Source organism: Amblyomma maculatum, chromosome 10, assembly GCF_055883805.1.
Source record: "Amblyomma maculatum isolate TAMU_Amacu chromosome 10, ASM5588380v1, whole genome shotgun sequence".
Taxonomy (NCBI): Eukaryota; Metazoa; Arthropoda; class Arachnida; order Ixodida; family Ixodidae; genus Amblyomma; species Amblyomma maculatum.
In genome coordinates this window covers 25,196,113-25,260,732 of record NC_139353.1, presented here as the reverse complement: position 1 = coordinate 25,260,732, position 64,620 = coordinate 25,196,113, and the positions used below count along the sequence as shown (strand labels likewise).

The window sequence follows — 64,620 nt, the reverse complement described above, 5'->3', positions numbered from 1 at the left end:
AAAAGTGTAAACTGGTTTATAGAAAAGAAAAGATGCAGCATCTGTCACACTTCTTTGTGGACACCTAAACCATGCTGTAAGGAAACAGCAGAAGGTGTGAGTGAAAGAAGGAGAGAACAGGAAATGATGTAGTGGAGGGCTATAGACTAGTTTTTACCACCTGAGGATTCTTAATGGGGACTGACATCACATAGGACACGGAAAACTGCATTTAAACATATAGGATTTTGCGAGCGAAGCACGGGAGTTTCTGCATCCTAGCTCATCATAAAACAGTGCTGCAACAAGACTCCGGGCAAAAGCTATGCCACCACCTAAGCAAGCTTGTGCACATGTTTGAAATTTTTGAATTTTTTGCGAATAGTACAGTATTAGATTAGATCCAATTGCTCGGCATTTCAAATTTCAAAGCATTAATTTTTTTAAGTGAATTTCTCGTGTGCACTTTTTGAGGGTTAGTGACATTAGCAGCTGCAAACACCTGCGACGAGAGTTCTCATTCCAGAGCCCACCTGGACAAAAAGCGCAGAGGACACATCTAACCCAAGGATCCATGGCATTTATAGCTCGGGTACACATAGACAATATTGTTTGTTCCTGCACGTGAATGCTGCATTTTTCTGTCGTGACCTGTAACGCTGGCACTCACTATTTCCAGGAAAATCTGGGCTTCCATCACTCTAAGCGCAAAAGCTAATAAAAAAGTATGACATATCTCTCGTAGTTGTCACAGGTTAACTTCAACACTCCACAAGAACCCACTGGCACCACTAGTGGGTGCAGACTGCACTACATTCTGTGTAGAGAGGGAGAGCGGTGGGGGAAGGACTTCAGCATGAGAACAAAAAAGTTGCTGCATGAGAGGTGAAAGAGGTTCATGTGTCTGGCAGCTGCACTGAATGGTGCTGATCCTAGTGATGATCCTGCATGAAAATAAGCTGTCAATATTTCATTGGACAGAAACCTTCATATCACAAACTGCAACTATTCGTCGTAATGCCCAAAAAGCAATGCACATGACATAATATCAGCGCTCCACCATTTAGAAAAAAATCTAAGAAAAAATGCTATCACTCAAAAAGGAGTTCATGTGTCCGGCCACTGCACTGAATGGCGCTGATCCTAATGATGATCCTGCATGAAAACACAAACTGTCAATATTTCATTGGAAAGAAACCTTCATATCACAAACTGCAACTATTCGTTGTAATGCCCAAAAAGCAATGCACATGACATAATATCAGCGCTCCACCATTTAGAAAAAAATCTAAGAAAAAATGCTATCACTCAAGGTTCCACCTCAGTATATATGTAAATACACCAAAGCCCCATGTTACCTCAAGGGCGAAGGAAACAGAGCAGAAAATGGAAAAGGTCACATTGAAAGAGCGAGAGGAAGAGAAAAAACAAAAATTGATTGACGCTATTCCCAAATGGGAATAGAGCTGATGTCACACCCGAGTCGGCTGGAATTAGAGAAGTGTGCAACAACTGTTCTTTTTGCAATTATCTTCTAACTGCAAAGCCAGCTTATTCATTGCATTTAACTAATATTTTGACACACTTGGCACACTCAGACATTTGTTTAGGGCTATGGGATGGTAAGACATTGCTATATTGTAAGATGAAAGTTTCTATAATCGCTTAAAATTTTTCTTGAAGTCCACTGTGATAGTGAAATTCAAGCAGAAATGCATGTATGCCCTGCAAATAGTAGCTGGTGGCCAAATGTCATAACTGAACAGGCACTGAATAGCTTCAGAATATTACTGAGGAACGTGATCAACAAAATAACTAAATCAGAGCATATTCTGGCATCAAGGTATAAAAAATAATTTTTGAACTAATAAATATAAAACAATACAATGCATGCTCACAATGCATTGGAGACCTACTCACATCAGCATATGAGTGAAAATTGTTGCATGCATACTAATTTTTCACAAGTGAAACTCCATACCCTGTGCGGAATGAGAGGATTTATGCTTAGCTTGTGGAACATGCATTCATCACACATTGCCGGAACAAACTGTTCTGTGATTGCAGAGAAATACTTTATGTAAGTGAGGAAAGACCTATTTTAGCAACTTTGATAAGCACTTCAAATGTCAAAAAAAGGCTATAACAAAATAGAATGCAAAACTACTTTTCTGACCACAATGTAGAACATTATGAATTGTTAGAAACGAGACTAAAATACTGTGGCAACAGCTAGTAAGACTGATGTATATGATACGGATAAGTGATTATGACAAAAGTATGAGACGCCACAGTGGTGGCGCAAAGTAGTTAGGTTTAGGATTGGCACTTACAAAACCTGCATTGTGGCATTAGATTATTAATTAAGCATTACAAGTATACTCTAAAAGTGCTGTTGCATCAATTTTTGCAAGCTAACAACATAGAAGACCTATGAAGCATGACTGTGCAAGTTCTCTAGTGCCACCAAGCATCAAGACAAAGGGCTAACAACTAACAGTGCAGTCTGGTACCAGCCCAACTTGACCATATATGGGCCCCAGGGGCGCCCGTATTGTGGGCTACTTGGGTAAGCATAAAATAGTTAATTAGCAGCCAAATATTCACCAACTCTATACAAAGTGTCGGACGATATAAAATGAAAACAGCTGACCACACACCAAGCCTGAATTTATTAAAAGGTGATTAGCCTGCACTAGAATAGGAACAGGCACTATCTGTATAAGTAGGTAGCGCATGCTATGAAATGCGTGCAATTTGCTATCCTTTTTAGAGCAGCATGGGGAACAAAAAAGGTGCTTTTTTTTTTTCTCTCTCAAGACGAAACGGTGCCTATCGAGTCCGGCTTTATGCGTTGTGTTAAAAAGGACATTGCCTTGAAAACATGAACCAGAAAAATGAACCAACTTGACCTAACAGAAAGAAATGTGTGTAATGTTATATGATGCATTGTTATTACTAGAGAGGTGGAGAAGGGAAAATATTTCATGCAAGTTCCCTTCTATTGTTATCATATGCATGCCCTGGCTTTCTCTGGAATCACCCCGCCGGGGTGGTGCAGTGGTAAGACGCCCGACCACTGTGCCGGAGTACCCGAACCCGACCTCGGCGGCTGCGTTTCGATGGAGGCGAAACGAAGAGGCGTCCGTGTGCTGTGCGATGTCAACGCACGTTAAAGACCCCGAGGTGGTCGAAATTACTCTGTAGGCCTCCACTACGGCTCCTCTTTCTCTCTTTCCACTTTCACTCCCACCTTCCTCCTTTCTCTTACGGCGCGGTTAGGTTAGGTGTCCAAAGAAAAACAAGTGAGACAGTTACCGCGCCTTTCCCTTCCTATAAATCAATCAATGTTCTCTGGAATCGGTTAGTTCAGGTTTATACATACACACACCTTCCACCTAAATACTATTTAAAAGCAAATTGTGAGCACAAGCACTCCAGAGTTGTTTCTCCTTTTCCGCCCGTACTTGAGATTCATATGTTCATAATTCAAATACAGCATGCGTGGCTAACAGAATATATATGAGCATTATAAGTAAATTAAAACGCAAACGTTAGTTACGAGTAAACTTTCCTGGCGTACTGTTTTGTGTAATTCACACGTTTACGAGAGTCAACGTCACCGGTTTCCTCTCTCCATAGCATGTGCCGCACTGTGCCGCTGTCAGTCATTTCACCATGGACTTTGCTTCCAAGAAACACTCTGTTTACACTGTTTGTCTTGCTCAGTTAACCCGCTCTTTAAACTGCGTTGAAATCTGGCGCGGATATGATTATAAGTGTCTAAACCTTTTTCTTTTTTTCAACAGTGCGCTTGAACAATGTGCTCGTCTGATTTGAGCAGAGAAATCCGCGTCGTCTGCAGCATCGGTCGGTAACATCGGCATCGAGTAGCGCATGGAGGAGTAGCATTGGGATTGGACACGACGGGATTGGAAATGCATAGAGAAAGAATGCTAATGGCAGTGGCCAACGTTTTTAGATTGGCAGTGGCGGCAAGGAAGGTAGTAGATGGCGGCAGTGGCAGCAGTGGCGCGGCGAGCGCCGTCGGGAACGTCGGGTGCGTGTGTATGACGTGTGTGTGCGCGCGGAACGACTACCCGTACTTGAATTGCTTGAATTTTGATTTGTGTAAATGTTTTCTGCGCTCATTATTAGAGCGGTCGAGAAAACATGGTACGCCTGCCATGAACTCGATGTCCTGAGGTGGGAGTGAAGGCTGCGCGGCTGGCGTCGTTCTCACGCTTGTTCCCGTTGGGAACCGCGACGTCGTGTGGCGAACCTGCTTATGGTGTAAAGTGAAACCGCAACCTGATGCATCCAGCCTTTGTGTTCTGCCTATTCCACTTACAACATGTAGCATGTACAGCAGGGGTGACAGTAGACAACCCTGCTGCATGCAGAAGCCCTTTGCTTCGCTCCTCGTTTCAGGGCTTAGTTCGAAGTTGATTTCCTCGCTTTATGGTGCTCTAGAATAGAGCATGTGGTGCATTTAGAGTCAACATGAGGAGAATCGGAAATTTTCTCCTACTGAAACTTTCGATTCTTGCTTTCTCCCTCTCCCCTCTTGCTTGAATGTAGTTGTTGTGGTAATGTCGCTTATTGTACTAATTTATCTGTGCTGCAACATCAGTGTGATGGACAGTATACGACCGCAAGACCAACATCGGCTCACGGCTGCACCCTCCTTTGTGGTGTGTTCTCAAATGAAATTCAAGTAGTGTAACCAAGTCGGCCAAAATGCGACTGTGCTTTCTATCAACATGCAATGCACTGCACTGAGGCGTGCATTGGCATGTAGCCAAAATATCCGAATTTTATCTGGTAAATATGGTCTATGTGCATTTGTAAGTGTTGCTGAGTGTGTCCACTGTTGCTTGGTCTGTGTGGCAGCTAGGTGTGCAGACCCAAAAGGTCTTGTACTGCTGAGTAAACAGCAATTTCATTTTCGAAAGCCTAGAAGCTAATATAGATATTTCTAATCGTAATCTTCAGCTCTTCAAACAAATGAGCTGCATAACTCTAATATTTAAAGCATTAGCTACAAAATTATAGTTAATTAGCGTGCGACTATCACGTTGACATGATGACATTAAGGCTTCGAAGAAAACTTGGCTTGGGTATTGTGAGCAAAAAAAAAAAAAAAAGTCTCGAGCATTCCCCTAGCAGGTAGGTGACATGGCCAGCACAGATTGGGCAGTTTGTTGTGTGATGCAAGACCACATGACATGTTCAAGTTGGCGGGAGATGGGAATTCAACCCGGGACCTTTGGATCCCATTTCAGACACGCTAACACCAAGCCATGCATACACGTACAGGTTGGTTTAAGAAGGTTTTATACCTATGTCGGATGGTCTTTAACATAATTTGGTAGCTTACGACTACATGCTAAAGAGTATGTGCGAGTAATAGAGGTACCGATTAACGTGAGATGCGGGTCTAAAGGATCAACTTTTGCAAGGATGGCTTATCTTCTTTTGATTAGAATATATAATAAATTTCATCACCTTAGCACTAATGGAAAAACAGTTGTGGCTGTCATAATGAGTAATTAAATGTGTCAGTATAGGAAGACTATCATTTGAAAAATCATGAAGACGTACTAACCCCTTGTGCTTAGATAACTGCGAAGTAGTTCATTTTACAGGATAAAGCCAATTGCGGGTCTTTTATGATAATTTTGTAAAAGTCTGAGCACTTTAAAAAACTTCATTTTTCCTGTTGTCATTATATGTCACATGTTTGATACTTTTGTTTTCCGAGATTAATTAGGAATCCAAAAAGTATGTTATCTCATTCCTAACAAAATTTTAGACCAGAAGCCACCCTAATTAAAAAGCAGCCTTTAGCAAAAGAGTTTGGTAATGGTAGTTTTCCTAATAATTGTGCTCTTACAAAACATGTAAACTGAGAAAACCAAAACATGCTGTTCAAATTTAGGGCCTAAATTTGTAAATCAAAGTGGCTTGGTGCATACCTCTGGCCATCCTTTTCAGTGCGACACTGCTCTGTGGCGATTGCTTCAACTTGTGCCTTTTTTTTTTCCAGCTGTCGAGTGTCCTTGTCTGCACTCGTGAAATGCTTTCCTTGGTTACTTGCTAGACATACATCTTCATCTAGGCTCCCTATTCTATCTCCTGCTTGTCGAGCACTAATGGTTAGCCAGGCTCCCAGAGGTGCAAGAACAGTCTTTGGAGGTTACTTGCAGTGTCTAACTCAATCCAAGCTTCTATTTTGGTCTACCAGTCAATATTCCACAGGCCAAAATTTACCTTTCCTTTGTGTTTTTTCTTTCTAGCTTTCTGCTGTACTCTTGATAGCAGGTCCTTTTTGGCTAGAAATAGCGAAAAACAAGCATTAATTTTTGAATAAATTTTGACACATGCGTCCATACAAAGTGAGATTTGCTGCAGTCTTGTGAAAGTATTTGGCACAATTGTGACAGTTGCTTATAGTTTTAGTGCATTTGGTACTTCCTTCGAGGTAAACTATCTCCATCTTTTGTGTGCTCTATCCTTCACCTTCTGACAAAGGAAACCATAGCATCAGCTATGAGGGTCATGTTGGCATTGGCACCTTGGGAAATGCATCGCCTTTGCTCTTGTGATTTAGGGCACTTTAGGTATGGGTGCTTAAGAAACTATCACAACTGTCATTGCGAGTTTGGACAGGGAAGTTTGGAAAAACTTGAGAATGCTTTTTTGACTTGATGAACTGGCCTCAATTGCTGGCAGTGAGAAGCGAACAGCACCAGCAATGAGCTGCTCTACATGTGCTAATATATTAAGAACATAGGTGTGCACAGGGTTCTGTTCTAGGGTTCTGTTTAGTTTCACAGCAGTTCCCGGCTTTTACAGCCAAAACACAGAATGAAGATGAGAAGTAGTTATAAACATATATTTGCTTTTTATGGAATAGCAATACATACAAAATATTCTGCACTTAAGAAACAAAACAAGCTTTGCCATGGATGGAGAATTCAAAATTACTCGATGACGCGCTACTCGCAATGGTTCGTTAATTGAGTCTCCAGCTTTCCAGAGGAAAAGGTGGCTTGGAATGCAACAGCACGAGTCCTCGGCCATCAGTGTAGTAAAAAAATCTGCACGGCCATAACTCTACACTTTTAAAAACGACAGCACAGGTTCGACAGAGTGAAGATATGGGGGCGAACTTAGCGCCCCTTTAGAAAATTAGGAAGGGGCACCCTTCCTGCCCCCCATCTGTGTACGCCTAAGGTTAAGAAGCCTTCACTTGACAAAAAAATTGACTGAAAAAGTGCGCGCATGCTTATTTTCTCAGTTCTATACCAGCCTTTTGTGCTAAAGAGATATGAAAAGAGAAATAGGCTGCAGTGTAAAATGGCCATTTTGTCAGGAAACCTTTCCTCACGGTAAACAAATGCATTATTGCATTGTAGTTTTTATCAGTATAGTACCTTGAAAAGCATTTGCTGCCTCCTTCCAATCCACATACATAACTAAGCTTTCACAGTGGTGCGGGCTGCCAAATTATGATCCTTGGATATTGAAAGCACTATAGCCATTGGTTTTGGTAATGGGGCTTCATTCTATTTGGCCTGTTTGCCTTTTTATTACATTTAATATAGCCTATCTTTCTCTTCTTTACTTCATAGGTATCTGAACCAACATCACCTAAACAAGACGTGCAAGCTGCAAGAGAAAGATTGATGAAAAAAAATCTGCTGCCAGTGTTTATGGAAAATGGATGAACTTTTGATACCTTGTGAAATAATGCATCTTAAGTGTGGCTTGGTAACTTTGGTGGATAACTGAAAGCAAATACAGCCAATTCCCATGCTCAGTAAAAATTTATTCTGTTTGTTATTTAAAATTTATTCTGTTATTATTTGGCTTTTCTGTACTATGAAAGCTACTTTTTTTTTTTTATTTAGTAGAAGTACCTTCATTGTCGTTAAAATGCAATCAATAAGGGCCAACCGCAGTTCGCTACATTAAACAAAGTGGCAGGTATTGGGCCTTGTCTTATTACTCCAACCACTCGCTCAGATCACTGCCATGTGTATGATGAGTGTTGCAAAAGATTTTTGAGGCTCTGTCTTAGCATAACAGTGTACTGAAGTCTTTCCTATCATTTACAGAAGGCTCTGGTAAAAGATATGCTGCTGCATAAGTAACATTTTGTGTGTGTGTGAATTTTAGTAGCATCATGTTTGTGAATTTTTTTTGGCACCACCTGTTTATAGCATCAAGTATTTTTGCATGTGCTTCGTTTTAAGGTTCTGCTTCTCTATTATTGTTTACGTGTTGTATTCTTTGTAATGATGTGTGAGACATTGCTTCACACGGATCACCACATGCTCTTTGTCTACTACTACTAAATAATTTTGTGATGTCAGCTTTAAGTCTAGGTCACATGAGGGATAAGGAAACTGTGATGTAATTGCTCCTTCATCATCTTAATTCACTGCAATATAACCCAGCCTTCCTAAAGAACAGTAATCGCGAGGATGGCAGAAACGATTACTGCTTTTTCATCCCGTCATGTGACATGGTGTCCTTTTATTTTGTTTGCGATGTTTATTGCCTTGGGGCGTAAAAAGAGCCCTATGAAGGATGAAGACTATGATCAAATAAATGAAAAAAGGTTGGCTGATGTAATTAAGTTAAGGTGTGAATGATAACGCGGTCCTTGCGTCCAAGTGGCATATGACAACGGATTATGGGGGGAGGGACCATCTGCCACCAGGTGACGGATTCATGTCGGCTTCAGCACTGGACATTCCCACAGCAGGTGGTGAATATCGGCTTCTGTATTTCTGGACTTGCAGATCGGGCTCCTATGGTGGGGATAAAAATCTCAAAATTGAGTCCACTTTTGAGTCGCTGCAAGTGTTAGGGCCACTCCAACTCGAATCCTTTGAAGCGCGACCTCCTCTGCACAGCTTAGATCACGGGGGGAGGCTTACCGTACATGGAGGTATGAAAGCACATGTACTATCATGAGCAATATGAGCAAGAACACACGAGTGCGAGGCAGATAGCCTCGAAACCCACTTGGGGCGATACGGTGCGGCCGCTGTGGGAAACAAAAGGGAAAGGGCACAGTTAACGGAACCACGGCTCCCTTTCCACTTTGTTTCCCACAGCGGCCGCACCGTATCGCCCCAAGTGGGTTTCGAGGCTATCTGCCACGCGCTCATGTGTTCTTGCTCATGTTGCTCATGATAGTACAACGTAGGGAGGTGCTCCTTTCTTGTTAAAAGTAGGGTAGCATTATCCAATTTTATCCGGTTTGGCAATGCACTTTAACATCACAGCAACCGCTGCATCATTGAAACCAAAGCAGGGGAAGAAAAAAGAATTAGTTAAATTAGTTATAAATTATTTAGCGGTTATAGGCGTAAACTATATGGTGATCCATTTGCTGTAATGGCTTACATATTATCTACAAGATGAAAAAAGCAACCAAAATTTGGTGTCTGTTCTTCTTTAATTGAAATTCCTTTGACACATTACCTTGTGAAATTTCTAGATATCATTTTTCTTTATACTTTTGCAGGAAACAGTCTTGAAAACCTTCAGCAGTAGCCTTCATTACATTCTTGCAAACTCTCGTTTGGATGAACTTAGAACTCTATATGCAGCATAGCTGTTACCCCTTCCACAAGCAGGCATGCCACACAGCTTTCTCTGTCCTAATCAGTCAAGTCACCGACATCTGGCCATTTTGGGCAATGCAATAGAGCATGTTGTAAAACATGGCCCCACAATTTTTAAGCCCGAAGTCAATGAGTGGGTGCACTTCATGCCTATGCGCCTCTTAGTCTGTGGAAGGCAGTGCACTGCTTGTGACTGCATGTGACACTCGTATTCAACCATGTCAAACCTCTGCACCAACATGGGCGTGGTAGTGACAGGCCTTTTCCGCAATGGCAAGAGAGCTTTACCGCAAGGACGCACTTGGCGGATTCCCCGCAAGTTTTCTTGAAGGTGTTCGGAAGTCATTGTGTGGGGCTATGCTCTTCCTACATAGCAGCGATCTGCATATTTTCTTTCCTTAGTGCCCCACGGATGCCTACCGAGTGCTGTTACGCAGGGTAGCCATGGTTCACAATCACTGCTAAAGCACATTTGAAACCAACTTAAAGGGAGTTTTTTTATTATGTCCTCTGAGGAACAATCCTATGGGTCACACAGCATTCATCTTATCCAAGAATTTGTCTCAACTGAGTTCACTTTAACGGGAGTCTCTGTTTCACTGTGTGTAGATCTTAACTCAGTTTTACTTTTGCTTGCTATTTGGTAAACTTGTCTGTTACGTAGAAACAGTGTGAAACAAGACTGTGGCAAAGAAAGAGCACACAGATGAGCACTCCTCTGTGTTCTTTCTGTTTCTACGCATTGGATTACTAACTCACCCAAGCTTCTATTTTAGCCCGTTTTAAACTGGTTCCCTTTGAAATTTGGACTGTTGCCTCGGAAAGCTGGTAGGCTTTGCGGTAGGAAACCCTGGTTAAAGCCAAGTTGTTTTTTATTGGGTTTGACACAGCAAATATATGCGCAGCTCTTGTTTAAAATGTGATCTGCAGTCTTTTGGATTGGTTTTGTTTATGGGGTTTAACGTCTGAAAGCAGCTGAGGCTATGAAAGACGCCACAATGGAGGGCTCCAAAAATTTCGACCACCTGGAGTTCTTTAATGTGCACTGACACCGCACAGCACACGGGTGCCTTTCTTTTCGCCTCCACCAAATAGGGGCCGCCACGGCTGGGATTCGATCCTGTGTCCTTGAAAACGGCAGTCGAGAGCTCTAACCACTGCACCACCTTGGCAGGGCTGCAGTCTTGCTTGTGGCTCTAGTATCATATGTGACCTTGATATATGGTGCTGTGGTTGGTCATGAAAATACTTTGATTTTTCAGATGCAGGTTGGGCCACTACTCATCACACGGACTGTGTGCCTTCTGAACAAAATTTGTACTCTGGGATCCACCCTGCAAGCCGCTATGTGACAATTCCTGGGGCAAGCATGGAAAGTCATTTCAGTCGAATAGGCAGGCGGCTGCACCAGTGCAGCTACTGCAGTAAGAGTTTTAAACAGAAGTCCGAAATGGAGATCCATGTCCGCATGCACACAGGAGAACGTCCATACCAATGCGACTATTGCAGCAGCAGGTTCTCTCGTAAGATGGTCCTAGTTCGACACCTCCGTACCCACACTGGTGAAAAGCCATACCAGTGTGAGCTGTGCCCCATGACGTTTGCACGAAATGAACACCTCGTGAAGCATGTGCGAATCCACAGAGGTGAGAAACCATTCCAGTGTCGCTTCTGTCCGAAGGCATTCACTCAGGATGGCAGTCTAAAAGGTCATGAAAGAAGGAAGCATCCCTAATAGCACAGATTGTGCAATATTACCATATAGCAGTATTGCCATTGTTATCATTCTAACATTAGGCAGCACGCGTGCAACATACAACAAAAACCAAAACATTTTAACATTTAAAAGTTGTTGCTGGAATATTTGCAAGCAACATTATCAGCGAAACCTGTTTTAACATTGACAAGGGCTGTAACATCTGAAAAACGTTGCTTCAATGTATTGTTCTGTATGTTGCATTAATCTTAAAGAGGATAACCACGCTGAGACTGTTTCAGAAGCTAACGTGATCGTATTCAAGAGAAAAGTGTGCTGCTAGCGACACTTTGCATTCCTGACTTCCGTGAAATATTGCATTTTACCTGCGTTAGCTATGGCAAGCATTTCTAGGTCACCTGTGTTTGTCAGGATGTTTTGTTTCAGTAGGTATTACAAGCACATTATCCAAGAGTAAACATTTGGATGCTAAGTGCATTGCACAGAGCTACCCTCCAAACGCTTTCCTCTTGAAAAGAATCTGGGCATTCATTGATTGAGCATGCTAACCGCTTTCGCTCTTCCTTTGCTCTTTGCTGCGTGCCTATGGGACACATGCAGCAGACCATTTTTTTACTGCATCACTTATAGAAGGAAGGGACACCACAAATTCCACGCACATGGCCGTATTGCACACTCCTAAGCACAGAGGAAACACATTGCACATGTGTATGTGTGCATGCCCCCATAAGTGGTGGACGCTGTGTGCCGCACAATAGTTCGAACCGACAACCATCTAGGGACTGGCATGTGGAATGCCATAGCCTCTCAATTCGGCACCTGAGAAACAGAAAAAAAAGTTACCATCATTGCAGACTCCCCTTCCCGCCTTTCCCCCTTATTGCTCTATTCTCCTTTTTATTCACTTGGCTAAATCTGATTGATGGATAGTAGTCGCCACATTCCTTTGCATTGTCTCTCCTGATGCCTACTGTATTAATAATGTGCTCGCTAAGCTCTCATGCATGCATCATTAGTATTCAATGCCAAATAAAACGGAGTGTTGAATGACAAGGCTAAAATTTACTAAAAAGAAGAGTTTATGTTTGTATTAATTGTTGCATTTTGCACTCGAGTCAGTATATATAAAGGGCAGTGTATAAACAAAGCATGACGTGATTGTTATTGCTGCAAAATACTGGCTCAATCTGCAATGAAAAATTGTTTTACTGGTACAAGCTCTTGACTTTTGCCTGTTTTCCATATACACTTTTTTAATATGCATATGAAGGATGGAAAGTTGAATGAGGAAGTTAATTGAAGCTGAACATGTTTGCAATAGCTCAAGAACGATACAGAGGAAAGGGAAAATAAAACTGCACTGGCTTTGAACTGAGGAACTTACCAGCTAGAAGGCACACATGTACAGAGACAGTAGATAATAACTGAAAAGAAAACTAAAGAACAGTCTCATGTGCGCAGTAAGTCCAACAGAAGCCCACATCCCGCTTTAAGTCAGGCAAAGCCTAACCTAATCTCAGCAGCAACCTAATCTCGCTTTTTGGCAGTAATCGACGGCTGCCCAAAGCACATAAGGCTGAAAGGAATATAAGTAGTCAACCATATGATCACCATACAATGCCATTGCAGCTCTCAAGGTAACTGTTATGAATGCATAGGCAAACATTCCTGAAGCTAATCTCATTACCGCCTGCGGTTGGTTTGACAGCATCCTGAGGCCGTTATCGCAGCTGACAACTGTTTTATCATATTGTTAGTCAAAGTGTATGTGATTGCAAATACATGAAATTAAAAAGTAATTGATTATTTTTATGTTTGGCTTCTTTTTGCTTGTGAATATGACTTCATTCTCAAATAGCTGCCACGCCCAGTATATTAAGCTGCCTGGCAAACTTCTACGCTCCAAAAATTTTTTTAAGAAAGAAAGGGTGTGTGAGCTTGCCAGGTGTGTCCTAACGTCCCTTATAGTAAAGCTCTTAATCAAAATGACAGAGTAAGAAGGCTGTTACAAAGAGCAGTTTTTGCATTGGTAATGGCCAGAAAGACTTCATGACTGTGTGTACATCAGTGATACAAATTCGTGAACACCACTGGTTAAGCTTTCTTTATTCTGTTTCCTCATTCATGAAAGTTGCATCTCTTGATTTTCATCTTATTCTAAGAGTGCAATGGTGTGCATACTTACTGACATGGAAGTTGATAACTACGCACTTGTCAATCCCATGATTTGTTCTGCTTGCACATCTACGTTATTGTGTCTTTTTCTTTTAGTGTGTAAATGATGTCTGAAGCATATTGTGTATGATATAAAGCATATTATTGTGGACTTTATGTTGCTGTCTTGTTTTCGATGAAACGTTACACTTCTTTTTATCTTCACAGAGTGGGCTGTTTTAGACCCCTGTGTAATTTTTTGTACTCTGCGAGTCCATTTTAGAGAGATAGTTTTATGGGCCCTTTTTGTTGCTGTTTCGTGTTGTAACCAAAAGCTAGTGCATTCATCTATTGAGAGTGACTGTTTTGCAGGCGTCCTTGGGCTATTTGAACACACTATTTCATTGTCTCAAGCCGTCTCCAAAAGAAGATTGCTCCACAAAAACTGAAAGCTTCTTTTCCACTTGTGAACTGGACAATGTTGCATCATAGCCCTCATTTATGGGTCATCAATTCTTGCAATATCTGGATTTTTCTGTACCATGTAATATGTTAGCCATTTCTACGCAGAAGGTGCGACACACATATCTTATGAATTTTGGAACATATAGTTGTTTTTGATTAGACTGATAAAATTATTTGATTGTAATTTTCTTTGCATGACTCCTCCTTGTTCAGATTTTGTCCAGTTCAGAGTATACGTTCCTTGTTCCCCTACAGCTTAATTATGGCTCTAAATAATTGTAATCCTGCAAGTGTTGGGGGGGACCTGGTAATGCGTGGGCGATAGAACGAGTGCCTTTGTTTCCAACATCCACAGTGTGTCCTGGGATCCAGATCACTGTGAGCCCAAAGCCTTTGTTTTCTGTACTTTCGTGTATTGTTGTTGCGTTTTTACCAATCCTCCTTCTAGCATATTTCTGACATACAGTCCGAAAGTGCGTAATTTCATATGAGACTTTCCAGGAAACCATCCCCGGAACGGCTTCCACCTCCTCCACCTACGTTATTATCTGACACTGAAATGATATGTCGCATTAACTGATTTTTCTTTTGCATCGCATGCTACGGTTATATTATGCCGTTGACTGTTCCTGCCTGTCTCTACGTAAATTCCAGCCCAGGTTCTCTTAAGGCCTTCACCCTAGGCTTTCTTATGAAATTCCGAGAGCATGTTTGTCGAAATGGGCTGCACTTCGATCTTGCTTCTATGTTGTTATTCCATGTCCTCCCCATCCTCTGTAGACCAAACACAGGTGAGCCCTATAGCCTGGTCAGTACCTCCCTTGCTGCCCTGCTTCCTGATAACTATATCCCCTGCGAAATCAAATGGCTTTGAGTAATTTTCTGTAGCGTGGAGATGAACCGTGCTGTGAATGCCTGTGTAGCTTCCTGCATTAACAGGGTTGTAAAGTGCTCATTTATATGCTTTGTGCATTGGGATATCCAGCTGGTTCTCACTTTTCTCCCATTTCAAATATGGTGCACATAGCACCATATTTCGATTCTGCTCACAATAAAATTCTGCATTAATTTGATGGTGTCCTCTTCTCGAAGTCCATGCTTGTAGTTTAATTGATATCCTAGCTACTACTAATCACTTCCCCTTTATTGTACAGCTGTCTAATAACAGACGTAATATTTTTGTAAGTTGTACCTCTTGAATTTGTGCTCCTTCCACAAATACTGTAACACGTACGGGTCAGAGCCTTCATTACTATTCTTTCCAGAAATTAGTTATTCTTATTTGTTGATGGTGCATAGAAGTCAGCTGCACCCATTAAGTAATCTTTCACGGTATTCGCTGCACAGTATCGTCTCCCCTGTATGTTCCCAGTTGATCCTCCAGAGCTCCAAATAGCAATTGACGTCATCACACAGCGTGTGCTTGAGACCCTGCATGCTTCCCAGCCGATTCAATAGTGCTAATAGGGCAGTGTTGAAGAGCAAAGGGGATAGCACTGCCCCTGCAGTGTGCCCGCCTCTACTTCCCAGTCTTGTGTACTTGGACTTTATACTTCTACACTTAGCCGAAATGTTTTGTTCGAGAGCTCGTACATAATAATACGTCCTTATGCCACAGTCCATACGCCACATCGCATATGCTATAGGTCTAATAGTGCTACTGATCGATCTGCAAGCGCAATAATAATTGAGGGTGGAGTGAAATTATGCGTCGCCTTCAGCAGGCCTGGAACAGCTAGGCTAGGTGACCGTCTAGGTTGGCTTCAACGCATGTCAACACCGAACGCTGGCTTCCCTGCATGATAGTAGAATCATATATGTGTCGTGATAAAAAAGTTAACAATAAAGGACATGCGTCAAACTGAAGTTCCCTTTCATGCCAGCAGGCACCAATAAGGGCCACGCAGCCGACCCAGCTCCATGTGCGAAAAGTGATCGATCGTTGGTGGCTGTTCGATGTTTTGAATGTCCGCTGAACTGGAGCTCGATGTAGAAACGCAAACAGCTAGTGCTACAGTACTTTTGCATAGGATTTTAAAGAAAATATTCTGAGAGTTCGATATAAGCAATAAGACAACACACCACGTACCTTACCTAAAAATACATGGCGATATATATTCAGCTTGATCATGGCTTTGAATCATATATTGTCTTGTGCGCTTCGGGCTTGTGCGTCGCGCAGATTTTTCAACATTTATTTTTCCCGCCAGATTCTACATAATATGTGACGTTGTGCACGGTTTTTGTTTTAACTATATATGACGTCATTAAAGTTGTTCACAGACACACACACACACACACACTCACGACTACGGCTCACATAAGGTAACACTACAAACTTGCGCTACACAACATATATATTGGCTTCAAAATAAAAAAATAAAGGTGGAACGAAGTGGAATTTTGCCGCGCGTGATCTACAGCTCCTACAGCTTGTGTTGCATGGAGGAAGGAAAAACTAGGAGGGAGCATGACGTCACGCAGCCAACCTTCGCAAGACGAAGCCGCTCCCTTCCCCGTTTTTTCGCTCTCCGAGTCAGTCCCTATATGTTTTGATGTCGCTATACATTTTAGTGCGCGCGTCTGCCCTAGCGCGGGCGCGCGGCGCAGCGTGGCGGTTATCTGCTGCGCTACCACACTACTACTAAGTATTTTGATATATTCTCAGGGGGGGGGGGGGGGGAGGTGGGGGGGGGGGGATACCGGATTCGGACCTTGTCGATTCCCATGGTGCTGCGCGCGCGGCGGGCCCCGCACGGCGCCGATTCGCGCATGCGCGAGGCGCTGCCTGTGTCGAAAAACAAAACATTACGTAGCTTTAGAATAATAATTTTGATCATACTACTTTCATGTAGCACTGTAGAAGCTAGAACCTCTTCAGCCAAACACGAGACTAAGCGTGTTCTTCCACCCCGCGTCGTCTGCACGTCGTCTGCTCGTGGCGTATGCAGAAATGGCATTGACCTTGGAAATGGTTGCCAAAGAGAACGATATCTGCGAACATACATAATCACATATATGTAAAGAAAACACCCTGTATGTTCAGAATATCGTTTTTCATATCCGTAATTTGAGTTCAGCGCTTGCAAACGATTTCGCGGTGGCAACTTCTAACATCCGAAAGTACGCGCCCAGTCTCACATAACCAGTACCTCCTGTCTAAAGGAGGCACTGACACAACTCATCTGAACATCAGCCTAAATAAGAATTAAATTCGATTGCCACGGTTATCCGGTACCATGGTGGTCGTTATGCTGAAAAAAATATTTTCAGCCTGAAAATATTTTTTTTTCAGTGTAACGTCCACCATATATGGTACTGGATAACCGTGGCAATCGAATTTAATTCTTCTTTAGGCTGATGTTCAGATGAGTTATGTCAGCGCCTCCTTTGCTTTGGGACGTTAAACCTCACAAACCAAACCTTCAGACAGGAGGCACTGGTTATGTGAGACTGGGCACGTAATTTCGGATGTTATAAGTTCCGTTCCCATCTGACAACCGTGAAAATTAAGTTAACGATCACGGATGTTGCTGTAAGCGTTGTAAGTGAGCGTCCGATATGGGCCTCGTCCGATACACCGGTTATTGCCATAAGTTGATTCCGAAGCTAGACTGCCGGCTTCGATCGAAGCACGGCGCCAAAGAAAGTTTAGCGTATTCAATACGAGGTAACGTTAAAACTAGATTTGAAATAGCATTACGTGCATGTTCATATTAGAGAATTTATTCCGTGTGCCATTATGGCCATTATGGCCATTTTATCTTGGCAATTCCGCAGCGTCAGAACATTGCCTCCGCACTTATCGCAGCTTCGGTAGTGCTACAAGAAGTTTGCATGGTTTGCAGTTTGCATACCTATGCATATGATGACATAAATGTGCGGATGTGATAGCGTAATGTCAAGAAAACTGCCATTCAAAAGCAGTCTATAATGTTTTCTTGTTTTTCTCCCTCAGTGCATAACCGATGCAACTAACGTAACCACGATGTCTTATCCATTGTTTTATTGCATCAACTGCATCGCGATGCGCATCAACCAGAGGTAACTTCCATGGCCGACTTTTGGTTCGCACGTAGAGTCGTAAGTTGCGATTACTTGCATATTTACTTCTTTATTCTCACTTTTGCAACCTTACATTAGATGCTTTTGTTGTCATGTATCTAAATGAAGGTTCGCAGTAGGAAATTAGCACTGCGAGGCTTTTGACTGCGGCCACCTTAGTGCATGTCAAATCGCAACCCGTGAAAGTGCACACATTCTTTGCTTATCAAAATGTTGACTTGGGCGATTTGGTAAAAGTAGTGCTCTAAAGAATGTTAGTAAATGTTCTTCGTTCACATCTTTGTTCGGTTTTCACAGAATCAAGTGTTTTGACCTCCCTTCCTTTAAATTATACGCTAGGTATTGTGAATCGGCGCTCGTCCTGTAGTCGCCTTCCTTGTCCGTCGTTTTTAGTGCGCTGTATTTTCAGTATAAACCTTCTTAGCGCGCGCTTCCTGATCCCGCCGTCGCTGCATAGTGGTTTGACAGTGCAAACGTGGTGCTGTCTTTTGAACAAGTCACATGACCGCGGCACTGCGGCGGCATATCATCTGGTAATCGTCTTAAGATTGGTGATGTTGAAAATTATTCACTCAGTGACACGTCACGTGCTAGTATCGGTGATATTAACGCAGAAGTGCTAATAAACGTCCAAAATTTCGTGTTATATTGTCTTATTATTGAAATTAATTGAACATGTGATCTTGTTCATTGTTTGTATCTGAAATGCTGCTAACACCCATCAGAGAGCTTGTTGCAGTTTGAAAAAGTTCTGGAAAGAAAAAAATTGTAAGGGGAGGGGGGCAGGGGTTAAGCATGGCTTTAACCTAGTGATAGGGCGAAAGCTGCGAGTGTTGCAGCGATAGCCTCTTTAACACCCGTTTTTCAAACTGCGATTTTTCATAATTTTTATTTAAATGAATTTTTGAAGAGAGGAAGGAGCCCCATAATTTTCATTGGAAGCCACGGAATTGTGGACACCTACACCTAACCAGGTCAAGATCATGTTTTCATATTTTTTCTTGTATATTGTACAGTCGTGAGCAAAAGTGGTATACAACACTCCGTCGGTGGCGAATCTCAAGAAAACTACATTGCAACGCCATTTAGCAACAGCTATCTGGGATTGAAATGATGTTGGCGATTCCCATTGTGTCAACATGCATGTGTCGCTGTCCCTATATTTGTCGCTGTCGCTGGATGGCATTTCGATGCAGTTTTCCTGAGCTCAATCACTGGCTGACTGTTGTATACCGCTTTTGCTCACGACTGTACATTGGTTTATAAGAAAGGAAAGGATCTGCCAGACTTGAGAGAAGGAAAATGGAAAAGGAAGCAGAGAGAAAGAGGTTCCATAGTGGAAGGCTACGGAGTTATTTGGCCACTTCTGAGCCTTTAACGCTTGCGGACATCGCACAACCCAGAGCTGCCTCTTTGTTTAAGTTAGGTTTTGGGGAATGGAAGTCGCAATATACAGTTGGGTGAATACCACAAAATCGTGGACACCCACACTTGATTAGGTCAAGGTCACTTGAAGGGTAAATTTAATGTCACACAAAAACGTGCTATACCTAGCGCATACCTGCCAAGTTTTACGATTATATCGTAAAGTACCAGATTTTCAGTGCTTTCTTACGAGCATCGTAGTGCCCACTCTCATTTTACGATTTTTCTCGATTTGTGTGTTGACTAAAAAAAAAAGGTAGCAGGGTTAGACCGACTAAACGTGCGAAAACGCGAACCCAGCTGGTTTTGTGCATGCGCCGTCTCATGGTGGGCTGTGTACTCCGCGGTGCATCATATTTGTTTATCACATCCCTTGTCGGCGCCTCTACTCCAATCAGATCATGCCTGTTCAATAAAGTACGGTTACATTGCGATCGTTGACTTTTCGGCTAGCCGAGGTTGTCAAGGTGTTAGTTAAACTGGCTTACTGTGTTGGCAGCGTAGTTGCTGCGGGTGCAATTGTGAGATGTCTACAAGAAGTACTTCCAAGTGTTCATGCCCAAATAATCAACATATGTTTTGTGCATACAAAAATATAGCAAAGGTGAAAGGTACGTTTCTGCACCTACTGCCGCTTGATGTAAATACTGCGCATGCCGGTCGTTGGAAAATTCTGTTCCATCTCAGTACAAAGAAGATTAAGGATTTAGCGAGTATCGTTGACAGCAACGAGAAGATTAGTGGGTATTTTAATTCTGAAGTGGACCAAGCCACTATTCAAACCAAGTGTCTCTTCACGGTTTCTCTGATCGAGTAGAAGTAACCATTCAGGAGTGCATAGATGAGCAGGGCACTCTGTTGCCAGTCTTCAGGACATTGATCATACTTTCAAGTATGACAAGCTCTAAAACGTTATGTTAGGCATTCTCACTCTCCCACGCAGTAATGCAGAGTGTGGAAGAGTGTTTAGCAAAGTCAAGAAGACGTGCACCAGGTTTTGCTTCTCCATGTCAAAAAGGGGCCTAGAACAACTGTTAATTGTCAAATAAAAGGTGTCTTGGAGTTTGTCTCAATCAGGTGTTCGACAAGGACTTTCTGCGGAAGGCAAAAGCAGTAAGCTCTTTAGTACTGTCTCAGCCTTTCACTTCAAATACGGCTTTTTGAAGTTTTGTTTACGTGACTTTTCGGAACTCTAGTTTAGACTGCTCTCCTTTTCGTCATTCAAAACAGATTTCGAGTAATAAAAAGATTTTAGTATTTTTTACCCAATCTTGGCATTTTTTGGCATCCTCTATAGTAGATTGAGAACTGTGCGCTTTTCAGGTCTGCTGGCGTAGTGAAGCTTTCACTTTCATTATGTATTTTTTTATAAGAAAGGCGCTCTATCTCTCAAGGTCACTTGAAGGCGAAAACCTCCATAACACTGATGGCTCGAAAAGCTTGAAGCTTGAAAAGTGAAGCTTTCGCTTCATAAGGGAAAGTTGCAAAAGCAAGCCCATGTAAATAGGCATACATTAAAACCGGAAATACCAAAATTGCAAACCAAGCATTATGAGCTGTAATACAGAAGTTGCACAAAATATAAAAGTATATATAATATTGGCATCTTGGGTATGGGGCAGAAGAGGACATTAAAAGCAGTTTTCAGCTAAAGATAGGAACTTGTCAATATTGTTCTGTTGATTTATATAATTTAATTTGTTCTATTCCTTTACTGTGCAGAGAAAGAGAGTATTTGCATGCGTTTTCTTTTTGGCCTGAAAGGCCAATAAGTAAGGCCACAGCAGCTTCTTGTACTATAGGAGGACGACAGAGTGACATACTCAAGCTTTTTAAATTTGATTGCCCTTTTAATTATTTTAAATACAAATCTTAAATGGCAAATGTAGTTCCAAACAAAACGACTACAAACAAACGACAAATGTAGGAACTTTCAGAAATAAGCCTTAGTTCTGTTTTCAAAATGAGCTCGGAAGCATATGCTATTCTATATTTAATAAGAATAAACCTGGCGGCCTTAGCTTGTGTCCTTTCCACTTTGCAAAGGTTTTGTACCCTTGTATGGGTCCCAGATGGTGTTAGCGTTATCAGGAATGGGCTGTGTGCTGTGGACAAAATTTCCCATATGTTCATCAGTTGCTTCTATCCCCATCTGGAGTCCAGATCAGAGTCTCAAAGGAACTTTTGAATAATACTGGAATCCATCAAAGAAAGACCTTGAAGATATGAAAAGACAGGACTAGTACCATCTCTACCATGTTCTTTGTGTGGTGCATGCAGGGATGTGCAACATCTAATATGCTGCCAAGGTTACAGTGCACAAAATTTTGCCCTGTTCACTTCCTATTACCGCACAGTTCAATGCAAGATTTTTTTCCTCCACAGAGAACCAAATTGTACATATTTTTTTGTCTCGAGCAACCTGTTGGTTGCGTTGTCTCCGAGGCCTACGGTGGTCGCACTTCAGATACTCATATAGTCAAACCTTCATTTAACTGACGTAGATATTACATTATATTGTCCATTTTGAACTCTTATATTTTTTAGCAAACGCATATAATTTCTGCTTTATATATTGAATGTAGTTTGTCATGAAATGGATGCATTGAAGAGACAAGCTGTAGTTTTCCTTCTTTTTGCAGTGGCAGCTTCGAAGGGGACTTCCCTTTGTGTAAAGAATGTCTCCATCTTCTATCTGTATGGGGAGCTCTGGCCTTCACCTGTTGCCAAGATGGGACCATTGTCCAGTTGGCGCCGGTTGTCAGCTTTCATGTGTACCGGGCAGTAGACATACTTGGAAATGTGCCACCTATGTTTGGTTAAAGAATGAACACTGTTATGTACGGTCTATACAGCCATTGGTGTAACTTGTATCCCGGAGTTGGGGAAGACTATAGAAGTCTTATCCTGACTTTTTTGGTACAGTTGGCTTGAAATATCTGCTTGATGAGCTAGTCACTGGTAAGAAACACAGTACAAAAATGCTGAAGCTATATTACGTGTAGCAGTTTCAGTCACGCTGCCGAGATAAACCTTTTTGCCGTATTATTATACAGGCACTGCTTGTATCATATTATATCTGGACTACATTCCACACCTGGTGCATATACTAGAGGGTTCATTCTTGGCTGAAAAAAAAAAAAAAGTCTATACTGGATTGACTTCATTTGATGGATTGTCCACATTGACCAGATTTGCAGAGCAGGAAAAGAGTGTACTCATTTACTATATTAGATGTGGCATAAAAGGAAATTGTTCTCACTTATTTGTTCTCAAGATGTTCTATATATATATATATATATATATATATATATATAATAATTCATGTTGAAGCGGTGTGACAGGGTTCCGCAGTGTGAACCATGCTTTAGGCAAAGGACTCTTCTAGGAAACTGTGATCTGATCGATGCATGTTGTAAAAGATTTCATGTGTGCCATTGGGTCAGAACGTAGGGAAGACTGTGTGCTAAAGGAGATTTGTTATTTAGAGAAAGCTCTGGTGAAAAATATATGCGCCTTAAATAGCCTTTGTATTTGTGGTATTTATTTTTTACACCATCCTGTTATATGTGCTGAGAACTTGCAGTGTTCATGTGTATCTTGCTTTGTTTGTTTATTAGGGTTTTGCCGTCTTCCTAATTGGTGTTTCTTTGGTATTGAAAATTTTCTAGCTGTTCCATGAAACTTGCTGTAGAAAACCAGCAGCAGTAGCATTGCTTGCAGTGCAGTTAGACATTATAGAGAGTGAAACATGCAGTTGTTAATTTATTTGAAGCTTTATTTAACCTTGTCTGCCCATTTCTTGAGTTAATCTTCTTATTTGTAAACTGATATATTGACCTTCCTTGCAAGCCGTCTTTGAAAGACTAAATTTCTTGTCAAAGCCGAGTTGTCTTTAATTAAACGTGACATTTTTAAATGCTTGCACAGCTTTTTTTCGAAGATAGTTTCCTGCATTCTCTTGCTTGTGGATGCCTGTGACTGATTGAATTTTCTTTTTTCGCAGTGCAGGCGTGCCCATCACATACTATGAGGGCAGTGCATCTTGTTAGACAGAATTCGCATGCTAGCATATGTGGGCTGTCAACCGCTGTGGGACAATTCTTCCTGCCCACGTGGGAGACCAACAGGACTGACACACTGTGAAGCAGCTGCACCAATATAGCCACTTCGTTAAATCTTTCCGTACCCGTGCTACTACTGCAGCAACAGATTTGTAGGCAGCAGTAGCCTGAATAAACACATTCGCACCCATACAGGCAGGGAGCCATTCCACTATCAGCTGTGCCTTATGGCCTTACGGAAAGCAGTGAGCCAGTACAGCATACATTAGCCTACGAGCGCGATAAAACATTTCATTGTCTGTTCTGCACAAAGATATTTAGTCATAAACAAACTTTAAATGTTTATTAAGAGAGAAAGAAAAGAAAGCGTGAGTTCCTGCAAGCTCTGCTACACTCTGCCATTATTAGCTGTAGCAACCATTGCCATCCAACCAAAATTTACTGAAACTTGCTGGTTTAGCTAACAGCGACATGAAACTATGTATTTAAATGCCCTGCTAATGTACTGCGCAGAGCTACATTTTGGGTGTGTTTTGGATGTGTATTTCAGCCTCCTGAAATAACACGCCTGCTAAGCTTTCACGCATGCATGACTGGGGTTAAAGCCATGAAGTAGGCTGGCGTCTCTTTTGAACGGAACGAGGGTTTCAGGTGCAAGGCAGTGTAGGACAGTCGAGTGGCTTAAAAGTGGCCAGAGTTTGTATACTTGTTGCAGTCTGGATGTAGTAGAGAAGAGACAGCAGACAGATGAACCGGGGAAGTCATGTCCACTCCGCTTAATCTAAATTCACTTCATGTCCCCTAGATACTACAGTTCTGTTTGCAATGGAACTGTTCAGGCTGTTATTTCACCTATGCCAGCCTAAGCATTACTATAATTAATTCATATCAGCTGGAAGTGTTTTGCACAGTGCTTTTAGAATGCGTGGTAATAAGGTCACCGTGACTCTCTCTATTTCTTATTGTCTTATATTTTACCATTTACCTCTTACCTGCACTCACCTATGGGGCTGAAACGTGGAGGCTAACGAAAGGGTTCTGCTTAAGTTGAGGACAGTGCAGAAAGCTATGGAACGGAAAATGATAGGTGTAACATTAAGAGATAGGAAGCATGCTGCGTAGGTCAGAGAAATTACGAGTTAATGGCATTGTAGCGGAAATCAAGGAGGAGAAATGGGCATTGGCAGGGCATGTAGTGTGAAGAAAGGATAATTGATCGTCGCTAAGGGTAACAAATTGCATTAGAGGGGAATCAAAGCGTACCAAGGGGCGGCAGAAAATTAGGTGGGCGGATCAGGTTAAGAAGATCGCAGGGGTCAAGTGGATGCAACTAGCACAGGACCGGGGTAATAGAAGGAATATCGCAGAGGCCTTCACCCTGCAGTGGGTATAGTCCGGTTGATGATGATGACTATGATTGTACCATTTTGTTTGATCTGACACCTGTTAGCTCAGAAATTTTGATTATTCAGGCTTTTGCATAGGCCTAGCCCGATGTCATGAGTCAGTCATTAATGCGGACGCTGCTAGGCTTGCATCAGTTAAAATTGGATGAGCTCTTGATGAGTCGAAGCTAGCTTGGATGAATGTAGAAGAAAATCTGCCCTCGTGCAGCAGGGCACGATGACCCCTCGATGACCTCTTGTGAGCCTGATGGCAGGTACGACAGCAGTTTGAGGGAATGCGCAGTTAGGCTGAGAATTAGTCCGGCCATATAATTCAGTTTCTGAACTTCGTAACCAACCAACGGTGACTGTGGCTTTTGGCCGTGTGAACTGGACACTGTTTAGACTTCTAATTGCTATACTGCTGGCCTGTTGGAATACGCCTTGTAGCTCTGCAGCAGTGCATGCTTACCTTGCTTCTCTCCGCATGATTTGTTTCGCCCTCATCCGAGACCTGCTTTTATGGAACATTTCGCCTTCCTTCGATTCCAGTAGTGCATACGTATTAAAGCATCAGCGGAACTATATGAAGTTATAGTTGCTTTCGTCTTGATAACATGCGAGCACTTGCCAGTTTTTCGAAAATTGAATTGACTATCATGCTAGAGGTGATTGGTGGTTGTCTTTTCATCAATCATTGATACCACCTTTGCATAATTTGGACATTTTTTTTCCAGTTCCTTGAGGTCCGAATGTAAACAACTTTCCTGTACTGGTAAAGATTGAAACCAGTGGAAGGACGCAGACAGAGAGAGGTACACAAGACAACGCTGGACTGACAACTGATTTTATTTCTAAGAAATTCACATTCATATATACCCAGCGAAGAAGGGTATATATGAATTTTTACCAATATGTATCAACTGGCCTAGCTCTTTATTCTACTTTACTGTACCATGAAGGAAGTCCATTTCTGTGCCATTCTTTTCATGTTTGGCCAAGCAGCATTATTGGAAGGTACAGGATGGTTCCAAAGACAGCCTAGCTTCAAGAAGACATGCTTTAGTGTGCATGCTTTAATGGTTGTGGTTTTTGATTGCAATAAAACAAAAAAAACTTGTACCAGTTGAGTTACCATTTGTCAGAGTGTCACTTTTTTCGTATGAGCGTAATATTTCAGTGTTGCAAATTCTCTCTTCAGTATTTTCTAATATCCATGGGTGGTGTAGGTCAGCTCATTGTTTTCTTTATTTTGATCAAAATACTTGCTGTCACGGCACTCAGCTTCACAGTAGCCTTGTATTGTCATTTAAAATGAATATAAATGTTACTACATCTGAACATAACTTATAAAAATTAGATTTTTTATTAATTAGCTGGAGATATATGACGATGTCTAATGCATGTATGGCCACTGATCCAAAAATTTCTTTCCTTCTTGGAATTGAATGGTGTGCCTAGAGCCTGCTAGATATGCCCACACATCTGTCGCGCAGTAACAGTTACAAGGTGGACTTGTGGTGAGGCAATTTTTACGGATTGCCATATGTACTGGGCATATCCAAAAACAAAACTCTGGAACATGGAATCAAATCAGTTCTCTTCACTAATGTCATTGGTCAAGCTCTTCTCTTTTGTGTGCGTATGTGTGCTGCCTGTTTTTTCCTGTTCCAAAGTACTACTGTTTCTTCTTTTCACTGTTGTTTTCCTTTCTTGCCTTAGCTGCTTGTGATACTGGTGCGTGTGCTCTTCGAGTTTGGTGTAATTCTATTTGTCATTTCTCTGATGGATTCTAATGGCATTGCCCTGTTTTGTTGTGGTTTGCTTTTTAAGTGTGCTGGATACCTTCCATGTGTTATATAGAGCATGTCTGAGTCAACACTGCATTCATTTCATTTCCTATCTGTTTCTCGTGAAACTATTATACCTTGCTGTGTCTCCTCTCATCCTCGTCATATATGCACTGCACCGATTATGATTCACGAAACGAAGGATGCTTTAGCAATGTTCTTATGATGTGCATACGAAGTGTAGTGGTTGAGACTGGAGGAAAAGGTGTGATTATAAAATTCCTATTTGCCTGTGCACCCTGTCTTCTATGTCTGTGTATCTGGTTCATTTTCTTCAGACGTGTCAGACCAACTGGCCGAAAACTTTGCCCTGTTGAAAAATATTTTTGTATGTATATTTTGTATATGGATGTCAGTTGGAATGTTAAAATGTCGGGTGCGTAACTAATTATTTGTCTGCATTCTCTTGAAACATAGAATATGACAACAAATGGAATTCTACTAATGGCTGACATACTTTCTCCCCATTCTGCTCAAGAAAGCTTGCGCGTTGAGTACTGCAGTTCTCTGCCAGCAATGGGCCTATACGTTCCAGTGGAATGCATTGCAATACTTGCACCTGTAGAAAGCAATGCATTATCACAGATGCAACAAGCTTTTCTAATCATTGGTTTCTGACATCACCTTGTATTTGGAGTCAAACTGTAAATATAGTGGTAATTGTTTTTCCAGAATTATTTTTTTGGTACCCAATGGCAAGCTTGTGCACCAGGCATAGCAGTAAAAACAAAATGTGCACTGGTAGTGTGGGCAAGGCCACATGCATTACCATGCAAGAGGCTTGCCATGGAATGTTGTAGATTCTTTTTTCAACTTGCGGTATTCGAAATTTACCACATTAGAAAGTTAGAATCTGACGCATTTTCTTGCTTGAGGTAGTAGTGAGAAGAAAACAGCGTAATGCAAAGTTCTGTGAGGATTGACTTCAAGCTCTGTTATTTTCGTGATGCAGGCTTGGCCACCATGTATAATGAAGATGGGTTTCCTCGGGGGCAAGATTCATTTGCTTCGATGAAACCTACAGGCTGCCACTTCACGAAGGGCTACAGAAGCGAACTGGAGAGGCTCCTTTGCTCTCGCGTCGACGAGAAGCCATACCGGTGTGACTACTGCCCCATCAGGTTCGCACACAGACATCACCTGGTGGCGCACCTCTATAAACACAGGGCCAAGAGACTCTAGTTAGTGCCAGCTGTGCCTCGTGGTCATTTTGCACATAGTCGACACCTCGTAGCTAAGAAAGCACTCCACTGTCCCTTCCGGCCAGACATTCATGCATAACAGCAATGTAAAGTGTTTTGAACTAAGTAAGCGTATTTGAAAGCTCAAGTTCCATCCATGAAGCTTTGGTACCTGTGTAAAAATCATTTCCAGCTTACAAGTGTCAGTTACTTTGGTTTGTTACTTTTCTTGTTTGCCCCAATTTCGATAAGATCAAGGTAAGTAACGAAAAATTCATAGCCTTCCACTTGCAGAGAATGCGTAAGCATGGCAAACTTTTTTGGGTAGCCCGCATAAATTTGGAAGTCCCCGAGTTGGCCATAGTCAAATTATCTTGTACACCAAATCAGACAGTCAGATTTTGGAGGTCCGCTAAACCAAATTTTGGTATGGCCCTTATAAATTTAGAAGGCTATAGTTGAATTAGTTTGGACGCAAATTTTGGTCGGATTCAGACGAGGCTGTATTTCAGGGGTCATGAGGGTCAAACTTGGGGGGGGGGGGGGGGGGGGGGAGGGGGCTGCGGACAGGCAGTTTCTGCAGAAAAGTTCTATACACGCTCTTCAGCGGTCTTCATTAAGCCATGAATGCTTACGCATTAAAATGTGTAAATGCCTTTTGAGCACACTGCTGCACAGAGCTGCTGTTCCAATGCTGTTTCCCAATGGTATGTGCCTGCTATACACCCCGTGCACCACCTATAGGGGAGCCACTGAAAGCCGCCTAATGTTCATTTCAAAAGTCCTTCAGGAACACGAGTTGCGGCTGCTCAGGCATCGCTGTGAGGATTGCCGATGTTTGCAGCGGCGACTTTCTTTTTTAAGCTGCTGCTAATTTTTGCTATGGCGGCCTGAAACTTAAAATGAAGGTTGTCCTTTGTGCACGCACCAGGTGCCTCCTTCAAACGAACGCTAAACGACCGGCTGCACTTTAGAGTTCTGCTTTACTGTGGGTATGCTGCATCGTCAGATCAGTTACTTCAGCAGAATAATCACTGTTCTTTTTTTATTATTTACTCTGCCTTTGCTTTGCAAGATCTTTTAATATGTGCTCATGATGACTCGCCTCGATCCAATATATGGGACATTCTGTGCCACCCGTCGTTACAGTGTGCCAGCACTGCTCTCTTATAGGCATAGCGCTTCATCGGCCAAATTCATGAGACTTTAGTGCAATGTCACTAAGGGTCCCGTGTCTCAGAAAATTCGGCGCTGTCAATGTTGTCATTGGCCGTGAACGAGAAATCTCGACACCTACTGAATTCATGATGCGAACAGGGGCCGATGCTTAAATAAACACCCCAATGTTTAAAGTATCCCCCACGGGCTTAGCCGTAATGAAGGATTGGATCATGGCAACGACACGTTTCATAGCGTATACGGTCGGAAACAGGTGAAACGAGACAAAGCAAGCACTTACAACCTTCGCTAGATAAAGCTTATGCGCTTAAGTAAAAGGACAAAATATTTAGAGATGTGGCTGTTAACAAGCACCGCACATAGGACATTAAATGCAGGTACCATGCGCTTGGAGCACCGCATTTAATTCATTAAAGTTCGTACCTGACGGTCATCATATTTTATACTTTGCCCTCAGGACCTATTAATGGCTTCAAAAAATAAGCGTCACAAAAATATGCAGCACTGCAGTAAGTAAATGAAGTATTACAAGTTTTTGTAGTAACCAACATATTTTTTTTTCTGTATTTAAACAAAGAATTCACAGGTAGCTCAATTGTCACCCTTCTCTCACCCACTATTTTTTTAGCAACAGCCACTTTTTAACAGAATTGGAGAATTTTTATCGGAGGTGCATAAGCCAAGCCAGATGGTTTCGTGGCATCCTTTCAAGTCTGGGGTGTTTCCTGATAATAAAATATTGAAGAAATCTGGACTGGAGTTACTTGTGGACAGCACTACTATTGTTTAATGTTTATATAATAATGATTTACCTCACAGCGTAAAAACTCTCAGACCATTGCATATAATGTACCTTCAAATGAGGAACACTATAATGACATAGACTTACTAAAGGCAGGTCTCAACCGTGTCATTAAACACACTCAGACGTGCACACTTCGTGCTTTTCATGTTACATAATCTCATCACTAACAGCTTGCAGCATTGACAATGTTTTATTCTTGCTTATTGCATCTTACAGATACCATGGTGTATATTTGGCATCAAACATATTCAGGAGCCATCATATCTACATTACTAAAAATAACTACTACATGCTCGGCTACCAAAAAAAAAAAAAAAAAAAAACCTTTTCTAATTCACTCACTTTAAACTTCTGGTCAACATAATTCTGAAGCTCATCACTATGGTGTCCCTCTAAGCCCATGTCACTTTGGGTTCTTTTAACAACCTATCTTTATAATGACTGGTCACATCAAAGCTTGAATCTGCTGTTCCAATGTGTCACCATAAAATCGCTCATTTCTACTTTGGAGGTCATGAAAAAACTATGTACTAACTTCTTTTTTTTTTTTTTTTTTTTTTTTGAAGTGCAGGTTGCAACAAATTTTTAGTTCCTTCTTTAGAATTATCAGTTAGACATCAGTATTCATAGGTCACCTCTTGCTATTTGCCTATGGACGCAAAGTAATTTATATTTGAATTCCTTCTTGAAGCTGTTTCGTTTTCATCATGTGAAACATAGTTGGAGCTGCAGATCACGCGAAGCATGGACAGGAACAACACTGTAACTGCTGATATGTATGTTGTTGTCATATCAACTTTTCATGTGTACTGGCTCAAGTGTTGCAGCGAATTCTAGCACGACCACTGCATTATTTGCTTAGATGTGTATTTTCCATTTGTCTTTTATTCATGCCACTACTAAATATATTGCACGTATGTATATTTTTGCCATTAAGTTTTGCCGTGTGCAGTTGTTTCTCTATCTTTTGCCTTGTGTCTCATGACATATTAAGTTCTCTTGTACTATTTGGGAAAGAAGTTTTGAGGACGCATAATCAGGAATCGAAGCCAATAGCTCTGTTGTTATCCAGTGTCCGGAGGCCATATTTTAACGGTCTGAAAGTCAGTCAGACTCTCATGTTGTCACATTAGCTAGTGAAATCGAGAGATCGTTAAACAATATGGCGCTTGTACGCCAAATTTGCTTCTCTCGTGTCCTGGAAACTTTTGTGTCCTGTAGTACATATGTTGTTTTTTGTCCTCTTTACTCGGTGCCCATCTAGGCCCAGTAAGGTATTGTGAACAAATAAATCAAAACTATGTGTCAGTAATCGCAGTTTTTTCGTGCCTCGTGTTACGTCAGAGCTATCATTTGGTTGATAAAACAAAAGTGAAATAACATAAAAAAAAGAAGTCAAATTATGAAATATTTCGTGGTATTAGGCAAATACCAAATTCTGATCCATGTATTCTAATAGCTAATGCATCATTTGAAAGAAAAATAAACTGAAAACAAGTTTGCAAAATTCATCACTCACTTGGTCTGTCCGTTTGTTTCAAAATACAGCGTTTGTTTGTGCAAACCAGGCATCCATCTTTGTCATACTCACCTAGTCTTTCATTCCAGCCGCATCATTCAAGTGAAATCTTTTGCCAGCAGGTTTAGTACTTGATGATTTTGGTCGTTAAAAACAAATTGTCAGCTTTTCTTCCCCATGACTTGCATTCCTTTCTCATTTTGGTGCCACATGAGTGCTTTGTTTTGGTTTCTTGTTCAGGTGCTTGCTTGCTTTTTTCTTTTTTTAATTTTACTGTGGAAATGCGCAATTGCTCTGTCAGTTTTATCTTCAGCAAAGTAAGCCACGTATTATGTTGCAATGTGTGACTGTGTTCCCTGTTCGTGTTTGCTGCACTTAAGTTCGAAAGGCCACGAGAGGGCCATTGAAATTGTACAGTAAAATCTTGTCAATACAAACTTCAATATTCAGATTATACAAAAATCGAAATTACCAAATGACTCCATAAAAACTGACAAAAGCCATGTGTATCATGTATAATTATTTGATGAAGAGCTGGGCAACAGTCGCTTGTTCCTGGGAAGTGAAAAGCGTGATAATGACTGTTTTTCCCATTGCATCCCTCGCATTCCTTACAATGTAATGTTACGATTCCTATCACAAGCTGCATCATATGCGAGAAGGCTTCACTGTAGAATGCGTGAGTGCCTTTTGACAAGCATGCAGTTTTGGAAATTTTAGTGCAATGGGAAAATGTAAAAATGCAGTGCCAACAATTGGCATCTGAAACGACACACAGCCAGACTGGTTTGGTTGGCTGATGAATGGCCGACTGCCACCACTGCCACTGCCTGGCATGAAACTCGTAAAAGTGAAAGCAAAACTGAGTGGTCAATACATTGTCATTGACAAGGCAGTCTGACATGCACGTCAGAGCTGCGCAGTCGACTTTGCAGCATGCAGTTCAGGTTTGAGTAGGGCTACTCTCACGATTGTTTACTATGCTGATCGTACTTGGACGCAACCGGCGTTAGGAGCCGTTTGAATTAACCATCGTGAGCCATGGCCTCACATGGACGTCAACTGCTGTGCCACGTTTACAGCTTGAATTGCCTGAATTTTTTCATTCGATAGGGTTGAATCAGTATTTGCTGTAGTTGAGGTCTTGAGGGAAGTGTCTGAGGTCGTGAGGGAACTGGGGGAGGCAGCCACTTTATGCCAGTCATGGCATAAGTTTGGTTTTATACTGTTTTACTTCCTTTCCCCGTTTTTATCTCCCTTTTGGATATGATGCAGACTTGACTGCATCATATCCTTCCTCTGTATCACATCTGCCCCTCTTCCTGTGTGGCGGCGAGGGTGCACTCTCCGGTTGAAAAACGCCGGCTTGACGGTGCATCCCGTTTTCACTCGCTTCACTAGCTAGCGGCGTCAGCGGCATTAGTCAGTCGCTGCTATTTGTTCGTCGCGCAACATTCCTATGGGCCCACGTGCTGCTTCCCACAACCTTCCGATAACTCAATTGCTCTCTTCATTTCTTCTATCACAAAGCTTCTTTCGTGACAGCCAAGAACTGTTAGTGGAGTGTTTCTTGATGGAATACTTGTGAAAAATTAAAAAAAGTTGTCTGTAATTGAACATACGTGTCTTGCTCGAAATCTGCCTCAATTTATCGAAAAGGTGAAACAGCTGATGAGCTGCGCTCAAATTTCGCATTAGGAAGTATCCTAATCATGGGCAATTTTTTTTCTGTGTTTCTAGTACCACGCAAATTTTCGAAGAAACTAGGGGAGACACTGAAGGTCCATCTAAGCTTTCCTCTTTTAGACCCATGTCGGCATACGCGCATACATGCCCTTTGCTTCAAAACCCTGCTCAACTTCATAGCTTAGGGGTTACCATATATGTCTGACTCTGAGCCAAGGTTCTGAATGGGGAGGGTGAGTTTAATTTTCATCTCAAAGGAAAAAACTGTGGCGGTATAAACCTAGATACAGAGAGAGCTCTACGGCTTGGTTGGTCGCACTTATTGTTAAGGGCCCATGAAAAGCTGTTTAAAAAAACTACGTGTATGAGCAACTGGTATCCACTCAATGGCGTCCGCAACGCAAAAAAAAAAAAAGGCAGTAGAACCTTGTTATAGTAAAAAACTGCATGCTATAGTAAAGTGAAAGTGAGGTCCCAGTTCATCTTCCTAGACTACCGTACATTCCCCCCTCCCGTTTACAGCAAAGGCATTTTTGGTAAAAATTTGTTATAGTAAAGTGCGTCTGGCCGCGGTGACGACTTCCCGCGAAATGACATACGCGCGCTACCTAAAATGGCGAGACTTTTTTTTTTTTAATAAAAATATAATAGAAAAACCGAGTGTTCTTTTTTTAAATGACATTACCGCCGGACTTAGCAGCACACAGGAGAAGCTAACTTTACGGAGACCTTGGAGCCGTGTGGGAAAGCATGCAGCGCGTAGGAAAAAATAAAGCTGTCTGCAATCATGAAAAGAAGGCAGCGGGGTCCATTCAGGAAATAAAGGAGAATAAAAGTGCAGTAAGAAATAGGGAAGAGAAGAAACGGCCATACATTCGCAGCACGAGGCAGCAGGAGGCGCGACGTGTACTGTTTTGCAGCGCTTGGCTGCTGCGCGAATTTGTCATCACCTTTTAAAAGACAAACGGCGGAAGATGACGCCGTGTTCATTCAAGGCTTTGGTTTTCACATCAGACTCGTAATGTTGCCCTCTTGAGTGTTTTCACGAGATATAAGATAAAACTGAAAAAAAAAAAAATGGCGCGAAAAGAGACGATAAAGAGATAAAAGGTATTCTAGAGTTTTTTTTTTTGTTTTTTTTTTTTTTTTAATCAGCAACAAGGCATTCTGTAATAAGTATCCATTTAATTACCACATATTATCTTTAGGACCACGTCATCCCCATCTAAATGATGCTCCTCCTCTTCGCCTTCTGTCCAGGCCGGCATGCAAGAAGAAAGGAAGTCAAGATGGGGTCCCACCACGCCCCATCTCATCCGCGTAACTTTGAAGTGTTCAATGAGCGTGTGCGCCCAGCAAGCCTGTATGACGTCATATGGAAGAACGCTCGGGGATGTGTCACGCAAATCAGTTGCGAATGCTCGCCAGGAGCACTCTTTAAAAATTATTTGTAAATTATAGACTCCACTCAAAGCTTCCACCTCTGTGCATACATTAGAGTATTTCCACAAGTAGCATTTCAGGGGCCCCTTGCTTCCACGCCGAAGATAAAGCTCATTGGGGTGAATGGTCAGCGCAATGTTAAGCGGCATGGAGGAAGGAAAAAAACTCAAGTTAAGCGGCTTCATACGAAAGTTCCTAGCTGAGCTGTTCTCGCTCTAATACGTGAGTCCACGAGTTTCCTGACTTTCCAGAGAAAATGGTCTTTAAGGAAGTGATCGCCTAAAAATTAGCCAGATAATGATTTAAAGAAGTATAGACACCAAATGTTGACGGTATTTTCCTCCTTGCTACAGTGCCTAGAATATACTAGGCACTATGCTATATCCACGCCGAAGATAAAGCTCATTGGGGTGAATGGTCAGCGCAATGTTAAGCGGCATGGAGGAAGGAAAAAAACTCAAGTTAAACGGCTTCATACGAAAGTTCCTAGCTGAGCTGTTCTCGCTCTAATACGTGAGTCCACGAGTTTCCTGACTTTCCAGAGAAAAGGGTCTTTAAGGAAGTGATCGCCTAAAAATTAGCCAGCTAATGATTTAAAGAAGTATAGACACCAAATGTTGACGGTATTTTCCTCCTTGCTACAGTGCCTAGAATATACTAGGCACTATGCTATATCCTTGCTAACTATAGTGAACTAGAATATATTGCTAACGATGGATCACCGCCATGGCGGAAGGAGTTTTTCCCTCCTCTTTGATCACCACGCGGTTTTCGGATGGTTTTGGTTTCGGCAGCCGAGATTGCTATGACGTCATAATCTAGTCTAGATCAGGAATTCTCCACTTTTTGTGATTTCTGTTCCCGAGGCAGGCTGGGTTTAGCGTTATAGTGAACTAAGAAGACAGAGGAATGATTATATTGCTTCTTTTCATCCTTCACGTAACCTAGACTTTGCTGTCGTCACAACCATCGCTCGACAGCTAGATCACGTGGTGATCCGTGTACAGCAACGTTGGTGTACAGTAAAGTCTTGCGTATTATTACAAAGGATAAAATATGAACCAAAAAATTAGGTGTCTATACTTTTTTAAGGGCTCATAATGGTTTCATTTTCGTCGGTCGAAGGGGTTAAAGTTAGCGCATTCTATTGCTTGTCTGTCAACTATGTGTCACTTTCTTTTGTTACTGTTTTAGTTGTTTTAAGCTTTCTTTGCGCGGTAAAACGACCGAGTGCGCCCGAATGCGGTACGAATGACATTGCCACTCGATCACAGTTTGCCAAATACACGGTGCCTGTGAGTGTCTTCCCCATCATCGTTTTGTACGGTGTGTCGTCCTTAAGTGTTCGCCGTGCATTGTTTTTATTTTTGACCAGCAGACTTTTGTTGACGTTCACTCCAAAAACACGAAACTATGCTTGATCCTTCCGAGGAGGAGCTTAGCTTCGGCTGGGAATGTCTCCGGGACATTTCCGCTTCAACAGTGGACAGGCTAGTTTTGCGAAATGACATTCGGAGCGAACTAGAAGCGTCGGAATGGGTGAAATGCTACAGCGCTGCTACTAATACATCGTGGAACGTCTCCAAGACCGCAGGGCAGGGCAAGTGTAAAAGGTGAGTCCACATTGCATTGCTTACGCACTTTCCCATACATGTAATCACGAGTGCTCACTCACAAAATTTTGGTCAACCTGCGGGGCTGCTCGAGTTCTCGTGAACTTAAAACTCGGAACTTGTGAACTCCAACTCACTCGGACTCACTACTGATTTCGACTCACGGCTCACCTGGGGCTCTCATTTGGGCACACTCACTTCGACTCCAGTCATCCGGACTGCACTCAGCTTAGCCATTTATTTAGCCCAAGAGGTCCTGACCAAAGTAATCATCTGTAGATAGAAACTTGAAGAAAAATAAAAAGCCAACATCATCGTCCGGAAAATATAGACCTGAGCCTGAGTCCGGGCTCCTGACTCGGATCATGATCTGAATCTGAGTCTGGACTCATTACTGATATTATGATCTGAACTTGAGTGCGGACTCACTCACGGCTCAGATCATCATCTGAACATTTGTGTCCAGAATCACTCAGGCCTTGATCGGAACGTCAGTCCGGACTCATTCACAACACAGATCATGATCTGAACGTGAGTCCGGACTCACTCATGACTCAGATGACAGTCTGAATGTGAGCGTGAGTAAGCCTAAGCGAATCGACTTATGACTCATTCTTCCTACCTATGTCGGCAGATGTACATGCACACATAAAAAAAAAAAAAAAACTACTAGCAGTTTATGAAGGCATCTAAACGATGAGGTAAAACAGATCTGTTACCTTGTCATTTGAATACCTCCTGTCGGTAGAAGCGCAATTTACTATCAATTAGTTTGTGCAAATTCGCGTTCTCTACATGAAGTGCCCGATCTAAGAATGATCAATTGGAATCGGAATGTAGTACTTATATTTTCAGAGCTAAATAAGGGATATGAATATTACATTTATTTATTTGTTTATGCATACTGCAGTCATACAACTAAACTATAAAAGCCATAAAACCATTATCCTCTACATCTGCAATTCGTTACAAAACCAACACTAGGGGGCCATAAAAAAATTACTGCAACTCCTTCACAAAATAGTTCGATTGGCATAAACCCTAACGAAGGAGATTCCACTTCGTGATAGTATTTGGGAAAATACTGAACCCATTGTGCCACGCAAAAATTGGGGCTAGGGAATACGCATGTATACATTTTGGGTTCTTCTAGTGCTTTCTAATTTAACACAGTCGGGAAGATCTGTCTTCAGGTTCCTGGAAATGTAACTATGAAGCAATGGGGGCCAAACTTCCTTTTTACTGCTGAAGATTTCTCTGTATGCCCCAAACAGATGCCACACATTCAAAAGGGGGCCTAACATCAGCCTTGTACGTGGTGATTCTGGTGCTGATGGGGGCACCTCTAAGTTTTCATTTAATAAACCATAATTTCCTCATTGCGGGTGCGCAGATTTCAGAGGTGTGCGAGATTCTGTAAGTTCATTACCGAGTGTTACTCCGAGGTATTTACAGCTCTCCACTTCTAATAAAGGAGGTTGCGAAGTATAAAACTATGGAGCCTGGACGCTTTTTTTCTTGGTGATTCATGACAACATGGTTTTTTCTTAGTTAATATCTGTACCCTATTAGGTCATAGTTATATCCTCAGTGAAAAAAAAAAGGAAAGATTGAACAGATATAGTTCTAGCGCTTTTTTAGACAGGGACGAAGGGAGAACACAGGCACTATAAACGCTTTGTGGTGTCTGTGGTTTGTGATGTCTGTGTTCTCCCTTTGTCCCTGTCTAAAAAAGCGCTAGAACTATGCCTGTTGAATCTAATCACCAACTCTCCCAACTTTCTGCTTTAAGGAAAGATTGAACCACAAGGTAGTCTTCTTTATGGGTGAACTCTAGCTTTCCCAGGAAAGTAAGTTTGAAATTCTAAAATATGGGTCAAACAGCGTTAGTGCACAACCACAAGTTACCTTTGAGCTATGTTCCATAATTTCAGAATAGTTTTTGTTCAAAAACTTCCCAGAGTCAGTGAAACTGTTCAAAGTTCACGCGATACGCAGTCATGACTAACGTGGTGCGAGAAAGCTGCCTGCTGTTTCAGAAATTGCTGCTTCAGAAGCAGGATATTCGTTGTAATGCTGGCATTAGTATTAATTATTTGCATGGTAGACATAAAGTATAAATAATTATTTGTGGCTATACTTTTGAGTCAGTTTATTGCTTACTATAAAATAAGTCTGGGGCAGGTCATATTTGAAATTGAATTTCTATCTAAGAGAAAAGGGGGCTCGAACAAGAGGGAAAAGAGTATCACTTCACGAGGTTCGAGCCCCCATGTACAAGGCATAGAGCGCTTATGCATTTATACATATATAACAGCGTAATTGAAATTACATATACACATTGTAAATAAATGCAGATTCTCCTTGCACAAAAACAAAAGTCTAGTTAATTGTATATTTATGTCAAAGTGGATTACTTGATCTTATAAAAATGTAAAACTGTGCATGTTACAGTTCACAGAAAAGAGTATCATTGTACAATTCATAGCAAGCATAACCGTCACTCTTGAGTTAAAAAAAAAAAAATGTCAATGTTTGGATGCTGAAAATATTTATATTTACATCATATTTATGGAGACAATTTAAGAAAGGTTGGGAGTGAATGCTTGAACATTTTGTTTTTGGAAGTTGCGCATGAATGGCACTTTCCAAATTTCAGGTTATATCGTTTGCCTAATACATAGATAGATGGATTTATTGAAAGGAAAAGGCAAAGAGGTTATGTGCGGAAAGTACATTGAATTGTACAAACAGGCCTTTTCTAGTTTGTACATAAGGATGGACTCCTGCGATAAGACAAACTGCCTTTTTTTTTTTTTAGCATATAAATGTGTTGTAATTTGTAAACATGTTTTTCCATACAAGAAAACAGTGGTGTACGTGTGGCTGAAATAATGCATTAAACAAATGTACCGTAGCTGGAGTTCGTAAAAAAGTATTTGATTTTCGCTAGTACTCATACTTTCTTTGGAATATGGGAAATTATATTGCTAGCATGAGTGTCCCATATCGTGTTTATGAAAATGAAGACCAAATGATTTTATTGTGTCAACAATTTCTAAAGTTCTGTCAACAGGGGTTAAATTGATATATTAATTTAGGTAATTGCATTAAAGTGGAGTGAATTTATGACACTTCAAGAATGTAAATAATTCAGAGTTCTCCTAGATATTTCCTAAATAATCATGACCATTACTTTGAAGCGATAAAGTGGCGTCATCAGCATATATTATAAACTTTGCAGCTGTAGGGATGCTTGTGATGTCATTAATGTTGAAATTAAATTGCGGAGGTTCCATCATGCTCCCTTAAAGTACTCCACCAGTAATTCTTTATGTCGACATGTGACTTTCTCTTGCTACACATTGCTTCCTTTGTTTCAAGTATAACATTATTAATTATAGTAAAGTTCTTCATTTACCATAAAATTCTAATTTTTTTTTGTAGTGTTGAATGATCATGGCAATCAAATGCATTCGAAAAATCGATATACAGGACAGAAAACATTTTTCTATCCTCGGAGGCTTTGAGCTATCTCTATTATATTTCAATTAATATGTCTCATATTTGAGCAATGTAGCAAGATCCAAGTGAAAATGGGCTAGAATTTTGCATGAAGCAGTATTTAACATTCCTGCAGCCGAGTATGCAAGGCTCATAATTAGCTTAGCATGTCAATGTGAACATTATCAAATTGAAGATATATAAGGGATGAATATGTGTCCTTTTCAGAATGGTGTGTCACAAAGTCTGGCGGTGCTATTGTCGCAACAGAACCAGAGCATCAAGCAACCTCACAACAAAATGCATGGCGATGATTGACATTAAGATAAAAAAAGTCAATCGGAACACCCAGAAGAACGATCCGTTTCTTCGACATTGCCCTCCACTTTGTGCGGTCATCAAGTTGAGCCCACACCACAATCACGATACGGAAAGTGCAGATGCTCTCCGTCTTCTGCGCTGCGCCAAAGAAACAAAAGAGCTTTTTTATGGGTACTTCCATGACGGACTTACCCCATGTGATGCCATGCACCTTCACGAAAGCTCTTTGTCTGTTGAGGGTGATGCTGGAAGCCTTTTGAAACTTGCAAGCAGTGCGTACAACCCAACAAGCAGGGCCGTATACCACATGTATGACACCTGGCGGGAAAACTGCAGCGGCGCACCTTGTGACCCACTGACGCGACTCCAGGAAAAGATCCCGCAGTATGCACAACTTGGTAAGCGACAACAGAAGGTGGTCAGGATGGCTCACTGTCAGCAAGATAAACATAAGACAGGGGCAGTGCATGAGCTGATGCAGGTTCTTTTGCATTGCACTTATATTTTTCCTTTAAAGCACACCAGTGTGGAGCCTCAAATACCTCAATAAGAGCTGCTGCTATCAATAAGAGCTGCTGCTAATGTGCAAGTAAGTTCTTGACAGTCCTGGCACACCCTTTAAAGGCCCACTGTCCAACCTCCGGTCAAAAAGTATTTTGTTCCCCGATGACTTTGAGACTTCGCCCCCAGAACGCAAGGCCGCAAAATGTTTTTGAAAAGAGTAATTAATAACGCAGTTACTGCCACCACAATTGCCCAATTCTGTCGTGTTTCTCTCATTTCGTTCCCTCGCAAAGGTTTTTCACTGTCCTACCCGATCGTCTAACCTCCGCAAGCCAAATTCCCCTTCCTTCTCGGCGGGAGGTAGGTTGTAGTCCCTGCGTGCGCAAAAAAAAAGGGGGGGGGGGGGGCGGTAGTGCGCACCGCTGCATTCAGTCCGACCGTGGCGAGGGAAAAGCGCGCAGTGAGCGGTGGACACGATTAGTGGTGTACGCCCACCCTTCATCCGTCAGTCAACGAGACGGACCAATAGATGTTGTTTGCGACTACGACGCCATCCTTGCGGCTCGTAGAGAACAGGGAAGCTGGTTTTTCGAAGGGGAGGATGATAGAGCTTTGATTTGTATTTTTGCTGCTTTGGGTGCGCATATCGCTGTAGCATTTTGCACAGACTTTCTCCGGTACCTAATCTAACCACTGGGCTCCTTTGCTTAAAATGTCATTCCCTGGACAGTGGGCCTTTAATGTCATATTAACTGATTTTCTTTTGCTGACAAACAACTTTCTGTGGATTATGTGTTGATTTTTCTTTTGCTTTGTTTGTTCTGCCTTTGTCAATTTCATTGTGTAAGCGGCAAGACACTGGCGCGTGCGTTGCACTGCCGCGATGGTTGCTTCCCACGCATCCTTCTATGGCGCACAGTATCACGTGACCAGCACCGTGATGTCCTCTTTCGCTTCTCTGACAGTGTCCTTTCCTCTCTTCCTCCTCTAACCACTGGGTCATGTGGTGTGTTGAGATAGTTGAAGTACACAATTGGAGGTAGATGTGTCATTGGTTTGAATCCTTATCATGAGCTAGCCTTCAACTTGACTAGTAGATGCATACTTAATGGAAGGCGAAATGGTGTGCAACCACCCAAAATACTGCGCAAAGAACTGATGAAACACAATTCACACAAAAGAGGGAAATTTGGCGCCACTCGGAGGTGTGTGAGTCGTGCCATACGTCAACAGTCCCTTGGTGGGTATTGCCATTTGTCGGCAATATCAGACGGATTTTTGCATAACGGGGCTTAGGAGCTACAGGAGGTAGCTTACTACTGGAGGTAGATATGGGAGGTAGGCTTAGGAGCTACGGGAGGTAGATTACTACTGGAAGCAGTCAAAGCAGAAAGCTGGGCTAGTTGGTGTGTCATCATAAATAAAAAAGACTAGCGCAAATAACACAGACACAAACATAGGAGAAGACAGGACGAGCGCTCGTCCTGTCTTCTCCAATGTCTGTGTCTGTGTTATTTGCGCATCTTTTTTATTTATGATACTACTGGAAGTAGCCATGGGAGGTAGGCTTAGGAGCTACGGGAGGTAGATTACTATTGGAGGTAGCTATGGGAGGTAGCTTACTACTAGAGGTAGCTATGGGAGGTAGGCTTAGGAGCTATGGGAGGTAGCTTACTACTGGAGGTATATATGGGAGGTAGGCTTAGGAGCTACGGGAAGTAATGGGAGGTAGCAGCTGCAACTGAAGGTTGTAACTTGCTTTTTAACTGGTGACACTGGCCTATGCTTGTAGGCATAAAGTTGTATGCTTTTGTGTGCGGTAGTGAAAAGAGAAGAATGCTGAAAAACTTGACCCCTGTACTCCAAAATCGCTACTTGTACATTCTGGAGACTGCTGGATACAGTACACACAGCGCTTTCTTTTGTCACACGTTCCACGTTTTCGTGTTACACCATACTAAAACGTAACTTGTTTTGTTCTCTTTTATGCAGGAGTTGGTGTGAAGGTGCGTTCAGGAGGGGCAGGCAGCTGGGCAGTTCTTATGGTAACACCAATAATGAGGCGTGCCCAGCTGCTCGAATCGTCCTCTGAAGTCATCTTTGTCGATACCACAACATCATGTGGCTCAACAAAGAACAGCGTGACGGTCATGTCAACAGCAACGGAAGCTGGTGCCGTGCCCATAGCATTCATTGTCCACGGCGGCCAGACGACTCAGAGCTACTCAGCTGGATTCGAGCTCCTCAAGGAGAGCTACCCCTTTTGCTTTGGAGGGTGTGAGGTGTGCACACGACAAATGTGCAAATGATACTGCATGCTGCGTGAAGAAAGGCCAACAATGCTAGCACGCTTGAATCGCATAAGTTTGGCAACATTGGTTTACAGCATGGCTCTGTTAAGCACATCCTGTTCTTGGAAGTATCAGACAGATGCTATCTAACAATACCTGCACCGGAGCTGTGCCTGTAACTTTTAGAAGCTTCAGCACTTTGCTGCAGGAGGTAGTGTCACACTTCACGAACCTTTCACAAAATAATTTGAGCTAATATAGTCCCATCTTAAGGTTTCCAAAATGCTTGCCCAACCTGTCTAGTGAATAGCTGTCCACTTCATTTGAGCTGTAGATTTGAAGAAGCCAACTTAACGTACTGTTGACACCTATAATTTTTAGTTGCTTGCTTTCTTTTCTTCAATGATGCATTATACGTCAAACACATGGCTAACTTGTGATGTTTTCCTGCGACAGCTAAATAATTTACAATTGAATTTCTTGAAGCTGTTTCGATTTTGATTTTGTCAACCCAACAATAGCTGTGATGTGTAGTGATGCTTAGGTTATGTGAGGCACAGAATTGCAATATAATCGCTAACATGTAGTTTTAATTCACTACAACCCTCTTGACAGCCCACTTCAAAAGCTGAAATGATGACATATCAGCAGTTATATTGCCATTCTTTCATGCTTCGCATAACCTTAAAAGCAAGTATGCGTCACAGGCCAGGCATTGTTCAGTAGGTGAAACCACAACAGCATCAAGAAGGAATTCAGCTGTAAATTTTTTTTGTGTCGCAGTGGAACACCATGGGGTGATCTATGTATAGTGATGTTTGTTGCATGATTTGAAAGAAGAAAACACACAAGTGAAAATTTGGTGTCTATGCCCCTTTAACCTTTCTCTGTTATAGTCTGACTGCATTCTTAGATAGCTCTATGTGAGGTGGAAATTATGGTTGCTTATGGTTCGTGTACTTCTTTGAGGATTCGGTTCAATGAGTGGCCAATATTGTGTATGCTATCTTTGTTTCAGTAAAAAAAATGCATCCCTTTTACACTGCTCCCATTCCTAGCAGTAAGGAGGTGTGAACAACAGCAAAAAGAATTTAAGTGCACATTTGGCAAGGGTACAAATTATGCTTACATAGTGCTGCCATCCTTTTGAGTAATAGTAATAAAGCCAAAGCGAAAAACATCATTATAGCAACACAGGGTTATTTAGCAAGTTCAGTGGTAGCATTGGCCAGCCACTCTTGATTCCCTAGTTCCCCAATCCTAATCCCCTGCGGCCTGAAGCCATTCATTCAGCTAATAAAGGTGTTTGAATTGAATTGCTAAGCTGATGTACATTGCAGTTAAACTATAACCTCTGCATGTTTGTTTTAATTGGGTGTATACCGTATCTGCAAATATCTCTCATGGTAATGGCTTAGCTGTTTACATAGCTCCTAATATGTGGCCATTTCTTGTTTGCAGGCGCCAGACACTTTTATGACCGATGACTGTGCTGATGAGAAAGCCGCACTTCTTAAGAATTGGCCCGACTCCAGGCAGCTCCTGTACCACTTCCGTATGGCACAGGGTGTGTGGCGGTGGATGATAAGGCATAGCATCAGCCCTAGTGAGAGGACGCAGTTGATGGCCATTTTTCGAAAGGTTTGTTATCAATGGTTTAATGAATTTGAATGCGTCAAAAAACAGCAATGAGTGACCGATTCAGGAGACAAAGACCGGGCCTTGTATTCTGAGTTTATGCTGTTTTCAGAAGTGTTTGTTTTATCCCTCCTGGTGAAAACACCAGAAATGGCGGTACGAATATACTTCCTGTACCACTTGCTGTGGCAACCGAACTATCCAGTTCTGGTGTTTCCACCATTTTGATGACTCGAGGTGAGGGAGAAAGCAACACTTCTGAAAACATGTGAGTTCGGAATGCGGACCCTGGTATGGCACCATTGGTACTATGTGGCGAGATGTTGTTGGAACATCTAGCAACTTGTATATTGCTTGTATACTGTGCTGATACGGGCGTCCTACACACGCTAATGTAAATTGAAAAAGTGCGTGCAGGAGCAGGAGAACTTTTACTTGTCTATTTAGCATAGGCAAGGTGCAGATAAAAAAATTCTTGGACTAGCATCATGGTTATCGGCAACAAGCTCGCAAAACAAGTGACTGCAATTATGTGGGGTTGTCACACTGTGCAGAGGAAGAGCTATACTGTACAGCACTGTGCGATGTCAGTGCATGTTAAACTCTAGGCCGTCGAAATTTTTATAGCCCTTCATTGTGGTGTCCCTCCTAGCCTCAGTCATTTTGTGACATTAACCCTATAAACTAAACCAAATCAAGCCTATTCAACATTGTAAACATATGCATAGTATTTGCGTATGTATAGTATTTGTATATAATGTATAGTATATAGTATGTATAATATTTGTAACGTTTGAATTGAAGTCAGACTGAAACAAGAGGTCGGAATTTTGGTGCATGGTTGCTCGACGGCGAAAGAAAAGGAATGAGCAACTCTGGCAAAGGCTATATAGTAACTCTAATCTTCTCATTGGCAGTGTCTGCTAATGCTACAGTATTAATGCTACAGGCAAGGTAGACGTGCTCTTCTAGGCCTTGGAGACACATTCAAACGACTTGGTTAAAATTTAGTTTTTATATCTATGTCTAGCCATCTTTCATGTAATCGGCTATCTTACGACTGTGTGCTGATGAGTATGTGTGAGATAACAGGTGTGAGATACAACTTAAACAGCAATTGCCGACGGCCATGGTATGTGGTGTGTATATTACATCACTGAGCAGTAAATGAAATTGGACCATGCCAAACAAGCTAGAGGCATGGAAATTCCTGAGCCTATAATTTGGTCCAGTAGAACCTCATTGACACGCTCCCGGTTCATACGATTTCCCATTTCATACGTTCAAAATCGTGGGCAGTAAAACAGCTCCCTTAGAGTTACACTATTTTTCTTCCGGTTAATACGTTTCCGGAAAACACGATTTCCCGGCCACTAAGTTCGAAATTTCGACAAACTATGGTCGTATAATACGTTTGAGATCAACTGGACATAACCTAACGAGCGCTCGCGACGTGAAAAACTCATCAGCGGTGCTCCCTTGCCACAGTTGCTTTCCTGCAGTGCACAGGTGCAACAGGGCAAAGCATCAAAGGAAGCCAACAAGCCAATAAACATGAGGAGAAACGCGGTGGCTTCTTTTGCAGTGGGTGCTGTAGGGGCATAGGGATGAACCATTTTATAACTACAACTGCAGTGAAAGCTCATTAATTCGAAATGGCGCCATGACTGACGCGGCGGCCGGCGGTGCCGGAGGTTAGGGGTTGGCGGCCGCGACAGCGGCTGTCTGCTCTGCTCTTCGGCAGAACCTCCGAAGCTTGCAGCTAAATACTCGTTAATTCGACTTCCATTATTTTGGAAATATGGCTATTTCTGTCGGCGCGGTCCCAGCCGATGCCCATGAAAGGCTATGACGTCGGACGGGTGCTACGGGTTTCCAAGTTAAAAAAATAAAAAAATAATAATAATTATGCAATAACTTTTTTCTTTATTTATTATTATTATTATTATTTTGCGATGGTCGTCCATTCTTCCACCCATAAGTCATCAAAGAAAGCACGGTTGCAATCATGTCATGACACTGGCTGCAAAGTGACAGTTGTGACATTGCATGCGAGAATGCTGCCACATTAAGAATTGGTTTGGTTTGTAAGGTTTAACGTCCCAAAGCGACGCAGGCTATAAGAGACGCCATAGTGGAGGACTCCGGAAATTTCGACCACCTGGGGTTTTTTAAGTGCACTTACATCACACAGCACACGGGCGCCTTGCTTTTTGCCATCAAAAAGCGGCCGCCGAGTGCCTGCAAACGTAACGTTGGTATTCTACTGCGCTAGTATTCTCACTTGCTGGTGAAGTGGAATATGATACCAGCTGCTCTTCAGATGACAGTGCCAGTGCTGAAAATTTTGCATACTGACTTTTTTTTTAAATATAATTTCGCTTTAGGTGATTCAGTGCAATGGTAGGCTTAGGGAGCATAGCCATAAAGTTAAGAATGCTGAATGTAACATAGGTATTCACTGCTGCAACTTCTCTTTTTTTCCGCTGTTGAAAAAAAGCCAGGTTGTCACCGCTCACAAAGATAACCTAACGAGAGGGTAATCGAGGCATCAGAAGTTATGAAACAGTGCAAAATGTGCCAGCACACTGTCTGTTGCCATATTGGTGAAAGAGCAAAATTATCTGCTTTCTTATAATCATCGGACTTGAGAAGCATCTGCATGTCAGAGTGATATGGGTTGACCTTCTTTCCATATGTCTGTATTTTTGTTTTGTTTTTTACAGTGTCACATTATAAGGGATGGCATCCTGGATAAATGTATGATGTCATTTCAGCGCTGTGTTTTATATAGTCTCTCATATAGGCATCATGCCGTTGCGCTGCATCACTTGAAGCTATTTCTGACCAACTAGCCCACCAGTTGAGGTTGTCTCGTTTAAAGCTAAGCTCTTAGCTTGCACCTAAATGCTCAGGATGCAGTTTTTAGGACCTGGCTGGGAACTGAAATTTTTTGCATGTTTTTTATGTACCTGCACTATTGTTGCGCTTCGATTTGGGGCAATTTCCTTTCTTTTTTTTTTTCTGGCCACCTCACAGGTCATGTATGCTGAGAACAGGCTCACCTTGGCAGAAGCCAGGGCAGATCTTCACCACCAACAGCGTAAAGGCTTCATTGCCCATGTTGAAGCACTGCTGGAGAGAGCAGAAGAATGGGTACTTCTCTTTCGACCCTTCACAGAGACACGAGGCCTGAACACAAGTTACTCCGAGGCTTCTATTAGGGTATTCAAGGACATCATCGTACACAGCACAAAAACATTTCACGCTGTATCCGTGGCCGAGTTTCTTTGTCGAGTATGGGAGAAGTATTTTTTCCACAAAATTTTGGATCGTGCGCATTCACATGCGACTGGGAATACAACGGTCAGCGACAGGCTTTTGAAGAAATTGCCAGAGGGCTCTGAAAAAAACATCAAGTGCACCGAATATGGGTTCTACATTGTCCCAAGTGGCACCTCAAAGGACATGCTTTATGAAGTACACTCTGACATTGGCTTGTGCACCTGCCGCTCTGGGCAGCAGGGCGGAATTTGCAAACACCAGGTACTTGTGCATAAAGTGTTTGGTGGGATCCTCCCAAATCCTCCTCTGCTAACTGAAGAAGGCCGGTATCGCCTTGAAAAGCTTGCACTTGGGGACGAGTGTCCCAGCATTGACGTCTTTGATGAAGGCCTCTATGAGGAGAATCGAGAGCTGCAAAATACCGTGTGTGGCGAAGTTCTCACACATGAAATTGCAGACGGTCGGGACACGCTATGTACCTCATCATCTACTTCGTCATCTCCCTCGTCAACTACCTTGTCATCTACATTGTCATCTACCTTGTTATCTGCTTCGTCATCTACCTCGTCATCTACCTCGTCATCTACTTCGCCATCTACCTCGTCATCTACCTCACCTTCTACCTTATCATCTACCTCATCATCTCTAGTGACCGACCGCAGGCCTCCAGAGAGTACAAGAACCACCAGTGCTCAATCACAGTCTCAGGTTTGTTTATTTCACTTGCAAGGAAAATTTTGGTGACTCTATGTTAGCTGTAGCCATTATAAAACGTAGTCTATGATGAGGAGTGACTGTAGGCACATTCTATAATGCCCAAGGTAAAAAAATTCAAAACATTTTGTGAATTAATGAACCAAAATGTACAATATTCTGTGTCAATCACAACATCTATAAAATGAATGTGCAACTTCGTTTCTGAGATGCACCTTGCTTACTTCAAATACTATATGTTCATTAAAATGGATTGTTGCACTCACTTTTGGACAGCCTGCTTGCGTAAAATAGGGAAGACTCTAGTATGGATGCCGAACGTTATTCAAAACTAGAAACGTTTTCGTCACTACTATTAATATTCCTTTCGGAAGACACCATGTAATGCGAGATTACAGTAACGTCAACCAAAACGGGGAGAAAAACGACCTACTCGGCGCATCACCAGGTGCGACTGGCAAGTTGGAGCATGCCTTTTTAAACCCTCGATTAAGGAGGTTCGTGGCCTGCGGTTAAAGGACCAGACTTGCAGTCCAATGGTGCTTCATTCAGTAGCTACACATAAAAGTTACCCAATTTTCGCCTGCAGTCTAATCTGATGAAAGAAATGAGTAGGTTCCGAAATATCATGTTTTCCTCCCCTTTTGATTGACGTTCCTGTCTATCTCAGATTATCTTCCCTTCCCAACCAGACAGACTTGTGTCTAAAGATTTCTCTTGAAAGACGCTGTTATTATGACCGTTACCGTGGAAGAGCAGGAATGTGTTGTTGGCACAGAAGCCATGTTTGATGAGTTCGACAAGCTAGCTTGCTGAAGCGGATGAGCAAGCAAATCAGAAGGCATCAATGGAACTTCATTCATTGACAGAGTCTAGCGCTAAAGAAAATACTGGAAGTACAGTATCACGAACAAAAAGTAAAAGAGTGTGGCTGACGTACATGCAGTTCCAGGGCGAATGCGGAAATCTGCGATTTCTTTATAATCTCTGTGAGCTAAGGCTCCTAGCGTTGTCCAGCTGTACAGGGTGATAAATGTGCACTTAACATCTGTATACTCAAAAAATATTAATTTCCTAAAAGCATCCCTCTGGAGCATCAGCACATGCATTTTACTTGCTATTTTTTTGTGGTGGTGGCGACAGCCTCATGTTGCTTTTAAGGTCTTTTTTTTTTTTTAGGTTATAAGATATCCGCCTTTGACATAAGTCCTCTTTTTGTGATTAGTACATGGTACCCTGTTGACAGAGGCCATTTTCTGTCTTACTTGAGTGTCCCTTTTAATTAAGTCGTTTTAAAGTGTGCGAAATTTCGCAGGAGACATAACACAACATAAAATAAACTTGGCAGCTTTATTTTGAAATTGCCTTTGCATATTCCTGACATATCTTTATTAATAATATGGCTAGCTGTTGTAGTTCAGTATCGGATAGCGCTTGGTAATCTCACCTTAAAAAATGGCACTTGTCTGTTCTCCGCCGTGGCTGAAAGATCTTTCAGATGAAACCCCAGTGCACCATTCTGCAAATACTCTGGCAATGTTTATAGCCTTGAAGCCATGTTTTGCATCCATCTGCTGCTCACATCTTTTCCCTGGTTATGCGATACATCTATAGAGTGCCCCCAAAAATGGTAGAGTGCAGTACTCACAGTAGTTTAATCTAGGGCACCAATATCATGACTTCTTGCCGAAGGCGATGAGACCTTTTTCTCCATCTCCTCAACTGCCATAATGTAGCCCCGTCATAATTTGTTAGGTTGGTTTTCCTACGCTGCAAGTTGCTATGTTAACTGCAGTGTTTCTGTCTGTTCATCAATAAAACAAGGGTAAAATTAAAGTCCTAAGCGAATTCGCTGTGCACAATATCCTGGCTTCAATGAGAGTTTAGAACAAATTACACTAAAACCTCGACAATTCGAACACAGTTAATTCAGTCTCGTAATTTGAAATATTCCTGCAGTCCCAAAATTTCTAATCCAGTGTGGTCAGCTAATTTTAAGCGGTGGCTTGGATTAGATGGTTAATATGAAGACGGGAATCCTCTATTCAAATTTTGCTGCCAAACAATGGAGTGACGGACCCTTAGAGCCACAAAGCAACACCTGCAATTGATATGTCCTTATGCCCCAGCCCCAAAACTCCAACAGCACACAAAAAAATAACACTTTGATGTGACTTGTGGACTGATGAAGCGCGTGCCAGCAAGGAAGTGCCTCACCAAAACTGTCACAAACTCCCGCCTTTATGGTCAACAGAGGCGCGGAATCCCCTTTACGGTTACCCGCCGTCCCTCCATGAGGTTTGAGGACACAGTTAAAAGTTAGGCTGGTCAACCCGTGAACTATGTGTGTCGGTGTGCGATTGAGGAATAGTTCAAGAAAGTCACTTTTTCTTTTACAAATATAGAGATATTTATACCTAGTAGTCCAAATTACACTGCATAATGGGACAAAAAAAAAAAAAAAGCCACGATACAGTTGAGATAAAAGATAACTCGGTGAATGACTAGAGGGAAAAACCGACAATGAAAAAACACTGATAAAAGGAGACTTTAAGGATAACAAAGCAAGTATTCCAGATATAGTAAGTAGGGGCAAAAGTTACACAGAAAACACAGCGTAAAATACTAAGCCAGATCAAGGCTTAAACAAAGGCGAAAACAGTGTTCAATTAACCGACAGTCTGTGGCAAAAAGGAAGTCTCCCGTATGGCTTTCTTGTTCGGTGAGGCGTTGTAGTCTCAGGGTTAATCGGTAGCGGAGACCGTACAAGATGAGAAAGAAGTGATGAGTTGATCACAGGCTTGATGAAAAAACAAGACACTTTCCCAGAGCGAGTGGCCGCGAGAAAGACCACATCTCCCCAGAGCGCACTGCCGTGGCCCTGCTGCGGTCTGCCCTTTTATACTCTTGGCTGGTTGCGCTGCGGCCCATCGTCAAGGAGGCGCGGTGGCCGATCGCTGCTCCGGAAAGCCATGTCGAAGCATGCTTGCAGGGGCGGGGAGATTGCACAACTTCCGCTCTATATGTAAGGCAGCTTGTAACAGCAATGCAGGATTGAGTGCTCTTTACGCTTTGTCGAGGCATGGTCAGGCTTGAAGCAGTGCTACTCATACTCAATCCTCTTTTGCCCAGCTGTGGCCAAGGTGGCATTGGGGAGGGCTGGCATCAAAATATGTCGAACCCTTAGCAGTCACAGTCTGTGTCCAGTGATTCTTGCTTCATGCCTGGGGCAGATTGACTCTGTGCAGCATCAGCCTCCACTGTTTCTTTTAATGGTGTGTGGTGACTTAGATAGCTTACCGGTATCTTGATTATTTCAAGTACTGTCACTTAAATTCGACATTCCTTTAGAAAAGTGACCATTTGAAGTTTGGTCGACCTATTTGCAGGGTGTAAGGTGGCGTTGAATGCGCACCGAGTAGTATGCACTACATGAGAGAGTCTATTCCCGGCTGTATGCATTAGAAGTAGTAGTTAATTTGCGCCCAAAACATTTACGCTGTAGGAAATTTGAATTGCGTGTTGTTTCCCTAGCTTGTTTGTGCTGGCAGTCGCTTCCTCGTCCCCTCGTATACGTGGTGAGAGTAACTTCTTTTTTCTTTGCAGTGCTTGACTAATTTGAGCATTTTTCATGGTCCCAGTGACCTCGAATTAACGAAGTCATATTGTAACCACCTTCTTACTATTATCTCATTCTTACTCATGCCTCCAATAACGAGCGAAATACTCACTAACAAATAATTCTGCGAGGAAGAAAACTTTATTATATAGTTTCTTCCAAAAACCGAGGGAACCTAGCTATGGTTTGGGCTTACCTTAGCCCACAGAGGAAAGGCAACTTAGAGGAGAACCAGGACATGCAGTTTCTGGAGCTGCCCCATGATCAGAAGACATGCTCTCACCATCTACATAAACCGGCTCTCTCCTCTCCCACGCCTTTTAGTTGCCCCATAGCAGTAATAACTAGTGCTTGCCAATGATCTGCTGTCCCTTAGCAACAGGGATGCTAGGCAGCAGTGAGCTGTCTTGTCTTTATGTTGTCTTACACATTAAATGCAACCACAGCCAGGTTTTTTCCAACACATCTCCATTCTAGCCAGATGTGTTACAGTCCAACTTGGCTCATTGATCAATGGGCAGACTCTAAAAGAAGCCTGATCGCCAATACCTTTGACAGGTACCAGGCTCCCAGAGCCCAATTTTGCTCTCTACATGCTGCAAAATAAAACGGGCACCCCTGTCAGTAACCTTTAACTTATTTTTTTTTTGTGTGTGTGTCATTTCAGGAACTGGCGCAGAACCCTATTGAAAGAATGATAGAAGCCTTTGACCGTTTTGAGGTTATGATGGGCAACGATCCCAGGTACCCCATGTACCAGAGACAAATGGCAAAGTTCACGAAATGCCTGGCGAGCGTTACAAGCAAGGAGGGCGTCATGAAGATCATGAAATGCATGTTAGCTGCTGTCAGCATGACTTTAAAGCGCCAGGGCAAGACATGTGTGAAGTCAACAAGCATCTCAAGGCGACGGCTGGGCCTCAACAATGGTTCCAAGAGCGGCTCTCCAGGTAGGCCATTGAAGAAAGCTGAGCGGAGTCTCAGAGTATGCCCCAGTGTGAAGGATGTTCCATCTGTAAAGTGACTGCTCTGCTACATCTGTGTGCGTGTGTGTGTCCATGATTGGATTGTGTGGTCCCAACATGGGGTGATGTTGAAGCAACCATTCACAAGATAGTGGCATTTGCCAGAACCATGACTGCAGCTTTGTTGGTATGTGGCAGTTTCCATCCAAGAGTTGCACATGGAGTGTCGCTGATGTTGCAGGTCTGGCTTCAGTTTAATTTCAGCCACCTGCGATTTCTGAAAGGAGTAAGGACAGCAATATTTTGATTAGGTTTTCTGCGGAACAAAGTATGTACCATTAGTATACTTGGGTCACCATGCAGCATAGGACTATGCATGGCAAATAATTTATAATTGAATCTCCTGTGTCTCTGTTGCTAGCAGAATGGCAGCTATGATCGTAGATCACAGGCATCCCTTGGGGCTGACTACAATTTAATGAAGTCGTTTTTCATAAGCACTCCAAGTGATTATTCATCACAGGTTTGCTTGGCTGCGTATGAGTTTGCGTTCTCATTGAACGTAAACTGTTGAGGCCAACTTAGGCCTAGTAAGCTGGATGTGTGCAGCTACAAGACTACCCAATTTCACAAATTGCAGAGAACAAGTGATTTTACTTGCAGGCTTGTCTGGATTGCTTGAAGGATTTGTTGCAGAGCAATTAAAGTGCAGCAGGCAGGGATCATTCCCTTCTTCGTTAAGTTGCAAGCCAAGGTCAGTCTCAAACCTCATCGCCCACTGCTCTCAGGTACAGGGTTTCCACGTTTATTTGCTTAATCTGCAAACCGCAAAGTGCCCCTCCTTACCATAGAAAAACCATGCCAGCTAACTTAGAAGAAGCATGTCAGTTTCGCCTGCAGGGCTGGGAGACGCATGGACATGTTTCCCAGTGGCTGTAGACTTGGCAATATTGTTCTGAAGTCTGCTTTTTCAAGATGGCTGCACTCTGGACAAGACCTTTTTCATTTTCTCATACTGATGTAGTCTCTTCTCTTAAATGTTTGAATATGTGAAAATGGCCTCTGCAGATACTTTTGTTCTGCAGGGTATTTCACTGTAGAGATTTCTTACACTTCTGAAGGCATTCGAACTTCAGCGATACGGTCCACTGCTATTTGTCATACCGTTGCTTTTTTTATTCTTTTTCTCCCTTCAGGAGCAAACAAGTTGTGTGCTCCATTAGTCACTGCCATCATAATTTGATGACTTGTAATAGTAGCTGCAGTGCTAAGTAGCACAAAGTTTAGCAGTTGTGGAACAACTTTTTTTATCAATACTTTGTCAACATGTACGCAAGTTTCTATGGTGTGAATATATGTACAAAAAATACTGAAGTGCCACATTTGCATAGTTACCTGAGCCAAAAACCTGTACTCTTTGATTGGGGTAGATTTTTTGTTGCACTGTAGATACATACCCTGATGTATGTACATGTGTATATATGGTTGAGCAAATATGTGAAGCTTGTTTTGGTTGTTTTATGCCAGTTTTCAAGAATGTATGCTATTTTATGTCTTTGGCATTCAATAAACAAGCTGAAATGAAATGAGCTACCTGATAGTGTGTGTGTGCCTTCCAGCTGTCTTGTTTTTCTAACACTGGCACCATATGTGTTTTGGCCAATAAAATATTGGTGCATCGGAGTCTTTTGAAATGTGTATCCTTCATGCGCAGTATATTATTATTTTGTAATGAAGCTGCAAAATTTAGTGAAAATTTTCTTTGTTAAGGGGGGAGTGTGGATCAAATGGCGAAAGTCAAAAAACAAAGTTGATTTTAGGAAACTAGGCTTTTCGTCATCTCCAACACTCCTTCTGCGCTGTACTGAAATATTTCACCCCAAAATGAATTCTAAGTGCCCTAGATAAATATATAGACAATATAATTACATAGACAGTATGTGCTAGTTTAGAACTTTCAGACTTGCTTCCTCAAAAGTATGTTTCGGACTTACCCCCTTGCTCGTAGGGAACATAGCACAGCAATGGGTGCGTGGATATAAATTCTGTTTATTTTGCTGTAATTGCTGAAATGTGCTTTGCATTGAGACAGTCTCAGATGTGCTGTATAAGCTCAGATTTTTTTATTAACCAGTAATGAGGCTGTGATTGGTGCGTTCTGAACATTAGGACAAGGTGCATATGATGCGCTTTAAAAAAGAGCATAGAAGCTAAAAAAAAAGAAATTAACAATTTCTTGGTTTAAACCACTCTTCTTAGTAAATATTACAGCCCTCCAGGTGTTAATAAGTTGAGCAACCTGCGATGGTTTTTCATGCCAATTGCAGTGCCATAACACAGTCTAGCAAGAGGAGCACGCTGTTTTATCACCATCTGTTGCTCAGTTTGTAAGTCCTTCGTGCATTCAATGCGAGGGACATCCAACTGAAACTTATTCCTTTCAGGCTGTAAGAAGTGCCTCACACTCATTCCAGAAGCATGGACACACACTCACAACAGCACAATAGGCACACATAGGTGAGATGACATTGCCATAACACAGCCTAACGTGATGAGCCTTCGTGGTAGTTGACGTGAGAGACATTCTCCAGCTTAAAATTAATTCTCTTGTTCATTTAATTACATGACTCTGGCAGAGCAGTTGCCAGCAGACCACTGTAGAGCTAATCCTGTCTCTGTAAACACTAGCAGCACGAATTTTTATAGATGCACCCATGGTTCTTTTGTCTGCCACATGCCCTCTCTTATTAGTAGCAGTTCAAGAATATTTATTATTTAAGTGTGTTTGGAAGGATTTCTGTGTCCTCGTGTGTCTGTCCCTTTCTGTTGTCCGTGTGTTTTTTATGTGCTTTCCAGGTTTAACATGTCTAACCAACTCGCCCAAACGCTGCCATTATTGAAGGATTTCTGGCCAATATTAATTGCATTGATTCTTGCATACCAAGGCAGCGCCACGCAGAGTGCTTCATTGTTTACGGCTTTGTGTCAAGCACCATAGTGCGGAGCAGAGAATTAATTCACGTTTTTGAAAGTAGTTTCCTTAATATCAACTGTGAATCATGAAATTTTATTATCTCTTGAATGCGTACAAGTGGTAAACTGCATTCAAAATGACTAGAAACTGAATGAACCACTGTCTTTGTAATAAGGCCCCAAATGTGTGTATGGTGTCGTTCCAGTGTATAAAAAATTTGCATTAGAACTGATAATTGCTTCAAGAAACATGCGAGGCAGCTGACTGATGGAAAATACTTTTTCTGATTTTATTTTTTGTTTTCGTGCCGATATGAGTACTATGTAGTTGTACACATGCTTTTGCACGCACGCATGTCAGCGGAAGATAAAAAGCATGCTGAAAGGGTTCTATGATAGCGAAGTAGTTCTCACCGCATGAAAGTATGGTGCTCGGGCACACCATCATATACTATTTGCTAGTAAAGTGACACACGTGCACAACAGTCTATAAGGGACCATTGTACATAAACATAAAGGCAAGTGCTTCCTTTTAACTTTTGCATGCTCTAATTTGTTCACTTTCACTGTTTTATATATTCCTTTGTCATGTTTGAGTCTTTAATGCATTCACTGAAAACTCGAACAAATACTACTGAGCCTCTGTGGTAGTGATGCAGCAGCAAATCATGCACGAACAAGCCAAGTGACCGGTTTGATCCCCGTACTGTTATTTTTTATTAGCATGAATATGCCTTGTACTTAATTGCATGTAAGGGCTGGTGGAGGCGGGGCAAGGTGGAGTTCCAAACACCACCGCCTATTCCTTCCCTTCCGCCACCCAATACGCCGTCATCAGTAGCGTTACATTTCCCCCCTAGCGGAAGCCCTCTGGGCGTGTTGATGAGTTGTGCAAGGAAGATACGGCCTCAAATGGGCAACATGGCACAGTTTGGCTTTCGCAGACCGACCCGATGTGGTCAATCAAATCATTGATCTGTCTGACCGCCATATATGTGATGCAGGCCGCGATGCCGAATTGAATACAGCCAGGATAAATCAGCTTACCCTTGAATTTTCCTTTCATGTCAAATAGCACGGAAGACGTACCAGAGGAAACAGAGCGAGTGGTATCCCCTGCTTGTTTCCTTTGTTTCTGCTGTTTTGACCTTAATCACCAACACACCATTTTGGCTATAGTTTTCCTCGTATCCTTTCTTGGTATCCCCCATGTGTTTCACCTTCCTATAACTTCTCCGGTCTCTTTTATTGATATATTTTTGCTTTTCAGATCAGGTGCTTATCCGCTTGATGTTGGTGCATGTTAAAGAACCTCAAGTGGTCAAAATTTCTGGAGCCACTATGGTGTTACTCATAGGCAGAGTTGCTTTTGGACGTTAAAACCCATACAACCAAACCAAACCTTCTTTTCCTTCAGCTTTGTTTTATTACCACTTTAGCCACAATAGCTAGCAGATTTCACTCCTGTTTGTTTATTTTCCTTTTTGAACCCATTTTCGGATATTGCATATGAAGTGGGATTGACATGTAGCCATGATCGAAGCTCAATAAATGCACAATATGGTAGCATTATTGCAGTAGGCAGCTAGTTTCCCACGATTCTGCAAAAAGGTTTCGAATTTTAGCAATTTTGTGCGAAAACGAGTGTTAATTAGCGTGACGTCACTTTTTTTCCTGATTATTGTGTTTATGGGGCTCAAATGAACTATTTTGACGAGTATGCGTAATATACTGTCAGACAACTCGTAAATTAAGTTTTTATTTATTAGCACAGTAAGGTGATTTGTTCGGAGCTGTAGGCATTGAAACGAAGAAAAACTCATTTTCTAAAATTCGCGCAATCCGGCGCTTTCTTCCACCCGAAACACATACTGGTGTACGCGCAGCAAACTTGAAGATGCGGCCCGCTGATGACGTATGGCAGCGACCAAGCGCCAATTGGAAACGCTCCATCCATCCGTCCGTACGTCCGATCTAGCCTTCCTCCCTCCCTCCCTCCGCCGGGTAATCCGCCGTGATGTCGCTGGCAGCAGACGGCGCGCAGCGCAGCCAGTGTGAATTGAGCAAGTGCCTTGTATTTTCGACGGTCCACCGAGCAAATACGCGGCTTTTCGTACGCGTCGACGCTGTGCCCGAAAAATCGGGCGCGCTTGAAAAAATGCAACTGCAGTGCGACGCGGACCTGTTCAAGCTACGGGACAACGACTGACCGCACTATGCGTCTGAACCTGGCCGCCCGTCGACATTGCCGGCATTCATGATTTTCTAGCTCTAGTATGTAGTTTTATACTTGCCCTGATTGGTGTCGCGTTCTCACGTGTGTTGGCCCGTGCGAGCCATATTCGCGTCGGCGTCGCTACAGGAATCATTTACCTTCTCGACCTCATGCAGACGTATTGTTGGAATGTGAGTGAAGATCCCGAAGCCAGCCTGCCCGATCCAGCCAGCATTGTCTGCGCGCACTACGCGACCACGTAGACGAGGTCACGGACAAGGCGCTGTGTGGCAGGGACAGTGCCGTGCTGCGTCGTCTGCTGCCAACAACATCATGGCGGATTACCCAGCATGCATCGCTTCAATAATTCCCGTGTAAGCAAGCCGAAAAGAAAGTAAAATCAAGTAGCCTTGGAGCCTTGGTAAAGTAGCCTTGGTCTTGCGATGACGCGCAGTATCGGATGCGACGTAAGTACGGGGAGAAAATGGGAATCGAAAGTGGTGGCGTACGTAGCAGACGACTTTCCCGTTGCGTGCCTCCGAAAACGCGAAGGGCCGCAGCAAAGCCGTCCATGCGACGCTGCTGAAGTTGCCGTACACATGATAAACTTAGTGCATTGTCTGCGGGGATTTAAATGCGCTCAGCGACGACGATCGTTGCTGCGCGCATAGGCGATAGGCGTTTGCGATACGCTGCGATAGGCGTTTTACCTACTAATGCTCTGCTCTCTGCGCTATCGGGAAACCGCAGGGTGTGCACCGAAGAGCACGGTCATGGGCATTTTTTGACGAATGTTTTATGGCGTGAAACGTTTGTATGTGTGCCACGTACGTGAAAGCGCGTTCTTGTGCCTGTTCATGCGCCGCTTAAGCGATCTCAGTAAGTGCTAATCTAAAAACGTTGGTGCAAGACAACGTTTTTTTTTTTTTTGTTTTTCGATGATTGCGCCTTCTCACCCGGTAATTGTGGCTTAATTGAGTGTTGTGGCTTATTGAGTGATACTGTGAACATGTGGTGAATTTATACTGTAAATAAAGTAGCTGCGCCTCAGGAACATACGATCGAGTTCGTGCTTCGCCTGCTCGTGGTTGCGCGCTATTTAACCACATTTTTTGCAATCACTACAAGCAGAAATGTAGTTCACTCGATATATGAAAATTATCACTGGCAATATGAGAATATAATAATAAATTGTGTTCATTGGATAGATACACTGAGTTTATGATATTATGGTATCTGACTGTTTCTTGTGCATGATACTATACATATACATGTGGTTCCATATGTTTCAGAAGAAAAACATTCAACAGAACTCGTCTGCCTGCTGCAACTAACTCAATTGCACACAGTTGCACCTGGTGAAGGAATTCACTTAGGCTCTGAAACATTTAATTATTTTTAAATTAAAAGCTTCTGTGCTTGTCTTGACTTCCATGAATGTATGTGTGAATCTCATTACATCATACTATTTGCAAGTGGTTTATATGTAGCAAAGTGAGACCCTTTCAGCGTGGTTTATGGAGCAATTAGTGGTGCCGTTCTCAAATAAGACGTTCCATCAACCACTTTGAATCTTCACCTGATGCAGCAGTTTATAAACATTGCGGTGTTTGTGTCAGCTGCTAGGTAACCATATTTATATGTTACGGTTATCACAAGGCTAACCCCACCATGCTAACAGCAGCTCTTCGACTTAACCGAAGCCACATGGATGAAGGTCTTTGTGGTATGTATATGCTATTCATCGCCTTTGTTCCTGAGCGATGCTTAATTCTGTATCACTTTGGCGCTATATAAACGCGTACAGTGAAGGTATGTACAGTGAAATTCCCGACTCGAATATGTATAAAAAACGGACACCCTCCTACAATCGTACTTCGCGCGCAAGATAAGCCAAAGCCTGAAACACAATTTAAAGAGCACTTTGCTTTGCAAATGTAAAGTGCAGTAGTAGGCTGTAAACATATCAAGTTTAAAAATTAAATAAAATAAGCCTTTATTTTATTTTTGAGCGTTATTTCTGAGGCGGCCAACTTGCTCTAGCCAATGAAAGCCAAGACTAGGCATCACTAACCAAATGGCGGCTCACAAAAGAGGTCGTGGATTTGCTATGTAGTTTTGCTGAAGTTTTGTGCACATAACCGCCTTAGTTTCGATACACAGTGGCGTTAAATGTTGTTTACCAACTGGTTGCAAAGATCATGGCGTAAAGACTCGAGCTTTAGCGTTTTATTTATTCTCGAAAAATGACGCGAACGTGTGCCAGCGCGAACCAACGCCGGCAGGGTGAGTTTATTTACTTTCGAGGAGAGCGACAACAGCGGTATGCAGTTAGTAAAACGCGAACTGTTTACACTAATGTTACGGCTATCGCGAAGCTTGGGCAATTTTGAGTTGCAGAATTTGGGCTTTCGCGCGCATAGGGCTTCGATGGAAAAATGGTTTGTTCTGATCGATTTTGCGCTTTATCATGTGTGTTGCTATCATCTAACCCCGTCCAGTTTGTGTCCTTGTACAACACTTCGAGATCGTTGTACCAGTCGGCCCCAAATCAAGCTCTGCCAGCTGTTGATTACGAGTGCTCTCTGTTACGTCATGGCATATACACGTCTATTTTTTCGCAATATTGCGAGAATGTCTCCCTTTCGCTTGGACAGAGCCCTGTGACGAAGCGAACTGGCAGTCTCAGCTCTCGATCGAGAAAAAATGGCAGTGGTTGCTCCGGTTAAATCTAGAGTTGCGAAAGCAACAGCTGCATGGCCACGCTTAGGATAGCTTAGGCTACGCGCTGAGCTGCGGCCGGGCTCTCCTTCTCCTTAGTTGGTTGATCGGTCGATTCTGGCTTCGCGTTCCTAGCTATATATACACTACACATGCCTCTTCTCCGCACAAAAAACGGAGAGAGAGATGCGCAGCTGGCGCCGGCTGTGATTATGACGTCACTTCTCCGGCACCGGCGGAGCGCGCGGCGAAGCGTGGCCGCGACGGCAGCTCTGACACACCAGCTGCTGCCTCTGACATCACGCGGCTCCTCGTGCACGTGCAGCTTGGCTCACGCTGTGGGAGCGCTTAAGCATGGCTTGAACCTAGTGATAGAGCGAAAGCTGCGAGTGTTGCAGCAGATTTTCTGCGGACCCCTGGTTTTAATGTGCCGCCGTCACAACGTTCGAACGAACCTTCTGCTCTAGCAAATCGCTGTTGTCGTTTGCCTCTACCAACTACCAATTTACTGTCTTGTTGTTTTTCTTTTCTTATTTCTCTTCTTTTCTTCTTTCTGTTTCTTCTTTTTCTTCCTCTTCTTCGTCTTCCATGGTGCCACGGTAACACGCCCAGCTTGAAAACCTAGCGCAGTGTAGCTTGTGCTACAAAACAGTGTTGAAGTGAACGATGATTCGAAAGGCCGTTGGGTGGGCCTCCTAGTTAAACAGTCCATGGTAAATGGCCGCCGCATTAGGCCTGTTGTGCCAGTGTACGCATTCTGCTGGCACAACGCAGAAACCAGTGCCGAGCGCCCAGCTAACAGCCAGACATCATTCGAAGCGAGCCCTGCCGTGTAACGGTTCTCAGGTAAGTTGCAGCTTGCAGAATGATTCATCCAGGCTTGCCCGGCGGAATTCACAGTCAGTCATTTAGTTCCCGCTCCACGTGGAACCACCAGAAGGAATGGAGCTGCTAGCAGGTATGAGTGAGGTCCTATTAACTGGGCATCTTCCCCAGATGATAGCTCAAAGCATAAGGAGGTGTATCAGTGTCATATGCCGACCTTCTGGCGCACTTCAGAAAAGCTAGGCAAATGTGACCCATGCACACAAAACACTGAGCAAGGCAGACTCGGCAAGTTGCCGTGTGCACATGAAACGGAACAAGGCAAGACTGTTGTCTGCTAGGCTGTTCAATGCAGCGTGGAACTCCTGTTTGTTTTCTTTGCTTATTGAGCTTCTTGTCATACCTGTCTTGAGTAGCAGACTGACAAGGACAAGTGAAACTAGCAATTAGCAACAGTCTTGGCATTGCGCGTTCAAGCCTCAATAAACTGCATCTTGCTTTTGGTTTAAAACATATATTGGTACTATCGTGTGTGCAAGGAAAGCTAAGAGATGTAGTAGACTAATGTCCTCCCTGGCGAGTAATTGGCAACTGATTTTCTTTTAGCTTCTTAATGCAATACCATTAGGACTGCTGTGAAGGCAAAAACTGTTAGGTGTCATTTGGTGTAGATGTCTATCCTCAGACTCGGATTAAAATTTTAAGGAATAAGAATAGAATCAAAATTGAAAAAAGGAGTGTAATTGGAACGAATTGGAACAGAATCGCCATCCGGCTTCAGCGGTCGTTTTTCTATGAAGGCGGAAAGCAAGGCGCCCATGTGCTGTGCGTTGTCAGTGCACGTTAAGGAACCCCAGGTGGTCGAAATTTTCGGTGTCCTCCACTGCGGCATCTCATAGCTTGAGTCACTTTGGGACGTTAAACCCCAAAGACCAGACCAGACTTGAAATAGAAGCAAAGTTGGAATATATTGGTGAGTGAAAGACAGCGGGATCAGAATCGGAAGAGAGTGGGAAATAAAAGGAAAAATTTCCAGTACGTAAATCGAATTGATTGCGCTTTTTTGTCTCGATGAAAGAAACCAGCATTCATAGCTGGACATAACGTTCCGTGGCTATGCAGTGGAAGTTATGAGCATGTGCCGCCAGCTTTCTGGCACACGTCTGTGTCTCGGTTGTGGAACCTGGCAGCTTGAGCCCATAGCTTCCAGTACATAGCCACAGAAAGCCATCCCTGACTATATATAGCCATTACTGCTCAATAAACTTCTGGCAACAAAACAAAGACAGGTGATACGGTACTTGCAAGACCAGTTCTGGGACATTGAGCATGCAGCTAGCAACTGGCTCTGCATGGCTTGTTCTGAAAATTGGTGGCATATATATTAAGCTGCGAGATCAGCAGAAAAAGAAAAAAACCTGCGGATACGAGCAGCTTTAGGAATGCCTAGCTGAAAGCCACCCTGGTCTGTGCTCTGTGCGAATGTGGCAATGGTTACCAGTTTGCAAATATGCTCTTTCATAGTGCATTGATCAAGTGAGAGGCTGATGCTTGTTTAATACTGTATATTTAAAAACTTCAAGCGGTGTACATTCAACTTTAGTAAGCGCCTCTGTCAAGCAAGAAGAACAGCATCCACACTTCTGCAATAAATTGCAGTCAGGGCTTCGCGTTTATGAAATAGGATTGTAAGTTCTTGGTTCTGGTACTGTTGCAGTGTATTGTGTCACGCACGAGGCAGTGGTCGACCTCGCTACTATGCTACATGAAATCAAAAACTGGAGGATTAGAAATTCAGAGCCAGGTGGCTGGGCATGAATTAAAAACTTTCCAGGCTCCCAAGTAAATCGGGCTGCGCTTGCTAAGGGACCTATCTGCCTCAAAGCCGCTTCTTTGTCCTTCTTGGCATAGCACAGGTTGCATGCCATCAACGCCTTCTGCTTGTCATGACAGGCAGTTGAAACTTTCCGTCTGCTCTTTATACATTCTGTACTGCCACGCCACCTTACCCATAATCTGCTGTGAACACTGCTTTTGCTCCACTGTCTACGTCCTTTCCTTGTCTCGATTAATGTTTCTCCACTGTGTGGAAGTCCAACACTCTCCACACACATAAAGCCATTTCCTTCCATGAATTTACTTCCATATTAATCTACTTTGTCATGTGATTGCTTTATATCACCTTATGGAGGCTTCCCAATGCGTTTGACACCGCATTCACATTGTAACCCTATGTGAATTTCATTGTGAAACAATTTTTACTGAACATGCACTTTGATGTTGTTGCATTTAAACAACAGGCAAATTAGCACTGCTACCATGGCTGGTAATGATACAGATGCACTAAAATAATATAGATGCATTGGATAGAGTGTCACTCTTCTGTATTAACCCAGTGAGCACTGCATACGTAGGCCATCGCTCACTGCAGGAGCTGCCATAGAACACCCACGGTCAGAACTTGTGGCTGATGTGGTCTGGTGCCTGGTTGCTACTGGAGCAGCTAGTCATTCCCAGCATTGTCATGGTGCAGTGTATGTTATATGGCGGACAGCACTCAGCATGGCACTTTGCAAGCCATTAGTTCCTGCAGGAGTTGTCATAGAAGATCTGTGGTTAGAGCTGTTTTGTGTGGGGTCAGTGTGCAGTAAAGAACACTAACAGTATGTGCGCGGTAAAGGTGTTCGAAATTAGTTCGGAGCCCTCGACTGTGGTGTCTCTCACAGCCCATCTGTCACTATGGGTTCGACTTCCACTGCTGGCCAGTTACCCACCAACAGCATGCACTGAAGGAAAGTCACCCTCAAGGGCAGCTTATTCTTAAAATTTTTGTGCTAATTCTAACCACAAACCAATGAAGTTTTGCATGGA

General features: G+C 42.6%; 2 protein-coding genes and 1 long non-coding RNA gene across 7 annotated transcripts in view; all 3 read left to right on the top strand.

Annotated features, from left to right (window-relative positions):
* The first annotated feature begins 17,448 nt into the window (after window positions 1-17,448).
* On the top strand, window positions 17,449-22,754 carry LOC146175920 (uncharacterized). The gene is made up of 3 exons (XR_014701481.1): window positions 17,449-17,629; window positions 17,918-18,042; window positions 22,092-22,754. It is a non-coding gene; the product is annotated as an uncharacterized LOC146175920 (long non-coding RNA).
* Window positions 22,755-35,739: 12,985 nt separating this feature from the next.
* On the top strand, window positions 35,740-54,632 carry LOC146175919 (uncharacterized). 2 transcript variants are annotated; one of them, XM_084582283.1, is made up of 6 exons: window positions 35,740-36,174; window positions 39,907-40,397; window positions 42,496-42,785; window positions 44,256-44,435; window positions 47,472-48,425; window positions 52,718-54,632. In XM_084582283.1, exons 1-6 carry the CDS (start codon window positions 35,975-35,977, stop codon window positions 53,072-53,074), a joined length of 2,472 nt encoding a protein of 823 aa, XP_084438409.1. In that variant the 5' UTR covers window positions 35,740-35,974; the 3' UTR covers window positions 53,075-54,632. The 2 variants fall into 2 exon arrangements, with proteins under 2 accessions (XP_084438409.1, XP_084438410.1); XM_084582284.1 differs by having other exon boundaries at window positions 35,741-36,174; window positions 47,472-47,588.
* A 5,639-nt stretch (window positions 54,633-60,271) lies between these two features.
* LOC146175918 (uncharacterized) overlaps window positions 60,272-64,620 on the top strand; it is a 23,800-nt gene continuing 19,451 nt past the window's right edge. For all 4 annotated transcript variants that reach the window (XR_014701479.1, XM_084582287.1, XM_084582286.1 and 1 more), the window contains exon 1: window positions 60,272-60,489. Coding sequence is in view for 3 of the 4 variants with exons in the window: in XM_084582287.1 (XP_084438413.1) it covers window positions 60,450-60,489 (40 nt within the window). In the remaining variant the exon portion in view is untranslated. The remainder of the gene's footprint in view (window positions 60,490-64,620) is intronic.

Coding starts and splice junctions, on each gene's coding strand:
- LOC146175919 (XM_084582283.1), top strand. CDS start 35,975: ATGCTTGATCCTTCCGAGGAGGAGCTTAGCTTCGGCTGGGAATGTCTC. Junction 36,175..39,906: donor GGGCAGGGCAAGTGTAAAAG/GTGAGTCCACAT, acceptor TGTCCTTTTCAG/AATGGTGTGTCACAAAGTCT. Junction 40,398..42,495: donor CCCGCAGTATGCACAACTTG/GTAAGCGACAAC, acceptor TCTTTTATGCAG/GAGTTGGTGTGAAGGTGCGT.